Source organism: Sander vitreus, chromosome 11, assembly GCF_031162955.1.
Source record: "Sander vitreus isolate 19-12246 chromosome 11, sanVit1, whole genome shotgun sequence".
NCBI lineage: Eukaryota > Metazoa > Chordata > Actinopteri > Perciformes > Percidae > Sander > Sander vitreus.
Window position 1 is genome coordinate 18,268,162 of NC_135865.1, and position 70,863 is coordinate 18,339,024.

Here is a 70,863-nt window from a genome sequence, read left to right on the forward strand (position 1 = left end):
GTTGTCAGATGCTTCCAATCTATAGCTGGTTTATGAGACACCAAGCCCACAACATCAACGCAACTGGAGAAAACAGGTCACTGCTATCACTTTGACACACTTCATTATTTTGTCAGTATTATTGTCCTGACTCATTGAGCATCCAATGTGCAAAGGTCACAGTTATATGGAGTGTGTGTGCATGAGAAAGAAAGAGTGCCCTGCTGACCTTTGATTTTAAAGCCCTGTTTTTTTTTTTTTCAAAAGAAACTTCTGCATCTTCTCTGTTTTATACTGTGGAAAACAATGAGCCACCACAGCATGAACAGTCAAACAGAATGTGTATAAACCACCGGCTTGATGTAGGCCCAGATTAACCTGCCAGGGGGCCCACGGGACTAAAATGAGTCCCTATTAATCCCCCACACATTCCCCCAACCCATTTTGCCCAGAGTCCTACAAACCAATCTGTATTTCTATGATGTAACCCTGCCCCTGGCTTGCTGTATATCAGTTAGTTTGGGAGTTTTCATGATATTCCTGCAGCACAGACAAAAACAAAGCATTACTCTCTCTTTTTTTTTTTTATTTCTATTTTCTGTCTTGGTTTCTCTCTCCCACTCCCTCCCACTATCTCCTCTCTGTCTCACTGTATTTTTATCTTCCGCTAATGGGAAAATGTGTGTTTGCCGGAGGAGTTGTTGCTATATGAAGGGAAAACAGCATCTTGTGTTACTTCTGCTCTGCTGCTCTGTTTTTTTAGAAGAATTCTGCATATGAGCCATTGAAGGGCAGCCTGGGAGAAATTCCCTTTGATATAGAGAATAATAGAGAATAACAGAGTATAAATAAACCACACAAAAGACAGACTACCAGTGCAGGAGGCAAGACTTTCCTGCCAAGTGACCTGCATTCTGTTCAAGATGAGGATTACTGACTGTGGAATAAAAATAGTTGTCAATATTTTTTTCTCAAAATAACACAATAGTACATAACGAAGAATATAGGGAGTAATGGCTTTAATAATGATTAATAAAGTATGTACTAATGCTTTGTTGTTCAGTTAAAAGCTAAGGACATTTTTGGGTTGCCAGAATAAAAATTCTTTGACTTATTGTTCGCTATGAACACTTCCCTTACAAAAAAGGGTTTCAGTGGATCCGAACCAAAGTTGATTTATTAACAACTTTACTATTAACAACATTTTCAGTATTAATGGCTTACCAACATTTACAACAACTTGATTACCAAACATAAAGAAGAAACACCAGCCAAAGGAATTTTTCACAACCTGGCAACCCGAAATGGGTTTTTAGCAGCTGATCTACATGCATGAGTAATGTTTAAGGTTCAGCTTTATTGCCAGTATACAACAAAGGAATGAGAGATTCTGTTTTAGCCCCCTTCATACCACACACAGGTAACATGTATAAATAAGTCAAAGATATTAATAAAAAATAATTGGTAATAAAATATAATAGGCAGTATTAGAGTATAAAATATGTACACAGTAATAGTACAACTGAAAGATGAAACTGCACTTTATTTACTAAGGAAACTATACTAGTTGTTCATACAATGTGTACAACATCACTGGAATATGGTAATAAGATGTGGTGCAAATGATTTAGTTAGTCGTGGGAATGAGGGTAGTGCAAAGAGAGTGATATAGCGATGTGATAAATGATTTATTTACAATTTATAAACCCTTTATAAGGGGCATTCTGGGTACTAATTAAATGATTGTGCTAGAGGGATGCGTGTATAAAAAAAAAAATGTGGAAAAGCGATAGTGGACGGGCTTCTGTGACTTAACATAGCAACAGTGCTGCATGACCTGTGACAGCTGGTTCCAGTTGAACTGACAGTCTAGGTTTAGGAGCTCCATTGGCCGACAAAGTCATTAATCCTGGGAGCAGATCCGCCCATTGTCCCTGTCGCGGCATGGGAAAAATCCTTTGAAGTCGTGAGGGCGGTGCCAAGAAAATTGTGCCATGTGGTGCTCAAGAGCGGCGTTCTAATTGGACTACAGGAACACGGTCGACGTCAATTTCTGAAGGATACCCTCTCTGATTGGCTAAATCGGCCACCCCAGATTCGCCGTTTGCGCGTTCACAGTTTTTCTATTCTCCGTCGCGATTTACGTCAACAGCGTGAACCTCCTTCCATGAAAGCGGAGCAATCCCTGTAACCTTTTACGGAAATGACGTAGCTAACGTGCGCAGCGACAAAGACAGCGAGCCCGAAACCTATGGGGAAGGAATAAAAAAAGAAATTCAGTATCGTCGCACTCTGTACCTAAAGACCATCATTTTCTGAAGAGGTCGCTGCCCCGGAGCTTCGGTGAAGACACCGAAATTTGACGGCAACGAGGGCGGATTTTGAATCCGTTGAATTCGTTGAGGGAGACTGTGGCAATTGGCCGATTTTCCGTTGGACGGTCTGTAGGCTAGGGTATAGCGAGGGAGCCGCCATGGCAGTCGGATCATTGAGCCTCCACATCGGGATATGAAGAGGAACTGCATGTGTCCCGAATCGTCAAGAAAACGCCGCATTTAACTTTGATCCGCATTGGATCAGCTCTCTTAATATCTGATCTCACCCTCCTTCATCTTTGTGAAATTGCTTCTGTATCCAGAAAGAAATCGCAATTGGGTTTAATCGGGGGGCCACAGGGAGAGGCCAGATTCATGACTATTTTAGTCGGAGACGTGTCTTCAAAGGCCCGCTGAAAGAAAACCTGGAATATAAGGAAGAAATGCTGCTCTGATTGACCGTTGGTGGCCAAGAAAGGGTAGTTTATTAGGTGTTAGGAACTAGAGTGAAGGATAAAGGGATCACTTTCTGCCTGTCCTCCCTCTGAATTATAGTGGTATTAATTTACTGGCATCCTTTTTGGATGAGAAGTTTCGGCGAATCGATCAGCCCTGCCGTTTAGCAAGTCACAGTCTCCGAGTCGAGAGAGAATCAAAGGGATTGGATCATGTCGGGTCGGCCCAGGACCACATCCTTCGCGGAGAGCTGCAAACCAGTGCCGCAGCCCTCGGCTTTCGGCAGCATGAAAGTCAGCAGTAAGTACACCCCTGTAATTCTAGAGTAGCCTACCTTTTCTGCATGCAGCAGGCCCAGTGTGGGTTACATATCCTCGCTAAATGTCTCCTCACTAGCCAGGCAGAAAATGTGTCAAGCGAGCATGACGTTAGCTCCCGATAGCTTAGCCCTGTCATATATCTGTGTCACTGACTGAGATTGGCCGGTGCTGAGTGGCACGCACACATCGTTCCCCCCGGAGTGAGCACACACAGCTGCGCTCTGACGCGCCTCCCCGGGGCTGGCCAGCCTGACCAGGTTAGCAGGCCACGCCGGGCAGGGCCGGGCCAGAGGAGGGTAGGGTTGGCACCGACCAAGGGCAAGAATCAAGCCTTCTCTTTGTACCGCAGATCCTGTCTGATTATTGTCCATTTGAACGTAGATTAGATATAATAGCGGCTTTGCTACATAGCACCAACCATATGCGTAATTGAGTTAAAGCGATAGGGCCGGTCTATTACGCAACTGTCAAAGCGGATGGTGTGCCCATAGTTGACTCGGGTGAAACTGACGTGATCACGGGGTAGGCTGGTTCACTGATCCGATAGTCTATGGGCCGTGTCGAAATCAGACGTTGCGACGACTGGAGCTGTGTGACACCCAGGCAGTATCCTTTTCCTGAAGCCACAGTAGTGGCACCGTCGTGCCGGAGGCTTGTTATAGACTGGCTGCAGAGATGGAATTGGTCCATACACATCTCTTTTAAATTTCTGCTTTATATGATCTCTGCTACTAGTTCAAGGCATTTCACACTATCACCTTTCCACTGCCTGTATAATTTCCTCTTTGCAAACTGGCATTTTAAAGCATTTCATCACCCTGCAAGTGTGTCTGAAATTGCAGATAGTTCAGGTATTCAAGTGTCCCTAATAGAGCTGGACTATATGACAATCAATTACGGATATAGTGATATGACACTAGAAACATAATTGTTGTTACAGTTGTGTGACGAAATGTGTTTTAGACTGTTCTGGCTAAGTGGAATTAATTATTGATGAGATTATCCTCATTAATGATGACTGTACTGGGTGTGGAGACATCTACTGTACCTACCTTTTCTTATCTTGCGTGTGAGGGAAAAAAAAATAGGCTGTTAAGGAATGTTGGTGGTGCTTCAGGGCTGTGATGTGATGATGATGTGTGTTAGTGGGGTGAGGCTGAGGCTCTCCCCTGGGCCTTGGCACTGGAAACCACTCAGTGTACACACACACACACACACACACACACACACACACACATTGCACACCCACTTGCCCCAGATATGGGTGTTGAAGCATTGGTGTGTTCCTGTCAGTGTGTAATGTGCGCACGTCGCTGTTAAAAGGAGAATGCTCTACAATTTAAGAAATGTTGTGCTCGTCAATAAGTCAGGTAAATGTACTGGAGGACTCTGAAGGTCTTTGGCCTTATTGTTGTTCAGACATAAACTACAGAATTAGCACCACATGTGAGCTTGGACTTGTGGACTTAAAATTATATGAGCTTTACACCAGTATTTCGCTGTAGTTTTCTCAACCTGAAAATGTTTTTCTCCAAGAGACTCATCTGGTACAGTCATGTGAAAAAATTAGGACACCCATGCTAAAGTTGACTAAAAAGAGGAATAAAAAAAATCATCTTTTGCAAATTGATCTTAATGCCTTAATTAAAAAAAATGAGGAAACATCCAATCTTTACGGACACCAATTTTCTTTGTGAATGAATAATGTACCTTAAATAAATCAATGTTCTTCCTTAAAATACAGGGGGCATAAGTAAGTACACCCCTATGTTAAATTCCCATAGAGGCAGGCAGGTTTTTATTTTTAAAGGCCAGTTATTTCATGGATCCAGGATACTATGCATCCTGATAAAGTTCCCTTGGCCTTTGGAATTAAAATAGCCCCACATCATCACATCATCACATACCCTTCACCATACCTAGAGATTGGTATGGGGTACTTTCCATAAAATAATCTCTCAATGCAAATCAAACCAGCTATTAGGCTAACTGAAATAAAACCATGCCAATCTCTAGGTATGGTGAAGGGGATGTGATGATGTGGCCATTAGGTCCAATAAAAAAAATCTTACTTACTCTGGTTAACTATTTGTGCCATTTGCGTTTGTGGAATTAGCAAGATGTCAACCAGTTCATCCAGAGAAGGTCTCTAATTGGGGACCAAAACAATGAAACCAGCGACCTGGTGAGCAACTTTCATTAGATTGAATTTGGCTCCATCACGTTATTCAGTTCTCTTAACGCATCTATGGAGTGACGTGGTTAAGTAACATGTTATCAAGGTAAGAATTGGGTTAACAGTTGAAATAATCAGACTTTTATCTTGTGTCCAGCTGAGAAAAGTGTTTAAGGAATTGGCTTGATGTCTGCTATGCTGGCTGGCACAGACTCTCTGGGTTTGATGATAGATAAATGTACAGGATAGAAGTGATTGCATTTGCTGGCTTAAACCAAACCTGTTATGTAGAACTAGGTGAGGCAACCTCTTGATTTAACTTGAATAATGAAACATAGGACTACATAACAGCGCTGGTTATCATAACATTATAATGTAATATATATATATATATATATATATATATATATATATATTAAAGCTGCACTTTCATATGGCTTTGTAGTTTTGCTTATTTAAAGCTAATGTACTTGCGCTTACTACTTGTCTGGAGTTTGCACCTTTAAGGTTGAAAGCACTTCATTGGAAGTCGCTTAGGATAAAAGCGGTACATTACATGTCAGCTAAATGACATGTAATGTACTGTACTTTAATATGCAGTTCTTGGACCATATTTGCTAGGGATGCATCGAGTGGACATCAAAACCGGCCGATATCCACCCTCTTACTGCCATTGGCCCATTGGCAAAGAAGGGGACATGCACCGATGGCAGTAGCCGATGTTTATCTATTTTGCGCTGCCTTAATGTTGTGTTAATTGGTCTTCTCATACAACAGTAGCCTACCCAGCTTAAAAAAAATAATGTTCCTGTGACATTTCAAGTGTACAACGATAACCTGAAAGCTAATAAAAAAAACAGAGAGATGACCTGGAGGCCAAGAGAGCACAGACGGACAGAGCGACTCAACCCATGTTAACCACAGCATTCAAGAAGGTATCTTGAAGGTAATCCCAGGTAATCCCAGCGGACAGCATAGTTTACCGGGGCTGGTAGCATGCAGCTAAAGACACAGGGTAACGTTAGCTTACCAGTAGCCTGCAGCTTTGCTATTCCAGACACCATGGCCACTGCTGGAGTCTGAGATAGCGGAGAAAAAAAACAATAATACTCCTACTTCCCTGAAGTTACCGGTGTGACAACATTTTGCCTTCCCTGTGAGTTATGTAAACAAACAACAAAGTATGTGGGCTCCGACGGGACTCTATGGTAGCCTGGTCCTACCAGACTCGTACATTTCATTTGTACAGAGTCTGGCCTCTCTCCATTGACAAGTGTTAACTTCCTTGAAGGCGGGTACTCTGTTGAAGTTTAAAACTATTGGATCTGCCCAGAGCCACTCTGGATCTGCCATAACCAATCGCTAACGTTTGGTCGTGACGTATGTCATGCGCATGTGCAACAAGAGGGGAGACCGACAACAACTATCGGCTATATTTAGCATTAGCATTGCTAGCGTTAGCCTTAGCCAACCCCTTCACCACTAACTGAGCGAGCTGGAAAATCTAACTTTTCCCGAACCCCGTGGGGAGGAGGGCCACAACATCATGGCCACCAACAAAACTCAGCAAAGATTGTTCTTGCTCGGGCTTTAACTTCTGGATATTCGGCAGCATTGCTGCCACAACGGACCGAATGGCTTCGCTCGCATCTTTCTAGTGCACGTCTTCAACGTCATCATTCTCAGCCACTCCCTCTGTTCACTGATTGGACCTACAAATATTTGACCGGAGAAAACCCAAGAATATACCGCAAACCCAGACGGAGTACTGAAGGGAAATGAAAATTGAGCTGAAGTAGTAGGAGGGCGGAGCCAGGCTAACTCTATGGTGCCTTGAGGTACAAACTTATTTGTTTACGCAAAAGAAAACATCAGATTTGTCACTCATTCAAACAGTATTTGCAAATTCAGATGTGTCATGATTGTACTTTAGACAGAATTTATATATAATGCCATGTCACCATGTTATTATCTACCATTACCCTGACCTCCACCCCCCCCCCACACACACACACACACACACACACACACACACACACACTCTCACTCTCTCTCTCTTCCACCCATATGTGTGTGAATAACTTTGCTGATTATCTCAAGCAGCTGTAGTCAGAGTGTATGATCCTGGAGAGAATGCTCTTACCCCTCCCACACACACACACACACACACACACACACACACACACACACACACACACACATACCTATGTTACACCCATATGAGCACTCTTTGGTTTTGTTATTTGGGGCGAGGCAGCTGGCCAGAAACAATAAGCGGCCTGTTTAGCATTTCAAAGCGGAGCTCTCTCTCCCTCTTTTCTCCCCTTTCCTCTCTGTCCCTGTGTGATGATGGGGACAAAATGAACTAATTATATTCTTTGATTCCAAATGAAACGGAAAGGACTTGCAGAGAAGAACCAGCAGAATCACTCACAGGATTTAAAAGAGAGCTGAGTTTTATGGAGACATGAGAAGATAATCAATCTCTGGGCAGTCCGTTGGGTGTAGTCAGTGTAGATCTGCAGGCTGCACACCACTGTTATATCTAAGATCTATGCATCCCCATCGTGTCAGATCAAGACATCAAGGTATCAGTGGGTTTTTAACCAAACATTGCTTAGCCAAATATCTGTGTCAGTGGGGACATTCCTGTGACTGGATGTTCCAGTAATGTGGAGAATTATCTCATCAGCCTTGCAACAGTAGTGGAACACTTTGCACTTTGCATTAGTACCGGCACACATGTTGTCCAGGTATTTAGCAAATTTCTTCATACATTCCTCACAAATGTCACTTTTCCCTGCAGTCCAGTCAGTCACATACTGTGATTTATATAGTCTGATAGCTATTAATATATCCAGTAGAGCTGCAACGATTAATCGATTTGTTGTCAACTATTAAATTAATCGCCAACTATTTTGATAATCGGTTAATCAGTTTGAGTCATTTTAAAAATAAATAAATAAAAAATTCTCTGATTCCAGCTTCTTAAATGTGAATATTTTCTAGTTTCTTCTCTCCTCTGTGACAGTAAACTGAATATCTTTGAGTTTTGGACAAAACAAGACATTTGAGGACGTCATCTTAGGCTTTGGGAAACACTGATCCACATTTTTCACCATGTTTTGACATTTTTATAGATCAAACAACTAATTGATTAATCGAGAAAATAATCGATGGATTAATCAGCTATGAAAATAATTATTAATTGCAGCCCTAATATCCAGCATATTAACACAGTCTCTTAACCTAAGTAAGTGCTTTTGACAGTTGGGAATGATTGATAGTAATCAGCCACTGTGTGTGTGTGAGATATTATAATTTAACTGTGCTTGCCAAACTGTTAATACACGCTGTATATAGGATTGTATGTGTTTGCCAAATTTCAGAGAGGAATGAACACATCGACATTGGCAGGTGCACATGCTGTGACATTGACTCGTAGTGATTCGACATGAATTGTGTGTGAAAGATATCCCTCATTGCAGTAAATCCATTGATAATGTTACCACTACAACCTGATGCCTCATAAATTAACAAAGCAAATGATTACCCCATAGCCACCTGGGTGGCTCATGTCAGGAGGATTCAAGTATTAAATTGTTGCAATTGATTTCTTTGTTTGGACTCCTATGTCAAACAAAATACATTTTATATAAACTCCAAAAGGACAACTTGCACCCATACGATTAATGGTCCTCTGAATATAGCCTAAATAAAAAGTTTTCAGATTGCGGTGTATTTGGCTTTGAGTTCCTACAAATTGTTTGTCTCAGAGATCATATCATAAGATCTCAATCTTAAGGCAGTTAAAAAAAGAAAAGAAATACACAGTAATTTGTTTGAACACCAAATCAAACTTCCTAATAATGTTGGATTATTTGGGCATATATCTTGAAGAGTGAGCACACTTGTATGCATGCCAGAATGTCAGTGTGCTACTTCAAGTCTACTTTTAGTAACCAAAGATTGATGGGCTCAAATGAAGCTCAATAAAATCTTGAGCTTATAAAATTGTGTGCAGTAATTTCAAAGCCTGTGGTTGTAGATCACCCCTGTGAACCTGTGAAAGAATGCTGCACGTAGAATTCAAGTTTGTGCATGTGTAGAAAAGATCTGCTGTGTGTCAAATACATTTTGTGTCAGTCAGGAAAATGCACCCACTTTTGACTACCAATTGTCTACATTGTGTCTACCAATAATTGTGTTGATAAGTTAGCAGTGCATGTTTTGTCTCCTTTACTTAAACTTGGATCATACGGCTTGGATCTTTTGATACATTCTGGTCCCACGTGTCTTGCAACTGCTCAACAGTGGTGTTTTTCTGGCCCCACCGTGTACACATGTTGTGGGTTGAGCTAGAGTCTGGTGACCTGAATTGACTATTGACGCCTCTGGCTAATTATTTTCTCACGGCAGGCTAATTGACAAAGTAATTATGGCAATGCTGCAAGCACATGTTGTAAATTGTTGCGTTTCTCTGTAGAGGCTGTGATTTACATTTTTGTCTCATTATATGTGGGGCTAAGGGACATTTTTAACACTTAATTTGTTCATAATTCATTGGTTCATAATTTGTTTTAATGAAAAGGTGCTTCTAGCTTGAAACAAGTGAAATTACAAAAAAATCATCATTCATTGTCGTTGATTGTTTTCTACTATTATTATTTATCCTAATGGAGGGAAATCTGTGTGAAGATTAATATTTCAAGATTTTAAGGCTATGCCAGATTAGTGTGTGAAAGGTCATGCTTCACACTGGCTTCCAATCAGTCTCTCTTAAAATGCAGATCATTCAATTGCAATCTGATTGCTTGGTTATTCCTTATTTGCACCAGTGTATGGTCTCACTGTGAACTGTATGTGTGTTTCTCACGGTTTGAGGAAGTGCAGAGGCGTCATAGAAATGGCCCTGCTGGAATATGTAGGCAGTCATATTTCTCTCTCTCTCTCTCTCTGTCTCTCTGTCTCTCTCTCAGAAAGTCTATTTCTGTCATTACAGAATCTGTCTTCAGTTTCTCTTTCTAGACTCGGTCCTGTTGGTTTCTCAGACCCTTCTCCTCCCTTCCCCTATTGTTTGATCATAATCACATCTTCAGTAATTGGACCACTCACTGGTCACACAGAGGTAAAAGTATCCCTGCTGGAAAATTATCCCAGTGAGCCAATGAAAAAGACCAGCAAACCTCTGCACTCTGTGTTACTGTCTCGGTCAAAATGTCAACTTTCTGGTGTTCAAATATTTTAAGCCATGGAGGGTTAGTTAATCCAATCACTTTGTTAATGCAAAAACTCACACACAGACTAACTGGTAGTTTGCCAGTCCTCATATGGACAGGACGCTGTGACCTGCAAGTCTCCTCAAGTGGCCTGCTGCCACAGCATGCTGCACAAAGTTTCTGTTAAATAACACCATGATCTAGAACCGTCGGTTATTAAGCAGCACTAATCCACCCATCAATATGATTCTGTACCCACTGCGAGCTGTTGATAAATGCGTTCATTCAAATCAAAATTTAGACACATTTCACAAAGATTTTTAATTACTTTAGGTGTGTGGGTGTTTGAGCTCATACATAACCCTTTTCTGCTACAGCTTGTGTGAAAGAGGAATATGCTAATAAGACTAATAAGTAGATTGAGAGGGTTGAGCAGGTGTTGCGGTCGGATTTAGTCGCATAGGTTGTGCAAAGGTTTTGTGTTTAATTTGAGAGCCTGTCAAGGGATTGGAAGTAAGGAGCAGGCACACGACACACAATCTTGCCAGTTTGTTCTTTTAACTGCCTAATGTGAATTTTGCTCCTTGACACTTCTGTGGGGAGGGAGCCCACTTAAACAGGAAAAGCCTCCACGTCGGGATCTCAGGGGAGCAGAGCCAGCTCCTGACTGACTAGAGAGGAAGGCATAAAGGGGAGGAGGGGCATGTGAAAGCAGATTCCGATAGTATATAGTGCATTAGCATCAGATACAGTCTTGTTAGCTTTTGACTTTTCACTGATAATAATCTTGGAAATTTGTCTGTACACAGTGGTCGGTGAATCTGTCCAAAGCAATGAGTCTTAAGCTGCAGACACACACCAGACGGCCAACCCTCGGCAGAAAATGCAGTTGGACTTATCAGTGTCCCCGAGTTGGTCAAAAAAGTGCCTCTGAACACACCAAAGCGACGGGACGTAATACGTCTCCATAACGGCAGGCGGTGCTAATCTGTATTGTAGCCCAAAAATGAAAACCGGCAGCTGATTGGACGAACGCGTCACGTGGGTCTGGTTTCTCTGGAAATTCAAAGCCAGACTGTCATGGCGGCTTGTTCAGAATACAATCTCATATTTCACTAAAATAGTTCACCGAAACGTGTTTCTGAAAACATTTTAAGCGAGAAATAGGCCATGCAGTTGCTGAATCTGTCTTCATTTCAGATCGACAAAGGTCAGTTTAAAAGATTTTCGTCAGATTTTGAGAGACTCTAGTCACGCTCATTCCGCTCCCTGTTTCTGGGTTAGCACTCTACCAATCAGATTGGTCATTTGAGTCCGACTGCCGGCAGTGCCCGCCCTCCTGATTATACATGTCAAATCGGCCAAAATGAAGTCTGATGGCCCCTCTGACGGACGACGGCACGGAACACACCGAACAGACTCGAGTCACTGACCTCGCCAGACTGTCCAACGGCCGATTATTGGCTCTGTGTGTCCGGGGCCTTTATGGTGATAGTCTCAGAAAGCTTGCAATGCAGATTGCAGAATTCAAGTGTCTTTCTCTCTGTAGCGTGTAAGATGGCAGTCGCACACTTGATTGTTTTCTCTAGATATTTGCTCTTTAATGGCCTAATACTCAAAGTAGACTTAAACACTGCAAACAAATTTCACATTCACTTATAGAGACAAGCTTTGGAGCTTGGAGGCTCTGTTTGAGCTTAGCCATGATTCACACTCAGTCAGTACTACCACAGCTGTTGACCACAAGAAAGAACTGCCGGCACAAATGCGCGGTTAAACTGGCTGTGGCTAAAGAAGGAGGCTGTCTTGTTCTGTTTCTCTCAGCCAAGAAATTTGTCAGCACGCATTTAAACCTGCAACCTGTCATTAACAAATTGGCTTCTCTAACAAGGAGGCTATTGAGCCTTGAGATGCTCCAGTCACACTCTACAAGATATATTATTGTAAATGTAATATCTTTGGGGTTTGGAGTGTTTGTTGGGATACTACAAGCTATTTGAAAATGTCACCTAGGTTTTTGCGATGGGCATTTTTCACTATTATTTGACATTGGTAATGCTTTACAGTACCTTAATCTATCATATCTCTGATGTCAGATTGCTCTCTCTCCCACACCTGAATTTGTGCATATCACTACTTGGTTTTGAGCATTTGCATTTTGCGATCTTTCTCTTTAGGGGATAAAGATGGAGGCAAGGTAACAACAGTCGTGGCCACCCCAGGCCAAGGCCCCGACCGGCCGCAGGAGGTGAGCTACACGGACACTAAGGTCATCGGCAACGGCTCGTTTGGCGTTGTCTACCAGGCTAAACTCTGCGACACCGGAGAGATGGTGGCCATCAAGAAGGTCCTGCAAGACAAGAGGTTTAAGGTAAAACATGCACACACAAACACAATGTATCTTTCAGCTTACTCAACTCTCTCGCTTCTCAACTAAAAGCAAGACACAAGAGGACGGAGAAAAGCAGCATGTATAAATGATTAAGCACTCTTACTCTATTTTCTCCAATTAATGAATGTGACTGAGTGACTGTGAAAGAGGCATGAATGGAGTGATCTTTCACAAGAACAGAGATCAGTGAAGCTGCCAACTGAGAAAAAATAAAGGCAAAACTTCTTTGTTTTTTTCCTCTTGACACATTCTTGCTTTAATGTGTGTATTTTCTTGAAGGAAGTGTGTGTATTGTAGTGGTGGTAGGGGTCGTTTCTCCCACAAACAAACTTGAACTCATTAACACTCATCTGTCAAGTTTAGTTCAGTTGCCACCGTGGAAATGTCATATTTCCTTCCATGCAAAGGTCTACTGGAATCCTCCTCCTGTGTTTTATAATAGATTTGACTGATGGCTTGTTGTTTCTCGGCTGGGGCAACATTGTCTGTTCTCTATTTGCTGCACTCTTGATGCGGGGGAGGGGAGGGGGGAACCTCAGTGTCCCTGCTGCTAGCTCACAGCTCAATGATAAAAGACCTGAGACTGCCAAGCCTGCAGGACAGCTGTTTAGATTCTCATTAAGTTTATAGTGCATGCAACAGTCATATTATTGGGTAATACCGAATACGTGCTGTTGACCAGTGTTAAAATGATGTCTGATATTTTGGACATATACACTACAGATACACCTACATTCACTTAAAAATATGTCATTTTAAAGCTGGTGGTTGTTACCTGTTACTCCCGTTATTTCCTATCAAGCAATGTAGCATTTAAAAGGCTATTTTTCCAATCTGTTTTAACTGAAGTTTCTCTGGTCCGGGTCAGCTTAAACTAGGGCTGGGTATCATTTGTTTTGTTTTTTCGATACCGGAGCTAAAGCGATACTTAAAAAATAAAAAATAAAAAAAGAGGCAATATGGTCAAAATTAAATGATTTATTAATAATGTAATGACAAAAACTCACTTAACAAAACTTATTTCACTGGTAAATTGCTGGTAAACGACAAAAACGGGGCTTAGACTACCAGTTTTAATTGAACTACCGTCTGTGTTGTTTTTCCGACAACGGCAGCTGCAGACTGTTACATCCCCGTGTTGGAATCAACTCTACAGTGAAATACAGTCACACTTTTACACACCGTTTTAAAGTTAGCTGTCAGCATTTTAACTGTGTTTAATCCAGCTACTAGCTAATGGTAGGCTAATGTTACCTGCTGTCAAGTGTAGTGTTAACTAGCGTCACGAGCAGCGATGCTTCTGTTGCCTGTAACGTCCGTTTCGGAGCATCAGAGAGAAGCGCAGGCATTTTAGTGGCACCGAAATGAGGCACCGGAATCCACGTTGCTATTCGGTCCAGTAGATACCTGTCGTTTGAGCACCGGTGCCATCTTAGTACCAGGTTTCGGTACCCAACCCTAGCTAAAACACAGAATCCATCAGCACGTTAGCATGTTGTTTACTACAGAGCCTGCTGTTACAGACTACCCGGTTGCCTCGTTCATGGACTCACTGCAGTGCGTCACTGCAGGATGAATGTAGGAGAAACACAATGGATATTTAGATTTATAGGGGAAACCCTGTTAATTGGGTTGGACAAATTATTAGTAACACCCCTCAGTATAATACAATATAATTCAACAGCAGAGGTTTTCAACTGCCACAGGGGAAAAAAAAGGTTTGTGAATGTTATGTCCAGGGTCACGTTGATCCCCTCTATACACGCAACACTTGAGTTTGTTGTGTCTGTATCGCACATTCCCTGGCTTTCACAGAACAAGGCACAGCATTTACAGCCAAAGTGCACAGTTAAGATGATGCAATACATCAATGTGTGACTATAATGTTTTCCATATGTGCGCTGAAAGACCTACACACCGTGACTCTGTTCTTTGAAGGATTTAGGCTCAAAACATCTTGTAATTATAATAGAGAAGATTAGAAATTGGTAAGAGGCCCCTTAACGGAAAAGTTTGACATTTTGAGAAGTAGGTGTTTTTTGCTTTCTTGCTAAGAGTTAGATGAGAGAACTGATACTGTTCTCATGTCTGTACGGTAATTATGAAGCTGTGTGATAATCATTCCCTTCACCATGTTGTTTTGTACGAGTTGTCCTGTTGAGCTGTAAGTTTTATGAAGGAAGAAACGGTAACACCTTCACACTTACTCCATGTCACAAAAGTTTTAATAATTACAGTGTCTTTCAATTCTACTTCAATGATTATTTAATAACATCCATATTTATACATCATGCACATTAATAGGCTGACAAGCTCTACGATGGCAGGTAATCCAAAACAACTGACAATTAACAATTCAACAAAGGATGTAAAAAAAGTACATGAAGAAAAAAATAGTAATACAAAAGCCATACTTAAAAATAACATGCATAATGTATGTATTTTTATATTATTAAAAATAACATACCTATGTTATTTTTTTTAAAACATATCAGATCCATCATCCCATATATCAGAAACTACATCACCTTCGTTCAAAAAATATATTGTATTAAGTTAGAGGAAAAATAGAAGACATCTTAAATTCATGTAAAAAAAAAAAAAAAAAAAAACTCAAAGAAAGTTAGCTAGATCAAATCCCAAACAGGAAAAATTAAACACCTGTTGTATTTATAAAAACACAATTTCTTATTCTAAAGAAAATGTTCACACTCGATTTGATTCAGATCTGTCTGATTTGGTGTTAATCTGTGAAGTGAGCCTGGGAGAACATGTGTGCATGCTTTATTTTCTCTCACTATCACGCACGCACATGAGTCAAACAGGGTAATCATGTGAATAGGCTCTGTTTTAGGATGTAGCTGATGATTGTGTGAGACAATCTTGGTGGGCTTACAATCCGCTCCTGGTGCATTATGGGATCGGTCCTTCTCTACTCCCATCAGAGAGATCACATATCGTCCTATTGGAGAATGGATGCTCACATTAGAACTCACATGCACACAGAGTGAGAGCATGTCTGCTGGTAGTGGGGCTTGCACAACTCTGTAAATGGCAAGTCTGGTGATTTTCTGTATTTTTTCTTATTCAACAATACAATGTGTCAATAAATACAATGAAAAGACAGAAACCATCAATTTATCGGACTAATAATGTCTGTGCAGTCAAAGCCTGTGTCATATTGTTCTCCAAAATGTATTAAAAACACTTTTGAGGGGCGCCCTGGTGGAGCGTGCGCCCCATGTACCGGGGCTCATTCCTTGCCGCAGCGGCCCAGGGTTCAAATCAGACCTGTGGCCCTTTGCTGCGTGTCTATCCCCTCTCGCTCCCCACTTTCCTGTCTACAACTGTCCTATCCATTAAAGGCCAAAATGCCCAAAAAATAATCTTAGAAAACAACACTTTTGAGCCACATTGTTTCACCGGGTGACGTGTCATTACAATCAAGATTGACACAATTCCACATAGGCCTGCACGATTTGGGGAACAATATGAATCACAATTTTTTAGCCTAGAATTGATATCACGATTCTCTGCCATGATGTTTTTCTCACGAAGTGTAATGACAAAACAAAACAAATTGGCAGTACCAAACATAGATTTTTTCTTTGGCACATGAGCACATTGCGCATCACCACAAGCCTCTAAACATAAAGGCTTCAATGAATAAAGAAAATAAAGTACATACTGGCCATTTAAGTACAGTAGGCTACCAAAAATAGTGACATATAACACATTGAACTAAATATGGCCCTGATACAGGCTCTATCTGAACTCCTTGAACATCTTTACATAATTAAAACATGTTAATGTCAATTTCAAATGCTTTCAATAAATTAATTGAAGGAGAAAAATATCGAAGTCATTTAAAAATTAAATCATGAACGGGTGAATCGAGATCGCGATTTTATAACGATTTATCATGCAGGCCTAATCCCACATACACCATCCTGCTATTGTAAACACTTACTGGAGATCCAAATGTGTTTTAGCTATACATAGTTCCCAATAAATTTACAGTTTGAGTAACTTTGGCTAAAAACTACACATTGATTGTTAAGGCTATCACTTTAAAATTAAATTATGTATTTGTGATTTTTAAAGATGTATGTCATAAGTAGGAGCAAACGGGCTTGAGACTGGTCATAGACACGACAGGTCAGGGATAACAAAGTGTTTAGAGATGGACTAAAGGCCTGGACGAAAATCATTAAAATCCAATGACCAGACTGATTTAAAAGCTATATCATAAGCTGTGTCTACATTCAGAGTATTAACTGCTCAACAAAAGAGACTTTTGAATAAATTGTGTGAACGTATTGTCCTTTTAGCGGCTGAGCTAACAAACGTGCTAACTGACATTTAGAAACTTAGCAAGCTCGGAGAGCTTTGACCTGTCTTCAACAACTCTTTACTGAATGAAATAATGTACAACCCTGAGAACAAAATGCCAGAGGTGAGTAAACGGCCAGTATAGAGAAAATGGAAAGAAACTCATGACTAGTGCTAGCTTGTTACTGGCAGGCTAGCGTGTTAGCTGTTAGCTTGCCAGCTACAGTAGTTCAACTATCTTTGTGAGCAGTCACTTAATTACCAAGCCACTGGAATCACATATTTTGTGTTTTTTCCTGGAATGACCAGGGCTTTGTACATTGTTGGTTTAGTGTTTTTTTTGGTATTTTAGGAAAATAAGAAAAATATAGAATAATACTGGCCTTACCCTTAGTTTGATCCACTGTCTACATTCAATATCATACATAAGCTGTTACCAAAGCAGAACAGTTAAACAGTGTGTGGGTGGTATGCGATTCCTCTATGCTCTTAACCTTGTGGTTTTGTCTGACAGTATACATTGGCACCATGAAGGTGTAGCACTCCTAGCAGCCTGCAATTGAGGTATTCTCTCTTTCTCTTTTTCTCTCCATCTGTCTCTCTCTGCCTCTGCTGGCTGGGCTGCTGACACACTGGAGGATGACAGGTCAGCAGGAATGACTGCAGTATAACTGGAGCTGGGCAGGGCTATACTGAACAGCCTGTCTGCTGCTCCTCCTCCATATGGTACCATCTTTCTCACGCATAACACAGACACACACAGGCACACCCTTAAACACTCCCACTAAGCCACTGCAAGAAGACGAGGGCGTTGCCTACAGCGCACAATGCCTTCGATCGTGTGTGTGTGTGTGTGTGTGTGTGTGTGTGTGTGTGTGTGAGAAGGGTGAAAAAGCATGGGCAGGACTTTGGGAACCATCTGCCTGTAAGTGAATTAGGCTGGGTTGATTGTCTATACCAGGCCATTGAGCTACAAGATGCGGCTGCTGCTGCTGACATGATGAGGTCTTGCTTAGTAGACAGACGACTCACCCTGCTCTGTTAAAAAATGAATGAAAGGGGATTGAATCCTCATAAAGTGGCAGAAAAGTGTGGAAGGACAGCAGCATATCTCCCTCTGCGAGCCAGCATGGCCTTGACCCACATAACAGGGGATCTCATTAGTCACCCAATCAGTCAATCAAATAATTTAGTCATTTTTTAAAAGCTAAATACAACAAATTTACTTCTCAAATGTGAATATTTGCTAGGTTGCTTAATCTTTTATTATAGTAAACTAAATATCTTTAGATTTTAGACTGTTGGTCAAAAGGAACAAGCAATTTAAAAAAGTCACCTTGGACTCTGCTAACTTGTGATCTTCATCTTTTCTTTATTTTACAACATTTAATGATTTTAGGGCTGCAACTTTTCTATTTATCTTCTGATTATTTTGTCAATTTAAAAAGTCCAGGGTGGCCTCTTAAAAATACTTTTTTCTTTTTTTCTAAAGCTAAAGATTTTTAGTTTACTATCACATAAGGCAAAGAAAATGTACACAATGTTTAGGCTGGAACCAGAGAATGTTTGGTACCACATAACACATTCTAAAACTGTTTTCCTCTTAGACCCAGAGCTAAAAACTGTGTCCCAGGTGAGCTGCTCATATCAAATCATGATTTGTATTTTCCACGTCCTGTACAAACAGAAGATATTGCACAAAAGGAATTGTACCTCCATTTTTTTTTTTTTTTTACATTTCACAAATGATCTTTTCACTCTTAAGAGGTTGGTGGGTTCGTTGGTCAATTACCTTAATGGCTTCTTATTCAGTTATGTGTTCAGTCAGTCATGGCAGCTCATGATCTGGTCTCCTTTGAACCTGTGTTGACCCTGGCCTGTGTTGAACCCATGTTAACCAGTACAGGGTCAATCTGTGTGCTATTCTTTTACACAAAACCTGATGCCTGTTGCTCAGGAGGTAAAGCGGGTCGTCCTTTAAACTTTGACGGTTCGATCCCTGGCTCCTCCTGTCCGCATGTCAAAGTGTTCTTGAGCAAGACACTGAACCCAAAGTTGCTCCTGATGGCAGGCCAGCGCCTGGCATGGCGGCTCCGCCACCATCAGGGTATGAATGTGTGTGTGAATGGGTGAATGAGAGGCAACTTGGAAAGCGCCTTGTCCGGTAAGGTAGAAAGGCGCTATATGAATGCAGTCCAACTATGGACCTAGACCTAGACTACTGGTTAGTCACTCACACTTGTCAGTTGGAGTTACTCAATAAATGTAGGCTGTAAGCTGATTACATTCTTGTTATATATATTATTTATGTTTTCCACTCCATTGAGTTTCTACATGTAAACACTTTGATGTTGACAGAAACGGATAATCCGAAATATAAAACACCTGAAATTTTAGCTTGCATGTTATGCAGATTTTGATTTATGCAAATAATGAGGGACAAGCAAGTGATCATATTATGTAACTCCACATCCTGACATCCTTGCTGTAATAAATCTCATATTAGGAATATTAGTATGCATGTCACTGCAGTCAGTGTGGGTGCACCATGCTGCTTTTGTACAACAATCAATAGTACAAAACTCCTCATTCTACTATTCAAGCTGCTCACAACTTCAAAAACAAAAGCCAGACTATTATGTAGTGACTCCACTCCACTCCGCCACAGTCTGATGTTAACTTGTGTCCCTGTATTCTGCTTTTTGTTTTCTGTGACCATTCCCCATGCAGTTTCTGCAGTGGAGTCCACACTCTCCAAATGTTACACAAGTCAACACAAAGCCCTGTAATAAAGAGGGGGGGAAGGGGAGGAGACACGCAGAAGGGGAGAAAATATAAACTGTAATGAATCTGTTAGAGCTTTATGTAATGCTTAAATTGCTGCCCTCCCTTGAGAATGTTGAAGTCCTTATGCACAACCATTTCCTGCATGGACACACTGTATATGAATATAGATGGAGTGCTCTACCAGGGTTCAATGCTTACATCTTGTTCTAGTGGCCCTGTGAGAGCCCGTGGCTTGTCACACTACAGGGCCTCAAGGCAATTTTTCCTTTAACACGTTCATTTTAACACTTACATTTTTGCATCTTTTTCTTACGTAGAAGTGTTTCTGCTCTAGGTCTGTGTTGTGAACTCGTTTTGCTTCCCCCCCCCCCCCTGTAATTATTGCTGATTTTGATGTGAACAGACATCTACAATACGTAATTGTGACGTCATGTTTTAGCCCATGGGATTTATGCTTTCGTATAGCAATAAATGCCCCTTTTTTAACCATTTATCAGCATTCTTTTGCTGCCACCACATAAGATAAGATGATTGTTTCACAGGTGATTAGTGACATATGTGTTTTTTTTTGTCACAAGACAGCAATATTAATATAAAGTTTTTTTTCAAAATCAGTATTCTGTATGGCCATAATGCAGCCGTACTGTTAAACCATGCTAGTGACATGTAACTAACTTCTAGGTAGATAACACTTAACTGTCCCTTGTTTTTGTTTTTTTTAAAGATTATTTTTTGCGCTGCTGCAGGACTCAGCCAACATAGGGCAAACGCTGTTACTGGGTGAGCTAGAGGCCGCCCCTTAACTGTCCCTTGTTGTGCTGTGGGTCCAATAGAAAGCTTTCAAGGGCCATAAGGTCTACAGACTCACTTCTTGAATCATGAGCATGAAACCTAGATGTAATGTGAAAAATGTAACGTGTCATTTGTGTTTTTGTTTTGTGCAGAACCGTGAGCTCCAGATCATGAGGAAGTTGGACCACTGCAACATAGTCCGCCTGCGCTACTTCTTCTACTCCAGTGGAGACAAGGTCAGTTGGCTGAGTGTGTCTGAGGGTCGTCTCTGGGCTGCATATTTAATTGTTTAATACCACACTGCAATTTTAGTTTCACCAAATAGAATATTTTTATTTTAAGTACTCGCTTTTTCATCTTCAAGAGCACCTTAAGGTTCCCTGGGCTTACTGAGTGTTTTACATTATTGAGCCCTTGGCTTCAGTCAGAGTAGTAAAATAATTGAGCTTTCTCCCATGTTCAGGAATGTCATGACTATTAATAATCACAATAGTAAGAAATTGAAACTCACATTTATGCCATCGTTTTTTAGCCATAGTCTGTTTTCTTTTCCTGGGACTTTTCTGCCTCTTTGAGTTTTTTTGTATTGCCTGTGTTGCATTTTGAACTCTCTTTCTGTCAGCTGCACCATCTCCCATATGTCTTTCCCCTGGCCTTAACAAATTCATTAGTGCATACATTGGATTGTGACAGGGAAGTCTCTCTCTCTGATTGTGGCGCGGCCATGCTGCCTGTCTCTGTCAACCATTGGAGGTCCCCTGGAGACTACAAGGCTGGACTAGGTCATTCAACAAGCTGACAAGCAGGCAGAGGTCCACATGAACCTGGCAGACATGCTGATGGGACTATACCCATGACTCTGCAGTTAGGAATGCTTCCATGTTGTACACCTACCGAGGCCAAGGAAAGCTGTGGGGGCTTATAGAGGGGAGGTGATGATGAGGGTGGGTGGGAGGAAAGATGGCTGAGAGATGGGTAGGGTAGGCAGAATCTATTTGTCAGACCAGAGGGTATCAGTTAATTATAGACTCACCCGAGCCCTCCCCACCGTGCTGTAAGCTCCACCCAGGTCCCACCCCTCGCCTTATGCCATGTGGTCACTGACCTCTGGGAATGGCAGCTAATTCTTGGTGTACAGCGGTGACTTGTCACATGACCCTACACCTTCCCAACTTGACTTTCCCCAATCACAGTATTTTCTTATTTTGATAATCCACTATTTTATCTTTTATTACTTTCACCTTTACACCTTTTAAATCCCCCCCACCCCCTCCTGTGTGTCCCCCTTCCATGTATCCATTTCTACCTCCTCCTCTTCCCCCTAACGGTATCCCTCCAGGCTAATTATGGAGACTGGCTACGTGTTGTTGGTATGGGGATTTACCACCCGTAGAGCCTTGACTTAGAAAAGAGAGGGGGGGGAGGCTAGGGAAGTAGGCAAAAGGTAGTGTCACCTGGATAGGGAGGTTAGGGGATAGATGGAAAGTTGCAGACAAGTTGATAGATAAATGACAGATGTGTAGGCAAGGCCGAGATAAGATAAGGTCTGGTGTGTGTAGGTGCTGGTGGTGTCCTAATGGGAGGGTTCATGCTGGGTGCAGCTGTGAACCAGGCTAGGACTGCTGCAACTGTAGCTGCCAGCATGTGCCCAGGTAGTCTTATGTAACTGCTGGCATGTGGCGTGCTTGACACACACAGTGTGCTTTTACCCTTTAACCACTTGTATAATACTGTTCAAACAGAAGGCCACAGGTCCAAACAGCATAGACAGGTAGGCAAATAGCGGTTTAACTTTTACCGCTTCAAAATATGCAGTCACAAAGCATAGCAGTATAAAAAACAATTGTTGTGTTTATTACATTGACATAAATAACTAATATGAATTACAAAATTCAAAAAACATTGGAGGCATGGCAGGATTAACCCACTAGGGGGCCTCGGGGTAAAAACATTGTTGACCCCACCTGTCCTCCAGTTAGAGTGCGAATCGGCCCGCATTTTTCTGTCCGAGCCCGGCCCGCCGACAGAGCAGTAACCGAACCCGGCCCGAGCCCGACAGGCATTAAGATATTTATGTCCCTAAAATCTCGTTTTTTTGTCATATTAATGATACATACGTTTGTTTGTGTGGAAAGCCCGCTTTTATTAAGCAACTGTAGGAAGACATTCGGAAATGTCAACAGACACGGGGCAACAAGCGCACGTTAACACAGGCGCGCACCTACATAATAAGCTTTTTTAAATTTCAAATGTTCAATGCCTTATCGCGCTGATGTGACCGAGCCCGACCCGAACCCGAACATCATTTCTAAATATCTGTCCGAACCCGGCCCGGCCCGTCGGGTACCGCTGGGTCCCGAGAGACTCGGTTCGGGTATCCATCCTCTACCTCCAGTTTCTGTTAAGTCCAGTGCACACAACGGACTACTATTTCTTATACTGCACTGTAACGTTTTTTCTCGTATTTTATCTGTTTTTGATTTTTTTTAATCTGTTTTCATGTAATGCACTTTGAATTGCCCTGTTGCTGAAATGTGCTATACAAATAAAGCTGCCTTGCCTTGCCTTACTAGAAGCAATTACACAATTATTATTTGCACAGAGACCCAGAAACCAACCAGCTTTCCAGTGTTTGATGGTAATGAGCGGCGTGGTAATTTGATTAAATTAGTACAGTGTTGGTTGAAAATGTGCCTGTTTGGAACGGGCCGATTGCTTGGCCTGTGGTATTGCTGGTTGTAGAATTCTCCAAAACCAAATTGTACCCCAAAATTACTTACAGAAGGACCCCAAACCTCTTAATATGCAACTCCACTGTATAGCCTATTACTGACTTACAGTGTAGGCTACTTCTACATCAGAGGAAGACATTGTGCTACTATATTTCCCTGACAGAGAACGTGGCAGATTCAGAATTTAGTCACAAAATACCACAATTAAAATGTGGAGTAATTAGACAGTTGCCTCATGGACTCATGGCAGTGCGCGACCCACCCGGCCCGTGTGTGTGTGTTTTGTTTGTGTGTGTGTGTGTGTGTGTGTTTGTCAACAATATTGCATGATATCACCACAGTTTAATGACGGCGGCGTTGTCTAGTTTCGTCTCTCGTGCGGTGTCCATGTAAGCAATCCGCTGTTGCTCCGGGAAAGCGACGAAACGTTTGGTTGTTAACTAGGGCTGGGCGATATAAAAAAATCAAATATCACGATATTTTGACCAAATACCTCAATATCGATACCGCAATGATATTGTAGTGTTGACTATTGGTGCTTTCACAAAATATTTACACAATGAGATTTATGTGGATAGAATGACTAAGTGGGTAAAGGCAAATAATAGAACAGTTACAACAGTCTGGTAAGTTCAGAAAATGACATAACTTTACTGTAATGCAACCTTTAAAACCAGGAAAAGACACCACTTATCAGGGCATTTTTAGGCCTTTATTGACAGGACAGCTGAAGAAATGAAAGGGGAGATAGACTGGGAATGACATGCAGCAAAGGGCCGCAGGTCGGAGTCGAACCTGGGCCCGCTGCGCCGAGGAGTAAACCTCTGTATATGGGCGCCCGCTCTACCAACTGAGCTATCCAGGCGCCCAAAGACAACACTTATGCCATATTACGATATCCAAAATCTAAGACGATATCTAGTCTCATATCACGATATCGATATAATATCAATCTATTGCCCAGCTTTATTGTTAACGTTATATCCAGTAATTGGGTAACGCAAAACAGTCAAAGCCGTTGAACCTCCCCCCGATGCTGTACAGTGTCATCAAATCTTTTTTTAAATTGCTGCAATCAACCTAGGGAAAAGACTGCAGGTTAATGTGCCCCTCGACATCCCAATGTTGCTCTCTAGTGGCCAATATTCTAACATATACACATACAGATGTTAATAGACAGACTGTGGATGAACAGCATTGCTTGTGGGTAATGAGCCAGGTCTGGTGTGTAGTCAGCAGACCTACAGGATTTGCCAAGTGAGAGTGTATGGCAATGCCAATGTCTGACTGTGGCCATAGCAGATATTTATAGACTTATTCTTAGATCCGTAGGCTAACGTTGCAACTGTCTTCATTAGTGTGTTCCAAAATAAGGATATTTCACTCACCATATGTACCTCTGTCTGTGCTCCTTGATTTCACAGATCCATTAACACTATTTATCTGTAATCATATGGATTTATGCATTATGTCAAGTGCTGACTTTTGTAATGCGTGTGTCACTTATGGCAATCATACTCAGGGCACATGACCAGGAAGCACAAACCCACAAGCTAATATAAGCTACACATGTAGAAACTGACATGCATACTGTATATTTCTGCACAGATTCCATCAATCTCCTTCTCTTACACAGTGTAGCATAGCAATTGATGTTGATATATAGCTGTTAACAGTTATTCAGGTGCAAGCAGTTTTTCGCAGCAAATTAGAGGTTGAATTATTTAGCCAGGCGTGACAAAGGAGCCAATCAGATCTCCGCCTTGCTAACCATCTGGGAACACACAAAGGAAGTGGCTTTGTAGTGAGGCAGGAAGTGAGTAATCGCTGTTGCTAGGCTAAATATAGCTTTGATCGCGCTAGCAGGAGGCGGGGTGGCCCTCTATTCGTCACAGATGTTATCAATGAGTGTTTTGCTTGTGGGTGCGCACACACACACACACACACACACACACACACACACACACACACACACACACACGCAGCTAGAGGAGAGAGACACACAGATAATGAGTGTTAGGGGGGAGGGTGATGCCAGTGACGGATGAGTGTGCAAACGAAGCTACCCGTGTCTGAGAACTGTTTCAGAAATGCTGCTCATCGTCACTGATATCTGTATACGTTTGTGTCTCCCAGTCCTCACGGCCCATTTCATTCAGTCACCATATATGTATCTAATTGTCTGAGTGTGCGAGGGAGCGAGCAGTCGGTACAAAGCAGGGCATTGAGCTGACAGAATTATACCACCTAGTCTGTCTGGGAGCTCTTCACAGGCCTAGCTCGCTCATCGTGCATTGCAGACCTGCAGGGAGCCAGCTCCTTCTACCGCCTGCGCTGCATGTTGGGCAGACTTTTAACACTGCTAACAGATGGGGGAGGAAAATGGATACGGACACTCGGTACCAGACCAAATAAGAGGGAGAGAATAATTAAATTAATTCAGGTTTCAAGCCCTGTCATATTACCCCAAGACAGTATATCTCACAGGTGTGTGTTTAATGGTTGGAAACTGGTACAGTACTGGTTCCACGAGAAACGACATCCAGCTCTATAGTGCTATCCCCTCAAACACTGAGTGACCGCTAAACACATTTCATTACAGATGTGTTTTCTATGTGCCAGTATGACTCAAAACACTCCTGGCTATAGTATGGTGATACAAAATGGTGTTTACAAATGTGTATTAATCTACCACTGAAAATAGTCCCCGCCTAATGCACTATTTACTGCTGCTTATTTTACTGCGGAGTTAAAAAAAAGACTACAGTGCCCAGCTGTTTAAGGTAATTACTGAGCATGTTTTAGAAATTAAAACTATATATAATAATAAAAAAAAAAAAAGTAAATAAATAAAAAGTAGGAACCAATGGGCTTGGAGCAGAGTGTCACAAGCAGAGCAGGGAGGTCAAAAGGTATTTAGGGATTGACTTAACCATTGTTGGTTTTGGTATTTAAATGTGATTTGTGGACAGAAGGTAGTCTATAATATTGCTCGACTTATCCTTTAAATGCTGTTGAGGGAAATGAATGATAAAATGATGATTAAATCACCCTTGCTCATGTATTTGTCCCATTAATCAGGCCAAAGTGTTTTCATCTGAAGTCTAGGCTGTTACTCCTAACAAACCATTAGGGACAGCATGAATGAGTATGTGAGTGAGTTCCTTTGTGAATCTAGGTGTTTTGTGTTTCATTTCAGTACGAGCTGTGAGTGAGATTTGACTTGATCTCAAACAACACCGTAGATTCAGGAGGAACACCCGATGACTCAGTGCTGGCTAACTCTGGTCAGAATCAAAGGAAAAAGGAAGTGCTAGAATAATTGGGTGGAGAAGCCTCACATACAGCATCCTTTCAGGGTCACTGTGCTCCAGAGTAGATCGTGCACAACCCCGCCCTCCAACACAGGCCTCCTCCAACCAGGAAATGATATCATTGTCTGCGGCCACTGTTGGAGTACAGGACGTCATGACACATGGTTGTGTGTTTCCTGCCCTCGGGGGACGAGTCCTATACAGTGGATTCCCAGTAAGACTGCGAAAAAACATCAGCTCACAAACAGCTTGACCTAACTGCAGACACAGAGAGGGAAGAGGAAGGGGTGGGAAGAATAAATTCTCTAAAATAAATTGACATATTAGGCAGCTGGAATGTGCATGGATGTGCACATTTGTAGTTGACTAGGCTGCTTGACATGACAGTTTATCATAGATTTTTATTTTAATTTTATTTTTTATAGATTCTTTTTTGGGCTTTTCCGCCTTTTTAATTTTTTGACAAGACAGCTAAGTGAGAAAGGGGCGAGAGAGGGGGAGACATGCAGGAAATCGTCACAGGTCGCATTCAAACCCTGGACCTCTGCATCGAGGCATAAACCTCTCAGTATATGTGCGCCTGCTTTACCCACTGATCCAACCCGGCCACGTTTATCATAGATTTTAAAAATATTTTTCATACTAATATTCTGTGTGTCCATGTTTTTGCTCCTCTCCAACAGAAAGATGAAGTGTATCTGAATTTGGTTCTGGATTACGTTCCTGAGACTGTCTACAGAGTGGCCAGACACTACAGCCGAGCCAAACAGACTCTGCCCATGGTTTATGTCAAGGTATTTAAGTGTGTGTGTGTGTGTGTGTGTGTGTGTGTGTGTCCACTTCATTACCAAAACCTGGCAACCTGGGAAAGACAATATTTAATCAAACTACCACACAAGATGTAATCTTATTACATCCTCAATACTATCTCAGTAGAATACAGTATATTATATCCAAATATTTTCGCAGCACTGCATATTACCCATCTCCAAATATGATGTCTCCGTTCCACACTGTGCACCGATCAGTTGTCACTTTTGGAATATTTCACTGACTAATAATAATTTTTGCAAAGGCAAACATTGCACGTTTCCTGTCTCTTCAGTTTAAATGATGTTCCTATCTCAGTGAAATGCCGTAATTGAAAAAAAACCACTGCCAGTTAATTAGTCCCACACAGCAGAGGAAGCACTCCGTTACCTTTTTTAACGACACGCACCAATATAAAAATTAATCAGTACAGGAAACGTGGGATGAGAAGACCTTGCACCTTGCATGTTGGCTCACCAAATTAATACAAAGAAGCAATTTTTGTCATCTCACAAGAAAACATGTTAAAAAGATGTTGCCTGCTTTTATTTGAAATGTTGGTTTAAAAGATTTAATGATAGCTAAACATATTTTGCACAAAGGACATGAGAATCAGTTTTTGTATACACACTGTATATCCCTAATCACCAAAATCACTAGTTTCTGATAGAATCAGCGAGGAGAAAAAAGGACTTGCAGTTGCAGACACGTTTGTGTTTGACTGGGCTGCAGTTGATTCTTAAGTGGTTGTTTCCAAAGTTGAACCCTGTTCTGAAAACTAAGCTTGCTGTTTGTGTAGGCTTAACTTGATGTGTTTCTGTGTGCAGTTATACATGTACCAGCTGTTCAGGAGCCTGGCCTACATCCATTCGTTTGGGATCTGTCATCGGGACATCAAGCCCCAGAATCTGCTCCTGGATCCAGAGACTGCCGTGCTCAAGCTCTGCGACTTTGGCAGGTGAGACTCAGTAACCACGTCATGTTCCATCAACAGTAGTCAGGTTTTTCCTAGCATTTAAAGGGACTGTAAAGTGTTCATCTGAAGAGCTTAAATGTGTAATGTTCCTTCACAATTCTAGCAATACTCGGTTTTCACTTACACACTCTTCTGTGTGAATCCCAATGACAAGGCTTTCCTTTAGGTTCATATTTCCCTTCTTTTGGCCAACATGCAGTAGAATATGGTGATGATAACGATTATGTGCTTTGATTTTGTGTGCAGTGCTAAGCAGCTTGTCCGCGGAGAGCCCAATGTGTCCTACATCTGCTCTCGCTACTATCGAGCCCCGGAGCTCATCTTTGGTGCCACTGACTACACTTCCAGCATAGGTAGGCTGACTTCAGCTGTCACACTCAACACTTTAACCCTTAAGACACTAAATAAGCTTAACCTTAGCAAATACATTATATTATATGTTACTTGTGATTGTATTTGATTGTGAAATATAAACACATTGTAAAAGACAATAGTAATCCGATGTTCTGTATTATTTGCCAGATATCCAGAGGAGCGTGGTCATCTCTGGCCCTCTTTTGCCTGTATCTGACTTCTTTTTCCTTTTTTGTGACCTGCTTTTTCCTGTTTAGATGTGTGGTCAGCCGGCTGCGTGCTGGCAGAGCTGTTGCTAGGACAACCAATATTCCCTGGTGACAGTGGAGTGGATCAGTTGGTTGAAATTATAAAGGTAATGACCAGGGTGACCCACAGAGTGTAAAAGTCTTCATATACAGTAAAAATACTGAAGGAGTCCGTTTCTTTTTCACAAGTGATGATTAATTCACGTTAAAGACATATTGTGTCACGTTCTTGTCTGTCCTGTTCTTACCAGGTTCTCGGGACTCCAACCCGAGAGCAGATCCGTGAGATGAACCCCAACTACACTGAGTTCAAATTTCCCCAGATTAAGGCACATCCTTGGACTAAGGTGAGTCAACAGGTACAGGAGCCCTTTTACTTCTCTAAGATCCACCGCATCTCTCATCTCCATGCTTGTGTTGTCAACATACTGTACTTGCATGCTGCTCCCAACCATCCATCACATCTACCCAACAGAGCTGCATGAGGCCTTCATAGCCCATCCATTCATCTTCGTCCGCTTATCTGGTATCGGGTCGCGGGGGTAGCAGCTCCAGCAGGGGACCCCAAACTTCCCTTTCCCGAGCCACATTAACCAGCTCCGACTGGGGGATCTCGAGGCCGGTCAGTAAAACTGACCGGTAGACCGAGAGCTTTGCCTTCTGGCTCAGCTCTCTTTTTGTCACAGCGGTGCGATAAATTGAATATAATACCGAATCCGCTGCGCCGATTCTCCGACCAATCTCCCGCTCCATTGTCAACTCCTTCACTTGGGGTAAGGACTCATTCCCTACCTGGAGAAGGCACTCCATCGGTTTCCTGCTGAGAACCATGGCCTCCGATTTAGAGGTGCTGATCCTCATCCCAGCCGCTTCACACTCGGCTGCGAACCGATCCAGTGAGTGCTGAAGGTCACAGGCCGATGATGCCATCAGGACCACATCATCTGCAAAAAGCAGCGATGAGATCCCCAGCCCACCGAACTGCAACCCCTCTCCACCCCGACTACGCCTCGATATCCTGTCCATAAATACTACAAACAGGATTGGTGACAAAGCGCAGCCCTGGCGGAGGCCAACTCTCACCTGAAACGAGTCTGACTTACTGCCGAGAACCCAGACACAGCTCTTGCTTTGGTCGTACAGAGATTGGATGGCCCTCACCCCATACTCCCGCAGCACCTCCCACAGTATCTCCCGCGGGACCCGGTCATACGCCTTCTCCAGATCCACAAAACACATGTAGACCGGTTGGGCATACTCCCAGGCTCCCTCCAGGATCCTTGCGAGAGTAAAGATCTGGTCCGTTGTTCCACGACCAGGACGGAATCCACATTGTTCCTCTTCAACCTGAGGTTCGACTATCGACCGAACCCTCCTTTCCAGCACCTTGGAGTAGACTTTACCGGGGAGGCTGAAAAGTGTGATACCCCTGTAATTGGCACACACCCTCTGGTACCCCTTTTTGAAAAGGGGAACCACCACCCCGGTCTGCCACTCCTTAGGCACCGTCCCAGACTTCCATGCAATGTTGAAGAGGCGTGTCAACCAAGACAACCCCTCCACACCCAGAGCTTTAAGCATTTCTGGACGGATCTCATCAATTCCTGGGGCTTTGCCACTGTGGAGTTGTTTAACTACCTCAGCAACCTCCACCAGGGAAATTGACGACAATCCCCCATCATCCTCCAGCTCTGCCTCTACCATAGAGGGCGTATTAGTCGGATTTAGGAGTTCCTCAAAGTGCTCCTTCCACCGCCCTATTACCTCCTCAGCTGAGGTCAACCGCGTCCCATCATTACTGTACACAGCTTGGATGGTTCCCCGCTTCCCCCTCCTGAGGTGGCGAACGGTTTTCCAGAAGCACCTTGGTGCCGACCGAAGCCTTCATAGCCCGCTCTGAGCTATTAAGAATGACTGACTGACTGACTGACTGACTGATAAAACACAGCCAAAAGACTCAATCTTACACAGTTGTCATAAAACCTTTTAAATAGTTTTCTTATTCATGTGAAGCATTCTAAGGTTTCTATGAAATAATCTGAGGAGTGCTCTTGTTTTTGCTCCTTTTTGAACAGTCTTGAGAAAGGTAGCAACTGTCACATTTACATTTTTCAGACAAAGTCGTGGATTAAGGAAATGCCACAAAATCCTTTCAAATCCCGCTGTTTAAACTGAAAATGTCTATCAGAGTTTCTTCCTTGGTTCTTGACAAAAAGGTTTTCACCCCTCAACAGTAGCATGCTATGGGTAATTACATTACGTTACTTTACATTTATTTGGCAGATGCTTCTGACTGGCTCTTAAACATGTTTTTAGGTTTAGGTTTTAGGTGTTGAACCTGTGTCATCTCAGTTACCTCACCGTGTCTTGAGCCACAAAAGTCCATCCTGCTCAGCCAGGTCTTACTTTGCTCTGCGTTATCTTTCACATTATTAAAGACAGATTCTCCACTTCATGCTCAAAGTTTAGCTGTTTTAATTCATGGTGAAAATAAAACAGGTGGGAAACAGTAAAGGGACATCTGGCTTCCCTCAGCAGTCCCACCAGGACCGCAGCAGCAGGTCCTCCTGTTGGCCTCTCAGGCGCCGTGCTGTGGTTGCTCTGTGTAACTGCGTTCAGTCAATACGACTGTTCACTGCTGCAGCAATCAACAACATTCATTCGTATTCATTCATTCATTCATTCATTCACTCACAACAAACTATCACATTTGACTGAGTACATTAGGATTTATAAAATATATATAATTTTTTCATTTTCAAGCACAAGTTCATTTTTTGTGTGTGTGTGTGTCTGCGTGTTTTTATTTAACACTTGAGAACAGACTTCAAGTGGTAACTACTGACATCCGTGTTTGTGTCTAACTGTTGTCCAGGTGTTCCGGCCGCGTACACCTCCTGAGGCCATCGCCCTGTGCTCTCGCCTGCTGGAATACACGCCCACGGCTCGCCTCACCCCTCTAGAGGCCTGCGCACACTCCTTCTTTGACGAGCTGCGCGACCCCAACGTCAAACTGCCCAATGGGAGAGAGAAGCCCTCCCTCTTCAATTTCACCACCCAGGGTATGCACACACAGAAGATATTCTGTTAATTAGTATAGAAGACTAAAGTAAACCGACAAATATTTGCTTAACAAAATGACTAACAGTTAATCAATTATCAGAATAGTTGCTGATACATTTTCTGTTGAGCAACTAAGCGTTTAATGTAGTCATTGTTCCAGTTTCAAAACATATTGGCATTGGTAAAATTGACTGGTATCAGTGTCTTTGTACGTTTTTCAGAAGTGATCCTATTTGTATTCATGAACACTAATGACTGAGCTTCTGCTGTATGCCTCAGCCTTTTTCTATGAATAGGTGTTCTCATACTGTGAAATGCTAGCCTATATACCCTTTAACTAAGTATTTAACACACTACTTGGAAATTTGACAGAAATAATCTCCTGTGTCATCTGTTTTTTTGCCATCAGATTTTCAATAGTATTATTCACACAGATCTCAAACTGTTATTAAGCATTAGTTACCTCTTACCACTAGAATATATTCCGTGCTTCATTTACTAGTACAAATCACCTCTTCCATCGATGGCTAACATGTATTGTGATCTCTGTCTGCTATCTATCCAGGAGTTGCATGAACTTTATTAAACTGGTAACTTTTTCTTTCTCTTTCAGAGTTATCCAGTAATCCCTCTTTGGCCTCCATACTCATCCCTGCCCACGCCCGCAGCCAGGCCGCTGCCTCTACCCCAACTAACACCTCTGCCACTACAGGTTAGAGTCACGCTTCCTTTAACAGGCACTTCTTTAATGCCGCTTGAAGGCTCTTTTTATCTGTTGGAAGTACTGGTTGTGACTTCTATTGCTGCTAACTTGAAATATAGTGTTAAGCTCTCGTGGTCAAGATATTTCATTTTAAGTATTTCAAGTTGTGTAGAGGCTGCTATGCAAGTTGTTGCTCTGACCAGAGAGAGTCAGTTGCTTACATTTTCCACACACTGGCTCAGTTTCACACATGTATGCCTGGGAACCCAGTGTGACCTGTAATCACTGAGCAGCTTCAGTTGGGTGTTAAGGGTGTTGCTTATACGCTTTGACTCCCAGCAGTAGCTCTGTAACTCGTTTCCTACTTGTATCTACTAATCTCCTTACTTATTTGTTTGTAACTGTAACTGATCATATCCTCTTCCTGTCCACAGATGGCAGCAGCACAGAGCGAGGTCCCAGCACCACCACCGCCTCTGCCTCGGCCTCCAACTCCACCTCCTGAGCCCACAGACGACCCGCCCCGCCCCCCCGGTCTCAGCCCCGACCCATGGCCTCTCCATTGCCCCGGGCAGGGGGTGAGCTCCGCTCTGCTCAGCTCTGCTCTGCCCTGCTCTCCTCCCTGACAGCAGCGGAGCGATGCTGAAGCAGCCCGGGTTCAACAGCTAGCCAACAGCCCCATGCCATGACCACAAACCACGCATCCCTAGTCTGCCTCTTTTATCCCTGACTGGCCCCCCTCATCCAGCTGTTTGAACTCTACTCCATCCTCCGTCAAAGGCGTCTCTCCATGCCCTTTCAACGGGGGAAGGAAAGCGCAGGGCCAGAGGTGTTGTCGACTGTACTATGGATAAAAGTACACTGTAAATGTATACACAATGCTAGCCTGCTAATGTTTGTAAGAGGACAATCTGTAGAAAAAAGTCCTAAGCTGTCCCCCCTTGGCCCTTTCCCTATCTGGCCTTCCTCCTTTGTCCTCCACCATATTGTCCCATTTTTCTGCATCCTCATCCTTTGACCTCTGACCCCATGTGTCCCCTGGTTGATCCCCCCCCCCCCTTGGTTTCTCCTGTAGTGCATGGCCTGATTATGGTTAGGATCACCCGGGGGTCACCCTGCCCTCTCCCTTCTCACCTCCACTTCCGCAGACAAGGCATGAGGCTCACGCACGGGTATACACACGTACACACTCATAAACTCACACACACATGGGTGCATGATGATCCTGATGTATGTGGAAAGAAGCAGTCCACTTGCAGGGGTAACGTTTGGACAGGTTTTATTTTATTTTTTTTTATTTTTTTTTGCCCAGGTTGTTTTTAAATGGTCAGAAAAGTTGTTTTACTCGACCTTGTTTTTAATTTTTGTTTTGTACTCCTGGGCAGATGTTTTTGGATTGCCATGTGCGATGGATGTGACATGTATCTGGTCCTGTGTGCTTGTATAATATCTACATACAAAACAAACATGCATACATACATACACAGTTTATATATTACTTTTCCTTATGTATAAAAAGTATATATAGATATATGTATATTAACTACAATGGTTCAGAAATCATTTATGGTGAGCTCATATCTGGCAGAGCAGTGGCAATATTTGCTGCTGCCTAAAGACAATAGATATAGATAAGGTGGTGTTTTTGTTTTCTTTGCTGGAGTGTTGTTAGATTCCAGCAGTCACTTCCCTGTTCTCCTGTGTTGTCTGTATAAGGCTGTAGATGGTTTTAGGGCATTGCTCTATTCCCCATCTTTGCACCGACGGTCTGTAACAGTGTTTCTGTGGCAGTGTTTCTGTGGCAGTGCAGTGTCTAGACAAACGTCCCCCCCCCCCAACCATCTTGCTCTTGCTCTCCGTCTCTGTGAAGATTTCAAGATGTTTCTTAACACTTCTTTTCCCCCTCAACTCCTTGAGAAGTCCCGGCGGTGGTCCCTCGGCTCACCTCTGACTCTCTCGTGTTGTGACAACTGACTGAAGTGTTAGCCTAGCGTTCTTTCTTCTCCACCTGCCGCACATAGAGCCACTCGGTACAGTGTCGAACGACTTACTTACAGAGAATACTCACGTAAAAAAAAAAAAAAAAAGTGTATATACAGTATAAATGCTCCTCACCAAAATTCTGACTTGTATGTTTTTTATGTTGATTCTTTTTTCCATGTTGCCAAGGTATGTATATATGCAGACCCATGTACTGTTTATGAGCAAAAACAAAGATGACAAAGGGTAGGGAATGAAATGGGAAAAAAAAAAAAAAAAAGATTTAAAAAACAAAACAATCAAGGCAAAACTGATGTTGTTCATGGATATTGTTGATGATGATGATCAGCTTTATCCAGCCATATGTTCAATCTTACCTGTACAGTAGATGACAGCTGTATTATTGTAACAAGAACTAGTCATGTATAGTGTAACTATAGTTTGGAGTGCCTTTGCTTTCATACACCTTCGCCTTCCCCCCCCCCCCCCCAATTGTGACTCTCCCTTCGGTGCTGTTGAATGTCCTGCAACACATGCACACACACATTCTAATCCCCTCCACTCGCACAGCTTCCCCCTTCATTGCACACTTAATGTAATATACAGACATTTTAAGGATTTTTTTTTTTTTTTCCTTGACTGAAGATACAAGTAGATGAGTGTTTATTTTAATAGATGTTTTATCTTGGACACACATGCACGCACAAACCTGTATACCACAGTCCTGGCATGGGCTCCGGGGCATGAAGTGGGTTGGGGGGGGGGGGGTCGTTGTGGATGGCAGCAGGGGTTAAAAAGGCCTCATATACTGTAAATATACAGTACAGTTTCTGTATTACTCACAGTGTTGGTTCCGTTACCAAAGCCAAACAAGATGTAGTTGTGATGAGCCATCCTCAGGGGCAGTAATGTATTCTGTCTCTTTTTTTTTTTTTTTCTCTCTAGATATTTGGTTGTTCCTCTGTCCTCTTGCTTGTTCTCCTTTCTGTCTGCATACTAGGAGGGGGGATTCAGTAGCACCTAAGGGTTCGAGTCATGTAGCCTCTCTTGTCTCCTGCTTGCTGTAATTTTGCATTCATGAACGTGTTGCTACCCTCCACCAGAAAGTTTGACCACCTCACCCTAGCCCTAACTCCAGTTCAATAAAACGCCACAAAGGTTACCAAAAAAGAAGATGAGCAAGTACTAGCATATATACTAGTTTGATATGCTAACTGGGGTTAAAGAAAAGAAAAATCATAGAAAATACAACAAACATCCTGTATAACAATACTACTACTTGAATGCCTCTGTTTGTGACTGACATTTTTATTTCTTTTTTTTTTTGTTCTGTGAAGGTATGCTAAATGTGCACCTCTGTAAATACTCCCTCTGCGTGGTCTGAGGAATAGTTCCCTGGTACTGTAATTTGCATTAAATAAAGAGTAGGATAGCCTGGAAATGATCAGGGCTCTTTGTCTGTCCCATCTTCTTTTAGTGAGAGTGCAAAATCGGTATGTATAAAACCTGTTCAGAGTATACTATTTTGGTCTATTTATAAATATTTTAAGAAAAGTGAGAGCGTACATGTTCCTCATTAAATGTTTCTAAGTGTTAAGACTTGCTCTCCGATACCAAATTGCAGAAGCAGCAGCTAAGGTTACACACTTAACATACGTATTTTGGAAAATTGTGAGTAAGTTGATTAAAAATACAAAGTTTTTCAACAATACTCTCACTACATGAAAAAGTTCATGAGATGATGGCTCCATCATAAATGTTTTTTTTTTTTTTTAAATTGTATTTGAGTGTGATTCTTCCAAATGTTCATGTTAAAAACATTCATATTTATATGATAACAAGAGTCTACAGTCATAGCAACGCTGTCAGGCTGTATTTAGCATTTAGCTCAAAGCACCGCTGTGACTTTAGCTAAATCCTAACGTCCGCATGCTATCGATGACAACGTGAACATGCTGATGTCTAGCAAGTCTAATGTTTACAATGTTCACCACCTCAGTTTGGCATCTTAGCCTGCTAACATTTGCTAATTAGCACTAAACACAAAGTAAAGATGAGGCTGATGGGAATGTCATTAGTTTTGCATGTATGTAACACACTGAAATTTTGACCAAATCATGGCGCTAGATAAAAAGTCACGGGATAAGCAAAGTTAAAAGGAACATGAATGTCAGCACAAAATTTTATGGCAATCCATCCAATAGTTGTTGAGACATTTCACTCAAAACCACAAATGGAAACCTCATGGTGGCTCTAGAGGAAAAAATGGGAACACCAAAATCAGTCAGCTCCATCCTCTGGGCACCATGAATGTCTGTACATGTCATGGTAATCCAACCAACAGTTGATGAGATATTTTATGGACCAAAGCGGTGGACTGACAGACCAACATTGCCATCCCTATACAGTATGTGCAATAATGATTAGGCTATATTAGTTGAGCTGTGAAATAGAAGAACTCTGTTGAGTTTGAAAGAAAATGAATAAAACACAGTAACAACAAATTAAAATAATTCTAAAAAATATAAACTTGCACAAAAACTTTCTATGGAAATGTTTTTTGTTTGTACCCTGTGTTCTAAGTCCTACTTATTTTTTTTACTATATTGGTCAAATGTTGACTATTCTTAGGACCATTTCTTAAAGGTTTTGTACATACCAGACAAGATTTTTGAGTTGACCACCTTTGTCTTACTGTGACCACAGTGCGGCAGTGTTTTTATTTATTTGTCTTATTATGCTGTTAATGACATCACACACTTCAATCTGTGGAGCAGTTTTATTTACCATAATTATAGAGCATTTTTGCTTCACATGATTGCATTAAAATACCACAAAACAACAACAAAGATTGTCTTTGCAACTAACAGCTCTTTCCATTCTCTGAGAAAATACTATACATACTTCATGCTCTCTGACAATTAAGAAAAGCATCACACCTCACAACTTTACGTCAACATTCATTCATAGACACACAATGTGTACTTACTGTATGTAAGCAAAACAAATAACACATAAATGGCAAATCCACCAGTACTGTAACCAGTTAATAAAACAAACTTGGTAAAACGTAATGCTGTCTTACTTATGGCTTCTTTGACGTGCAGGTAGTGTGCAGAAACCAGATGATAATTTACATCTCAGCAGGACTTGCCTCACTCAGACAGTGAGGTTAAAAATCATCTTTATCTGTTCAGGATTTTGTGCGGACTATGCTTTAGACCAGGGGTCATAATAAGCATAATGTATATTTTCAGACACACATATATATATATATATATTTTTTTTTTAATCAAAATAATTTGGTGCAGCAACTCTGAGGACCACGTAGTGGACTCTGCTTTAGACTATCACATGACGGAAATGCAATTTTATTATTTCGACACATTTGTACAACAGCAAAAACTGAATACTTTGCTTTAAATCAAAGAGCTCATTCAGCGGGTCCCGTCCATGTACAGTGGATGTTAGTTTTAGAAGTCATCATTACAGGTGCTTTTACTGACCATCTCCATTATAAGAGGCGAGATAACATCTGGCTGGATGTCCTGGATCTGCAGAACCTGTTTGCTGTACTCCTCAGCCATCGTTCTCATCTCGGTGAGACAGGCCATCACCTTGGGGTACAACAAGCTGGAGGCGCAGAGGAAACAAAGGAGGTTCAGTCTGTGAAAGATTTCAGAGTGAGTGGAGTGAGAGTGGCTCCTCGTATTTCTCTTACCGTTTTTCTGGTCCTGTCCTCTTACAGTCAATCCAGGTTTTTAGGGTCAGTGCCAAGTTTTCATGAAGCTCATCAATCACACTGTGTTGCTGCACACCTGGACGGTCTGATAGATACAAACAAATCTACTAATCCAAAGCTGGGCTGGGTACAAATGCACACTGTTTCTAGGGTTTAAATATTTACAGGGTTCATAAATGATTGATTATCATTGGACAGGGATGAAGACCTGCTGCTACCTGGAGAAAACAGGGACATGGCTTGCATGATAACATACTCTTCCTCCTGCAGGCCCAGCTTGCGCAATGTGTGGTGAAATTTGAGCAGCGGTTCCAGCAGGAGCGGCTGGAAACCCGCTACAAAAGAGGGGAACAGACAGGTGAACATGACAGAGATGGTAAGACAATAATAGACAGTGATACAAGTCATGAACAAAGTGCTGTACTTGGGTACAATGTTAATGTACTTGTACTTTGCTTGACTTCAAATGCATTCCACACTCTCTTTATCTATTTCACACTTGATGCAGCGGGGAGGAGTGGGCTACAGATGTCAAGTAAACTCACTTCTTTCTAGCTCCACACAACCAGATTGAAGTGGAATCAATTTGAATTAATATGCGAGTGAGAACAGCATGTATGGTATGCCTGTGTTGTTGTTCTGAAGAAAATAATACTGGGGAAAGGTACATTATGCTAAATTTACCATTTTCAGAGCTATTACAATTGTTTCCCGTCTGTCTAGCAACAACCTGTAAAAGTTCAAACCGTCTGTAGCCTCAGTTATGATGGGAATGCAGTCTTTGCTTTGAATATTTCAGGATGTTAAATGCTTTTAAAAGGGTTTTTTTTGTAAGTATTTGCTGTAAATAAAGGGTGGGTAATAATAATAAATATATATAAACATTATTATCAGGATTACTATCACAACATATTGTTGTCCTTGAGATCAATATTTACCTAAGTATTAAAGATCACATGCTAAAAAGTTAAAGTTTTAAATGCAAACCTGGTAGACAGGTAACGTGAAAGAAAAGGTTGAATTTCTGCCACACTGTCATCAAAGAGTTTTTGGAGACACAACATCTTGGTCATGGGCATTTCATGTTTATTTAAAAAAGAAGAGAAACATGCCTTTATTTTTTAAGATCCCAAGCTATGACACGCTAAAACCACAATATCTCAATGTGAAAACTTTGTCACTATAGGATGTCTTGATAGAGTAATCCTCTGTGCTAATGTAGCATGAAGAATACGTACATTTTAATATACCTTGCACTCTTTTTGAAGTGTCGTAATATGAATCTTTAACAGACACCAGCTGGCCAATCAGAATACTCTTCTGTGTGGCCTGAATTATTTCCTAATCTTACTGTAAATATACCATAAACATTTTGACAGACAATGCAATCAGTATCAGCATTAAAGACGGTTAAATTTGGCCTGTCAAAGGTAGTGAGTATAAAGCTGGAAGACAGTGAATGCATGCCAGCTGCATTCAGTTTGATCTTTAGAAAAGAAACAGACCACACCAGTTCGACAACATTGTGGCAAACGTTCTTCCAGAAGTCACGTTACACCCTCTGTGAACATGAGATAAGAGGTGTGAGAGGAGTGCACACACGTTTGTCGAACTCTCAAAAATAAAAAGTACTACTATAAACTACTACTTTGCAACTTCATATATTAATGGTGCAAGGCTAACAGAAACTGAAACAAGTCAAATGAGAAACTACCACCTCCACATTGACCCCTTCATCAGGTCAAAAAAACATTTTTGGCAAAGCTCATGCTGAAATCAAAATGTCAGTGTGCAGGCGCTGCTTTAAAAAAATAAATCAAATGCACTGCGACTGTAGATCTGAGTAGACATGTCTGAGGCTGCTTTTCTTTCAAACAAAGTCACTATAACCCAGATTCCTCACATACAATACATACCTCTGTAGTCCTACTGCTGACTATTTAATCAGCATCCGATCATATTTGTGCCTTTAAAACACTTTTCTATCCTATCTCACGTTATCCAATCACATCCATTCAATGCTGGTGTATTTCCAATCAATGCTAGCTTAAACTGCAACCATCACTGAATGTATTTTGTATTAAGTACAGTGCTGCAGACTTGATTAGACTTCAGCCTCCATACGATTCCACCTCTTTCCTTAAAACTGCAATAATCAATATTTTTCTACATTTACAATGAATCAAATGACTACTTGAATCCAAAATTAGCTGCTCATAGTGATTAACCCGCGGAGAATTATCACTCAATTATATAGTTCCTCACAACTCTACAAAGTGTTTTAGTTTTATTAGGCTTATTATTTTTAGTTTTTTGGCCTGTAACTTTACTTTTTTGGTTCAGTCTTGTGGCTCTCATCATTGTCATTTCCAGCAGCAGCAGCCAGCTGTTCTTAGCAAGAAAACTCTGATAAACCCACTGTGCACTACCTGCTCAGCACCAAACAGCTAGAAACTAGCGTGTGAACATAACAGAGCATTTAGCAGCTAAAGAGACAGATATTTCCCTTGAGAGTTGGTAGAGAACAAAACAGAGCTAAAAGGAGAGTGAATGTTGGACCCACGATGATGGAAAGAAACACTTGCTCAGTGTGGCTAAATGTGTTTATACGCAACTAGCATGTTAACCATATCAACTTCATGAGGTGATAAGATGTCAATGTTGTGTGTTATTTGTGATGTGTACTCATCTGTACATCTTCACACTGCACAGTGGAAACCAACTCCTCTGAAAATATAAACAAAAGCTTTGGCTTTTGCTTGTGTAAGTGGGCTCACCTCGTACGGCGTCATCTATGCAGTATGTAATATGGCCGCATTCCCAGATGCCTGTTTTTGCATTGAACACCATGTTAAAGCGGGTCTGCATCATTTCAAATGTGGCTCCCTTCAACAGAGCAATTTGGTCCTCCATGCTTAGAGATCTGTAAGTGAGACACACACTTACAGTTTTTTACGATCGCTATGACACTTTTTTCAATACTTTTAACAACTTTCCTAAACTCTTAATACAGTTAGCACAACATCCATCTGTGTAAGCTATACAATTAACACATTTCTTGTTGCTTTGACACAAAATGCATAGTTAACACAAATTTAAAATGCTTGAACTTCTTTTACACACAAGCTCCACCAAGACCAAAACAATGGATCTTTACTGCCAAATTTACAAATGCTTTCACTCTGTATGTCAGAACAGATAACAACATGTTCTAAACCTAACGTGTAGGCTAAAGTCAAAGTGAACAGCTGTTCATATCGTAAATTGAAACACAAATATATCCCCTGCATTTTATATATGCATTTATTGAGAAACAGCTGATTTAAGTTATGCAAATAGATCAATCACAGCTGATTCTCTTCTAGGAAACACACTCAGGTATTGAGGTTCTTTCAATCGCATGATCATATGGTAGTACAGTAAAAGAAGACCTAATTGAACAATATACTGTAGATGAACACAGAAAATAAGAAAAATGCCTTCACGACGGAGAGGAAGAGGAGTACCAGGATAATTCTGTCTCCTTTTTTTCATAAACTGTACATTCTATAAAGCTACTCTGAGATGGGTCATTCATTTTTTGTATTGAATCTCTGCAGCAAAAGAAACAGGAGGAGGAGGAGAAGGAGAGAAAAAAGCGACTATAGCAAACATGACAAGCGGGACGCAAACCCTGCGGGCGTACGGTTCTGTGACACGCGGGAGGAAAGAAAAAAGCGACTATAACAAACATGACAAGCGGGACGCAAACCCCGCTCTCCTGGGTGAAAGTCCTGTGTTTGTTTGACCCATCCACCACACCTCCGTATGTGGAAATTCACCCTTACATACTACTCGCTAAATCTAACTGCTGCTCTCCCCAGTGCGTTACACAAACACGCTGAAAGACGCCTTTTTTGTCGCATCAGACGCTGACAGCCACTGACAGCCACTGTCCAAACGTCCTTATTTTACGAGTTCGGAATGAGACCGGGTTGGCCTCGACGCAGAGGGTTCGAATCCGACCTGTGACGATTTCCTGCATGTCTTCCCCCGCTCTCTCTCCCCTTTCTCAACTAGCTGTCCTGTCAAATAAAGCCCAAAAAATAATCTTTACAGTATAAAAAAAAAGAAAAAGAAAAAAAAAATATATATATATATATATATGCATGCATTTACTAAACCCAACAAAACAAAAATGTAGAGAGGCTTCAAGAGAAACTGCAGTGCAAAACACAATCTATGGTAAATACACAATATACTATTGTCTATTATTATTGTATAAGGGCAGACCTGACCCATATCAAATAATGTAGTTTCTGTAATTCCATGTGATGTTAGTGTTTTGTATGACGTTGTGCTATGATTGACTAAATGTTCATGTTGGAAGAGAACATGTTTGCATTGTTTTGGTAAACACAGTGTATTGTGTTAGTGAATTACTGTATTTTGAAAATCAGTGTTGGAGTTTAGTTTACAATGTGTGATTTCGAGCATCAAATTAACTGTTTTGCCAATTCTGTGTTGTAGGCGTGTTGGTGCGTTAAGAGTTTAGGAAAGTTGTTAAAAGTATTGAAAAAATTGTCATAGCGATCATGAAAAACTGTAATAGTGAATAAGTTCTTCCAAATAGTTATAAAAACAATATTTGAATATGCATTGAGGCACACATTTACCGGAAGTCCCGAAGACTTTTGGAGAAACTAATAATGTCCTGAATCATGTAAGTGGTGAGGTCAGCCATGTGTGGAAGAGCAGTGAAAACACTGCCTTTTCTGACCTCTCCGTCCTGTTGGTTCTCCTGTTGTTTAAAGGAGCCAGAGAGACTGGAGGAGGGTGAGAGGGAGGAGAGGTCCCTTTCAGATTGGTTGTACTCACTCGCAGGAAGGACGTTTCTGTCTATAGGCTGAAAAAAGAAGACGTCAGTCAGACAAGTTAAAACAATGATGAAGACAACACCTCAAACATGCTGGCAGTCATTCATGCACCCTAAAGTCACTGAAGCGGTAAAATGCTGAGTCAAATGAGTTGCGGTGGCCACAGAGTAGCTCCTGAATGGTTTCCTCTTGTTGGGATGAAAGCTGTATTGGTGCGTCAAGCCTTTTCCTCGTCTGGATTCGGATCCTCCTCTCCAATACCTCCTTCTCAGACATGACCACTACGAGGACACAAATAATACCTGCATGTATAGAAATCTGATTTTCTTTAAAAAAATATATATATTTTGCATATATGTTTTTTAAAATCACTCCTGCAGTGTTCAGATTAACTTCTAATGCTAAATTGCGTTGAAGTAGAATAGTCTAAAAGCAAATATAGATATAGTATAAAAAATCTAATGTCATATTAATATGCAAATTTAATACTATACTGTATGACCAGCACTCCAGCATTTGAATGATAAGCTCTTCACATCACATACTTCTTACTGTCATTACTGTTTTATGTAAATATATACAGTAAAGGTTTGTGTTATGTTAAAATAATGCATTTGCTGTATCTGGATGCTACTTACTTTCTTGGCGCATGCCTATGGCCTGGCATTTACGGAAGCGGCAGGCTTGACACGACCGTCGGTTGTTTTTGGTTATTTTGCATTTATTCAGGAACATACAGCGGAGCTGCGTTGACCTCTTTATGGCACGTCTGAATTTATTCAAAAATCCACTTAGTAACAGCTTACAAACAACAATCTGAAGTTAGAAATCACATTTATGGGAAAACATTATATAATAGTATTACTGTGTGCTGTGCCATGTATGTATCTATTTGACGACAATGCACCAGCCAGGAAATCATTCAGGAGACTACTGTGAGGAAAATGGAGAATTATGGAATGGAATGGAAATGTATTTATTTCAAACAGGGACAATGCACAAATAAACATTAAACTTGTAATACAATAGAATATGTCTTGGGCCAGGTTATAGCAACAATTGCTAAATGCTTGCATGAATAAAACACATTTACCCTAATCAGGTGATGACATCACACAGACATCTTTCCTTGCGGATAAGTTAGCCGACCGTACAGGTCACAGGTGGCTATTAGTGAGACATCTGGTGGCAACACTAATGATTAAAGGTCCTATGACATGCTGCTTTTTGGATGCTTTTATATAGGCCTTAGTGGTCCCCTAATACTGTATCTGAAGTCTCTTTTATATAGGCCTTAGTGGTCCCCTAATACTGTATCTGAAGTCTCTTTTATATAGGCCTTAGTGGTCCCCTAATACTGTATCTGAAGTCTCTTTTATATAGGCCTTAGTGGACCCATAATACTGTATCTGAAGTCTCTTTTATATAGGCCTTAGTGGTCCCCTAATACTTTATCTGAAGTCTCTTTTATATAGGCCTTAGTGGTCCCCTAATACTGTATCTGAAGTCTCTTTTATATAGGCCTTAGTGGTCCCCTAATACTTTATCTGAAGTCTCTTTTATATAGGCCTTAGTGGTCCCCTAATACTGTATCTGAAGTCTCTTTTACATAGGCCTTAGTGGCCCCATAATACTGTATCTGAAGTCTCTTTTATATAGGCCTTAGTGGTCCCCTAATACTTTATCTGAAGTCTCTTTTATATAGGCCTTAGTGGTCCCCTAATACTGTATCTGAAGTCTCTTTTATATAGGCCTTAGTGGTCCCCTAATACTTTATCTGAAGTCTCTTTTATATAGACCTTAGTGGTCCCCTAATACTTTATCTGAAGTCTCTTTTATATAGGCCTTAGTGGTCCCCTAATACTGTATCTGAAGTCTCTTTTATATAGGCCTTAGTGGACCCATAATACTGTATCTGAAGTCTCTTTTATATAGGCCTTAGTGGACCCCTAATACTGTATCTGAAGTATCTTTTATATAGGCCTTAGTGGACCCCTAATACTGTATCTGAAGTCTCTTTTATATAGGCCTTAGTGGTCCTCTAATACTGTATCTGAAGTCTCTTTTATATAGGCCTTAGTGGTCCCCTAATACTGTATCTGAAGTCTCTTTTATATAGGCCTTAGTGGTCCCCTAATACTGTATCTGAAGTCTCTTTTATATAGACCTTAGTGGTCCCCTAATACTGTATCTGAAGTCTCTTTCCTGAAATCCAGCCTTGGTGCAGAATTACAGCCACTAGAGCCAGTCCCACAATGAGCTTTACTTAGGATGTGCCATTTCTGTGTCTGTAGCTTTAATTAAATGCTATTGAGGAGGAGAGAAGGGGGGCAAGGTGGAGGGTGGGGTGTGGCCTTGACCAACTGCCATGCTTCGCTTGTTTTCAACATGGATGTATTAAGAGAACTGGATACAGTGTTCGGCGGGAAGCCCCGTTCATTCCAATGAGAGTGCTCAAAAGCGCATAAAGCAATCATGGAGCTCGGATCTTCCACGTTGACTGGCCCATGACGTCACGATGGACATGCGCACTAGCAACAGTTTGTTTGTGTTGTCGTAGCAACTGGTAGCAACATGCTCGTTCATGAGCTTCTCTCTCGTGTCTCTTACAAGTGGCGAACTCATGAACTCGCCGTTTTATTGTATAAAATATTCACTAACGTGAACGAAACATTGTGTTTTCGTTGTTCCTGATCGTTTACATGCTTATCTAAATAAACGATGGATGTATTTAGACAACCAAGGAGATGTAATTATTATGTCATGCTACTAGGCCATGCAAAGTCTATGTGAAAAGTCTTTCTGGGCCATGGGATGCAGTTCCACCCTTATCCGCTAAGCCCATGGTGGCTTTAAGACATGGCGCTCTTCCTGGGGGCTTGGTTTTCAAACCATGATGTCTCTCTCTTTCTCATGGGCAGGCCAAATTCTCTGGGCGGGCAAAGCAGAGAAAGGGGAGGTAACCTTGCTCCTTATGACCTCATAAGGAGGGGATTCCAGATCGGCCCATCTGAGCTTTCATTTTCTCAAAGGCAGAGCAGGATACCCAGGGCTTGGTTTACATCTATCGCCATTTCCAGCCACTGGGGGACCATAGGCAGGCTAGGGGAACTCATAGTAATGTTAAAAAACCTCATAAAGTGAAATTTTCATGCCATGGGACCTTTAAATAGTTTGGCCGTATCTCTATCTGTCGATCTGGGTGACAAGCCTCTGCATAAATTGTAATAACTGAATTCACAAATGTATTTATTTTTCAAACACAAATGAGTGTTTGGAGTGAGAGAAAGCTTTACATGAAAGATTAATTAAAATGTTGTGTGGCACAGTACGAATTTAAATTCATCTGATGATGTTCTTGTTTTTTGGTAACTGTTTCAGAAATGGTGCCTATAGCAACTGTGAAAACTGTAAATTGGCCTTTCAGTGATTTTCTTGGTTTCAAGTCACCTCTCTATTATATCATAGATGTCCCTGTTGGTTGTCATAAATAATGTCACAACCAGGAATACAGACTGAGATGAGGGAGAAGCTGCTTCAGCTGTATGTAATTGGGACAGAAAAAGAGTGAGTGAAACAACCTCACCTGAAGAAGCCCTTGCAGCCTTCGCATGTCAAAGCATTGAAGTGGTAACCCTTGGCCAGATCTCCGCACACACCACAGGCTCTGGGCTCCTCATCGTCTGTCACCCTTCCATCCTCGTCCTCATCCTCTTCATTGTGCCCCGTGAGCGCTTCTCGGATGCTCTGCACTCCAGCGGCTTTATTCATTCTCACCTCTTTAGAGAAGGAATATGATTGGTAATTATGTGCTGTGATGACACTATTGTGGCTACATCATTTTCTTGTATTAATCTTTGAATAAAGGTACAACGACGCACAACTACGTAAAGGCTCAGCTGAGATATTTGAGCCTGTCGGCCTACTATTGTTTCAAATCCTAAAGCCAATGATTGCAACTGAACTGAGACAGACCAGTTTTTTGTTTTTTTTTGCCCGGCATGTATTTTCAGTGTTAATAAACAGATTATATAAATTCATAGAATTAATTAACCCTCTATAGCCTAGGCCTACTGCACGTCATTTATGACATTATTCTGAAACCAAAGTCATAATGTGTAGGCTATTTATGTATAGGCCTCGATTCCCCAAAAAAGTATTTTTGTTTGGACGACGCACCTCTACCGACTACCGACATGCATTCGACAAACGTGTAAAATAATCTGAAAATACCTACTGTTTCCTACCTCTCCTTTCCCTGGCCAAAGGGCGAGTTTAATCAAACAGTGATCGAGATCATTCCACTCACTGACTTGGTGATTCCAGATGTCCAAACAGCTGTCTGTAGTCCACGGGGTTTCGCCTAGCAGAGCTTAATTCCTGGTTTTACTGTACACTCAGCAGGTGAGAACGAGTATCGCATTGCAGTAAGCTACTCCTGTTGGCCCGGTTGTTTGTTGTTTGATACCGGGCTAGTCGCTCCAAGTACAGCGCCTTCCTGGCTGCAGCCCGCGGGTCGGGCCCTTTGCCAAGGCTGGCATGGGGAATCGTGGTGCAATGTTCGCTCAGGGTGCATTGCGTGCCCCTATATTACGTACCCCCCCCCTCCTTTGGAATAGCCTTACATTATTTATTAGCTAAAAATGTGTAACCTGTCATCGTTGTTGGAGAAAAGGGATTTTCAGCAGCAAAAAAAAAAGACAGGAAAAAGGCAGAAACTGCCAAATAAAAAGAATATTTACCAAAATTACATAGACTAAAAATGTTTGCAAATTATATGTCGATATGTGTATCGGCTTTGCGTCGTGCCTAACAGGCTACTATTTTGACCCTGTGCAGCCCCGTTACTTATCATCAAGCTGCCACTTCCTCCTAACACATCCTGCTGTTGCTTACCAAAAATAATCATACAATAGTCATTATAAACAAATATGGATATAACTCCTCTGTGGAGAATAACATGCTTCTTGATACCATAGAGGATAAAATATAACACTGGTTGAACAAATACCCTTACGCCTCTTTAGTTGTGGGAGAAGATTTTAATATAGCGATGAATAATATGTTAGACAGATGGCCAGGGTCTCCTAACTCTGTGTTAAATTGTTTCATGGATAAATTTGTCCTGGTTGATGTTTGGAGGGAACAGTTTCCAAATGACAGACAGTATACCTGGTCCAATAAGGACTGTTCAAGACAATCCAGAATTGACTGCTGGTTAGTTTCCAGATGTTTAACGAAGAACAACATTTCATTTTTCAATCAAATCAATATCAGTTACACTCCACTGACCGATCACAAAGCGATTTACCTCTCAATAATTCTGTCCTCGGATCAGTCCTCTGGCCCAAAAGCCTCATTTTGGAAACTTAATAGTTCCCTCCTTGAACATGATCAGGTCAAACGAAGAGTCAAAGAATTGATTGAAAACCTTTGGAATAAAGCAAACTCTCAGAAAGCTTATGGGACAAATTGGGAGCTTCTAAAATATGAGTTGGGGAAGTTTCTCAGGAGGTTTGCTGGTGATCTGGCCAAGAACAGACGAGCAGTTGAAGACGAGGTTATTAAGAAGCTAGCTTTTCTTTCTCAAAAAGAGTCTCTATCTAATGAGGAAAAATGTGAATATACGAAATTACAAAATAAATTGGATGACATTTATAAATCAAAAGCTAAGGGAGCCTATACAGTCAAGAAAACGATGGATGGAAGAGGGTGAGCAAAACTCAGCCTACTTCTTCAGACTTGAAAAGAGTAAAAATGTCCTGGCTACTGTAGATCAAATTAAAGTGGAGGGAAAAATTATAAAAGATCCAAGAGAGTTAGCCATCCACTGCTATAATTTCTATAACAATTTATACACATCTAATTACTGTGGGGTAACAACTAAATCATTTATGGACTCTATCAGCCATTGTAGAATTATATCCCCAGAAGAGAGACTATTGTGATGATAGCATAGCCCAAGAGGAGGTTTTGAAGGCTAGGCTTTAGATTAAAAATCTAAAAAACAACAAGAGCCCAGGGTGTGATGGCATAACTGCTGAATTATACAAAATGTTTGATGAATTACTAACTCCCTTTCTGGTAAAAGTTTCCTCAGAGAGCTTAGAGAAAGAAGCTCTTCCAACAACTATGACGCAGGGTGTCATCACATTGATCCCGAAACCAGACAAGGACAGAAACTGTCTAGAGAATTGGCGTCCTATCACTCTCTTAAATAACGATTACAAAATGTAACTTCTCCGGGAACCATCACCTTATCGTGGTGGAGAGGTTTGTGTGTCCCTATGAACCTGAGGGCTGTGTTGTCTGGAGCTTTGTGCTCCTGGTAGGGTCTCCCAAGGCAAAGTGGTCTCAGGTGAGGGGCCAGACAAAGAATGGTTCAAAAATCCTTTGAAAAATCGAGGAAGGGATGAAGTGACCCTGCCCGGAGGAAGCCCGGGGCCCCCGTCTGGAGCCAGGCCCAGATGGAGGGCTCGTCAGCGAGCGTCTGGTGGCCGGGTTTGCCACGGAGCCCGGTCGGGCACAGCCCGAAAAAGCTACGTGGCGGACATCCCTCCATCCCATGGGCCCACCACCTGTGGGAGGAACCGCTGGGGTCGGGTGCGCTGCCACATGGGTGGCAGTGAAGGTCAGGGGCCTCGACGGACCAGACCCGGGCAGCAGAGGCTGGCTCTGGGGGACGTGGAATGTCACCTCTCTGTGGGGGAAGGAGCCGGAACTTGTGCGGGAGGTGGAGCGCTACCGGTTAGATCTGGTGGGGCTTACCTCTACGCACAGTCTTGGTTCTGGAACCATACTCCTGGATAGGGGTTGGACTCTTTTCTTCTCCGGAGTTGCCCAGGGTGTGAGGCGCCGGGGCGGGTGTGGGGATACTCACAGCCCCCGGCTGAGCGCCGCTACGTTGGAGTTTAACCCGGTGGACGAGAGGGTCGCCTCCCCTACGCCTGCGGGTTGTGGGGGGGGAAAAACTCTGACTGTTGTTTGTGCATATGCACCAAACAAGAGTTCAGAGTATTCGGCCTTCTTGGAGACCTTGAGTGGAGTCCTGCATGGGGCTCCAGTCGGGGACTCCATAGTTCTGCTGGGGGACTTCAACGCGCACGTGGGTAATGATGGAGACACATGGAGAGGCGTGATTGGGAGGAACGGCCTCCCTGATCTAAACCAGAGTGGTTGTTTGTTGTTGGACTTCTGTGCTAGTCATGGATTGTCTATAACGAACACCATGTTCGAACATAGGAATGCTCATAAGTGTACTTGGTACCAGAGCACCCTAGGCCAAAGGTCAATGATCGATTTTATAATCGTTTCATCTGATCTGAGGCCATATGTTTTGGACACTCGGGTGAAGAGAGGGGCGGAGCTGTCAACCGATCACCATCTGGTGGTGAGTTGGGTCAGGGGGTGGGGGAAGACTCTGGACAGACCTGGTAAGCCCAAACGGGTAGTGCGGGTAAATTGGGAACGTCTGGAGGAGGCCCCTGTCCGACAGACTTTCAACTCACACCTCCGGCGGAGCTTTTCGTGCATCCCTGTGGAGGCTGGGGGCATTGAACCCGAGTGGACAATGTTCAAAGTTTCCATTGCTGAAGCTGCGGTGAGGAGCTGTGGTCTTAGGGTCTTAGGTGCCTCAAGGGGCGGTAACCCACGAACACCGTGGTGGACACCGGTGGTCAGGGAAGCCGTCCGACTGAAGAAGGAGTCTTTCCGGGATATGTTATCCCAGACGACTCCGGAGGCAGTTGCAAGGTACCGAAGGGCCCGAAGGGCTGCAGCCTCTGCCGTGAAAGAGGCAAAGCAGCGTGTGTGGGAGAAGTTCGGAGAAGACATGGAGAAGGACTTTCGGTCGGCACCAAGGTACTTCTGGAAAACCGTTCGCCACCTCAGGAGGGGGGAAGCGGGGAACCATCCAAGCTGTGTACAGTAAGGATGGGGACGCTGTTGACCTCAACTGAGGAGGTAATAGGGCGGTGGAAGGAGCACTTTGAGGAACTCCTAAATCCGACTAATACGCCCTCTATGGTAGAGGCAGAGCTGGAGGATGAGGGGGGGATTGGCATCAATTTCCCTGGTGGAGGTTGCTGAGGTAGTTAAACAACTCCACAGTGGCAAAGCCCCAGGAATTGATGAGATCCGTCCAGAAATGCTTAAAGCTCTGGGTGTGGAGGGGTTGTCTTGGTTGACACGCCTCTTCAACATTGCGTGGAAGTCTGGGACGGTGCCTAAGGAGTGGCAGACCGGGGTGGTGGTTCCCCTTTTTAAAAAGGGGGGACCAGAGGGTGTGTGCCAATTACAGGGGTATCACACTTCTCAGCCTCCCGGTAAAGTCTACTCCAAGGTGCTGGAAAGGAGGGTTCGGTCGATAGTCGAATCTCAGGTTGAAGAGGAACAATGCGGATTCCGTCCCTGGTCGTGGGAACAACGGACCAGATCTTTACTCTCGCAAGGATCCTGGAGGGAACCTGGGAGTATGCCCAACCAGTCTACATGTGTTTTGTGGATCTGGAGAAGGCGTATGACCGGGTGCCCCGGGAGATACTGTGGGAGGTGCTGCGGGAGTACGGGGTGAGGGGGTCCCTTCTCAGGGCCATCCAATCTCTGTACGACCAAAGCGAGAGCTGTGTCCGAGTTCTCGGCAGTAAGTCGGACTCGTTTCAGGTGAGAGTTGGCCGCCGCCAGGGCTGCGCTTTGTCACCAATCCTGTTTGTAGTATTTATGGACAGGATATCGAGGCGTAGTCGGGGTGGAGAGGGTTTGCAGTTCGGTGGGCTGGGGATCTCATCGCTGCTTTTTGCAGATGATGTGGTCCTGATGGCATCATCGGCCTGTGACCTTCAGCACTCACTGGATCGGTTCGCAGCCGAGTGTGAAGCGGCTGGGATGAGGATCAGCACCTCTAAATCGGAGGCCATGGTTCTCAGCAGGAAACCGATGGAGTGCCTTCTCCAGGTAGGGAATGAGTCCTTACCCCCAAGTGAAGGAGTTCAAGTACCTTGGGGTCTTGTTCGCGAGTGAGGGGACAATGGAGCGGGAGATTGGTCGGAGAATCGGCACAGCAGGTGCGGTATTACATTCAATTTATCGCACCGTTATGACGAAAAGAGAGCTGAGCCAGAAGGCAAAGCTCTCAATCTACCGGTCAGTTTTTGTTCCTACCCTCACCTATGGTCATGAAGGCTGGGTCATGACCGAAAGAACAAGATCCAGGGTACAAGCGGCCGAAATGGGTTTCCTCAGGAGGGTAGCTGGCGTCTCCCTTAGAGATAGGGTGAGAAGCTCAGTTATCCGTGAGGAGCTCGGAGTAGAGCCGCTGCTCCTTTGTGTCGAAAGGAGCCAGTTGAGGTGGTTCGGGCATCTGGTAAGGATGCCCCCTGGGCGCCTCCCTAGGGAGGTGTTCCAGGCACGTCCAGCTGGGAGGAGGCCTTGGGGGAGACCCAGGACTAGGTGGAGGGATTATATCTCTAACCTGGCCTGGGAACGCCTCGGGATCCCCCAGTCGGAGCTGGTTAATGTGGCCCGGGAAAGGGAAGTTTGGGGTCCCCTGCTGGAGCTGCTACCCCCGCGACCCGACCCCGGATAAGCGGATGAAGATGGATGGATGGATGGATGGAAAATGTTTGCACTAGTTTTCGCTAACAGACTTAAAGACATGTTAGACTCTATTATAGATGAATCACAATCTGGGTTCATGAGGAAACGACATATTGCAAATAACATTAGATTAGTGCTGGATTTGTTAGATTATAATGATTTTATCACTGACAACAGCTTCATTCTGTTCCTTGATTTTTATAAGGCGTTTGATTCGCTTGAACATGGTTTTATCCTGCAAGTGCTTACAAAATTTGGATTTGGAGATGGCTTTTGCAGAACTGTCAGGACCCTGTATGAAAATGGTAGTAGTGCAGCAAAATTGAAATTTGGTACTTCCCCTAGATTCAGAGTTTCACGTGGAATCAAACAAGGGTGCCCAATCTCCCCATACTTGTTATTGATCGCCTCTCAACTCTCAGCTCTACATGTCTCTAACAGTGCCTTGGAAGGGATAACATTGGCTGAAAGAAGAATCATCCTTAGTCAACTGGCTGATGACACAACCATCTTCCTGAGAAATGCCTCCCAGATTCCCCCTGCGATAGAGCTGATCAGAGGATTTTCACAAGCTTCAGGTCTCAAATTAAACTTAAGAAAATGTGAACTAATGGCAGTTAAAGAATGTGATGTTTCAACTATATGTGATATCCCTGTGAAGGATCAGGTTACATACCTGGGAACAATAATAACTAAAGACCACAATATGAGAAGTCTATTACATTTTAGCCCTATCATTGAAAAAAACAAAAAAGAAGTTAAACTCTTGGCTACAAGGAGACTTATCCTTGAGAGGAAGAGTGTTACTGACAAAAGCGGAGGGAATTTCCAGACTTGCTTATTTGGCGGCCTCTTTGGATGTTGATTGTGGGGTATCGAAAATAATTGACAATATGTTGTTTAATTTTGTGTGGAAAAACAACAACAACTCACTTTGTCAAAAAGTCTGTAATAATGAACACAAATCAGTGTGGGGGCTTACATTTTTTGGACTTCACAACTTTAAAAAACACCTTCAAAATCATCCGGCTCAGACAATTCTTTAATAATCCAACATCACTATGGAATTTTATTCCTAACTATATTTTCTCTAAAATTGGTGGCCTGAATTTTCTGTTATTATGCAATTATAATATTAGCAAACTCCCAATCAAACTGTCCAATTTTCATAAACACATGCTTTTGGCTTGGTCTCTCTTATTTAAACATAACTTCTCACCTCATCGGTATTACATTTGGCATAATAAGGACATTCTCTTCAAAAACAAATCTTTATTTTTTGAAAACTGGTACAGGAATAATATTTTACTTGTTGGCCAACTCTTTGACATGAATGGCAGACTGTACAGTTATTCCGATTTTTTGCGGACATTTCAAATTCTTGTTTCGGTTAAGGAGTATGCAATTGTCTTTGATGCAGTTCCCTCTGGAGTCAGAATGCTGCTGGGAGGCATTCATTTCCCATGGCCACTGACTCACAATATGGATTTATCTGATACTGCTGTGGGGAGTTTATGCTTTTCTGCGGTGCGTCGGACTAAAAATAAAACAATTAGGACTTTACACCAAAAAGATATTGTTACTATTCCTTATATAATCCCATATTGGAACAGTTTAATATAGAATGTCCTTTGGAAAAACGTTTGGTCTTTGCCTTTCAAATATATGCTTACTAATAAAGTGAGAGAAGTTACGTTTAAATTAATTCACAGATTCTACCCAGAAAAGTGTGTGCTTAAGCGATATAAACCAGATATAGAATCTGAATGCTCTTTCTGTAAAACGTCAGATGAAGATGTTTCCCATTTATTTTGGAAATGTTCCTACACACAGAAATATTCTGGTCAAACGTCCTTGAATTTATCCAAACCAATTTCATTACGGATTTCTCTTTTTGTTTTAAGGATGTTTTCTTTGGTGTGGTTGAGCTTAAGACGGATAAGGAAGGAAAATATTTCATAATTAATCTTTTATTTCTACTCGCTAAATATCACATCCATAAATGTAAGTTCAGGGGCTCTAAACCTTTCTTTCCTGTGTTTGAAAATGAAGTCAATGAATACTTGGACTCTATAAGATATTCAAAGAACTGGAAAGCTCTGAAGACTGTGCAGATATACTCAACACTTGTGACATCTTGTGACTGAATGATATTGGAACTCTAACTGTTAAGTGATGCTATGAATTGGACTGCTTGTTGATTAGCCTTGATGGACTTTGCAGACTCCCTGGGATATTAATTGCTTATGTATTTATTTTGTAGTTGTGTGTATGTGTTGTTTGTAACTGCAAATGTTCTCAATAAATTAATATAAAAAAATAAAAAAAATAAAAAAATCCTGCTGTTGCAGGCTGCAGGCATGATGGAGAAACACAGCAGCAATAACTCTGAATGGAGCTTTTTATTTTCCAAAACTCCCGGACGGCTCGTAGACAAGTCAAAAGCCATATGCACATTGTGTAAAGCCGAATTAAAATATCACCGAAGCACGTCAAGCTTGAGCTACCACCTACGGAGCTAAACATAGTTCAGTTAACGTGATGCTACCCGCTAGCGGGCTAAACGGGTGGCAACTAACTGCAGACCTGTCAGCATCGTAGAGGACTCGGGTCTTAAAGACGTACTACGGTTGACCTGTCTCGTTGCCGTCGAGGGGGACAGTAGTTTCACCATACACATACCACACGGAGAAAGCAGCCACACTGAACAGCTGCAAGATGCTGCAAACGCTGTCTCATTAATCGGTGATCACTGGACGTCAGTGAGTAATCAACATTATTTAGTTACTAAACACTATATTGACTCTGGTAAGGATAGGGATTTTTAGTTTTTTAGTTAGGTACTTGGAGGAATTGTGCAATAATGACACATTCACACATTTTTCATTTGTTTACAGTAAATAAATAATTACAAATCTTAAAATCAAGTTCATAAAGTAACTTTCTTTGCATTAATTTGATTCCCAATCAAGATATACTGGTAAAAATTGCTTTCGATTGTTAATATGTACGTAAAAACTGTTCTGAAATGCAAAATAATAGAATTTTAATCATGTGATAAAATATGCGATTAATCGCGATTAACTATAGAACTTCACCGATTCATCGCAATTAAAAAATTGTAATCGTTTGACAGCCTTAATGTATATATATATATATATATATATATATATACACTGTATATATAACATATTTTAAATGTGTTTACATTTTCAGCAAACCTTTTAAGGAAAAGATTTAATATGAGAAAACAGATAATGTGTTACAATGCATTTTGACTTTAGAGCTGAATTTCTCCTAAGCTCTGTTGTAAAATGACTTCACATTCTATATTTAATGTCACTCTGAGCATTATTCTATTGAGGCTTTCAGCGAACCAAGTATGGGCTTCTATGAGAGTATAGAAAAGTAGTAGTAAAGTATGAAGGAATATAGGCAACTGTCCCTTTGCTACCCACATCTGATTTAAATGTAACACACATAGTAGCACATGCCTTCGTTCTTTATACACATATGCTTAATAGTTAATTTTCTCCTCATTGAGTTTAACCTTGTGCACATTGCACATACATCAGCAAACAGGTATACTATAGCTTTTGTTTCATATATCATACTAAGTTCATTTTGTATTGTTGGCAGTACACTGGTTTCCATTTAGTGCACACATTTAGTTAACTTCTGTACAGTCACACTTTAGTTTGTCTTTAGATAAGTTTGAGTTTGTCATTTTCATTTCTATTTCTTTGAGTAACTAGTGCTGAGCTGGTGCTGAAGGTGCCTGCCTGGTGGGACATCTTGACAGGCCTGAGTAAAAGATGCGCCCCCTAGGCAGTTTACGCCACAATTTGATAGGAATTCAAAACCATTTACAACACCAGTGGCTGTTTGGTTTGGAGTCTTTCTGCCCTCTACTGGTCAACAATCACTCTATAAGGCACATGTGTCAAATTCAAGGCCCACGAGCCGAACCTGGCCCCTCGCAGATTTTGATCCGGCCCGCATATTAATTTAGTTTCAGAATACATTTTGGCCTTAATGTTTCCCAAACGAAAAAGACAGGAAACAGTTTTTTCAGACTGCAATTACTCGACACAGAAATTCCCCCAGAAGCAGATAGTTTTCATATTCAGGCTGTTAAACAGGTTGCTGGGAGTCAGCTGTGTGGTCGCTGCTATAAAAATGTAATCTTTGTTTTGCTTGATTTACTTAATTCTATGATGGCTAAGGAACTTTTTGGAGCATTGTAGACTGTATGTGAGAAGACCACATGAGTCATGCAATGACAATAATACAAGCAACGATATTTGACTTTTTTTGGAATAAAAACATGTCAGTAAACTCAACATGTCCGGCCCTGGATGTGATTCTCATTTTCCATTGTGGCCTTTAGAGAAGCTGAGTTTGACACTTGTGCTATATAAGGCTTTCATGTTGATGGACATACTGTAGTTGTCATGGTTAAATCAAAGTATAGGATAATAAAAGAAAGTAACTGACCTCAGATTGTTGTAATAATTGGAGAACTTCCTATGCCACTTTAAAGCACATTTTCGTCTCAGTAAATAAGTCACCAAATTAATGAATCCCTCTGTAAAATGCATCCCTGAAACATCCTCAGATATCTATTAAGTCACTCTCTGTCAACTTAAAATGAGAAGTGCTTAATCAGGGATCCCTGAATCCTTCATACCCCCACAGCATCCCAACTCCCCAGATGGAAATGGAGCTTGTACTTGATCCTGTCAGAAAAGGTGGGAATATACTGTAAATTCTAGATACGATATGTAATAATGAGTAATAATCAAAAGGCTATAATTGAGCCCTGAACTCACAATGATGATTATGGAAATTACTTAATACTTAATTACTACTTTAATAATATGAACAACAAATTCAGACATTAGACTGCATCTCAGTACACTTTTTGGGATTTTTAGTCCTCTTTTTACTCAGTTTGAATGTGGTGCTGCTCTGTTTCCTTCCCCTTCTCCTGCTCCGCTTGGCTAATCATCTCGAGGACTCGGTTGGAGGCTCTTTCAGAGGGACAGGTCAACTGTGGGGCTTCCAGAGTACTAGGAAGTATCCCAGAATGTTCTCCAGTTCCGTGAATGATGCTGCGAGCTGCCTGCAAGTGTCTATGCTGCCTCTGGAGCACTGGAAGAGAGAAATCACAAGGTTAGACCAGTGAGCAAAGCAACTGACCTTTAACTTTATCATTCCATTTTCATGTTTTGTTTGTTTTCATTAGGAGAAAGGGTCTTAAAAGTAAGAGATAAATGATCTCTTGCTTTTAAGAAACGTGGTGCCTTTTCTACCCATTTCTAATTGTTGATACACATACTGTCTACTTATAATCATAATATAATTCTATGATTAAAATGTGTGTGAATACAGTGAAAAAATAAAAATCTCCCAAACCTCTTTGTCTGACTGTGATCTTCTGGACCTCTGGGATAAGGAAACTGTACACCAACTCTGACACAATCTCCTCCGACTGAAGATTGCTCCGGCTACTCGCACACAAAAAAATGATTCTTGATTATTATTATCGTTTACATTTCTGAATACAAAACATTAGCAGACATGTTGAGGTATCCATTACCTTTCCTCCATGGCATAAGCAATGTCATTGACCTCCTTCGCCCTCCTGTGGATCTCCTCTCTGGCCTGCTGGTCAGCTGTCTGCTCCAAGGTCTCTAGGATGATGTCCTCCAAATACAAATCCACAGTTTCCTGGTGTACCTGTACCACCTGTGATGCATTAAGGACACACAACATGCATTAAAACACACACCAACACACACACGCGCATATTATTCTTATTACTATAGCCTAAAAATGACACATCTACGCACTTGTCTGAAGATCTCATCTTCTTCTCTGCGTCTGCGCTCCTCCACCTGTCTCCTCCCACTCTCCTCCGCCTCTCGTAGGCGACGGTCTCTCTCAGCCAATAGTGTAAAGGCATGGATCCTGCGCTCTTCCTGGAGATGAATCAGCTCCTTGGACAAGGCGTCAAACAGGTGTTCAAGCTCTGCACCGACCACTCTGGCCTGAGAAGCCTTGTCTTGAGCGGTCTGGGAGGGGAGAGAAAAGGCGTAATGAGATTAATGAGTTTGTAAACTTCTGTATGCGAATGTGTCTGTGTGTTTCACCTTGTGTCTATGTTTGTCCCTCTGATTTTTAAGGGTCATTACGAGCCCTTTGTCAGCTTTCTGTAGCTCTTGCTCCTCCCTCTGCAGGGCGTGGACGGTCCTTAGTTCCTGAATAAGATCCAGATGGTTCTCCTTGCCCTTAAACATCTGGCAGAAGACAGCACAGACAGACGTGAATAGAGATGCCCTTACAGTTTGAAACATATGCCAAACATTTCTGTAGGCACGTCAGGCATATAAAAGTCATACATGCAGGTAAACACGCACACACACGTGCATGCAGACATGTTCAGACCTCGTATTGAATACTTCTTCCTCTCAGTAGTTTCTGCAAGTGGATGACTGCAAGCTCTATCTCCTCATCCCCCTAATGAGGGACATATAAATGAATTAGCATTAACAAAATTGAACAGGATGAACAAGGTCCGCGTCAATTAAAAACAGAGACATTAGCTGACCTCTGGAGGCTCCACCACTCTGGGAGTGACAGGACGAGGAACAGGCTTCTCCTTCTTGACAAGAAAACGTGAAGACTTCTTGGACACTTGCTCCTTCTCCTCCTCTCTCAGGGCCTGTGGAGCCACCCTTGTTAATTCATGTGTATGTAGAGCTTAAATGATATGCTTGATTAACACATTTCTTTCTGCTTTACCTTGTATTTCTTCATCAGTTCTACCTCTCTGCTCGCAGGGTGCTTGATCACATTCTTGATGATGTTGACTTTAGGTTTAGGTCTTTTCTCCCATCGCTTGACTGAGGCAGAGAGTCCTGCCTCTAGCTGTAGCAAACCTATGATGATGACAAACAGTTAAAAGCTACCTTCTAAATAAAATTATACTGTAATCTCTGATGCTAGTATGGAAATGATCCACTTAATTCTACGTGTCCATAAACATTTAGATTCAGACCTTCATATGTGTCTAAGTAGTGGCTTTTTAACTCATTGTTGCGGGTCTTCCTGTTGGTGAATGTATCCCTGCGGCTCCGAGCGGGATATGTCTGAGAATCTGTATATTTCCTGACAATGCCAAGTTGCTCTAGCTTCCCCTCGACATTTCTCCTCTTGGCTTCCAGTTTTCTCAGTGCTGCCCACAATACAACAATGAAAAAAGGAGAGAGATGACAAGGAATGAAACAAAGCCTTGCATAATACATTTATGATCTGGATATTATCTTAGAGCAGAGGCAGCGGTTGTCTTACACCTGCTGTAGTCATTGTGAATCTTGTGCAGCTTGGTCTCTTTGTCCTTTTGGTGCTTAGAATATATCTGGTTCAGTCTCTCGTTTGTGACTTCTTTTTGGGCCTCATCTCTCTGCCTCAAGAGGTCCTTCAGCAAAGCAAGACGGGCCTTTTGCAACCTGGCCAGGACCCACAGAAAGGGAGAGCATTGCAGAAGGGCAGATTTTGCATTGTACAGAGAGCAGGAACAACAAGGGGGAGGAGGGTTCACCGAGACTGCTTAATAAGTTCTTCGATTGACAGTATCAGCCACAGTACTTAGTACACAGTAGAAACTGCCTTTACAATAGAAGAATTTTGTTTGTGTCAGCAAATTTCCAACTCCCAGTGGTAGTATCAAAGAGACAGCAATGCATTGTGCTACATAAATTTGGGGATTTTATGGTTTGCTGTAGTGGTAATTGTAGTGATGTAGTTACCTCTCTATTTGTCTTATCTTGTCTTTATCAGTTAGGAATAAAAAAAAAAAAAGAAGCTATTGTGGCGCAGCGTCACTCACTTCTCGATTTCTCCCTCTCTGAAAGCCCACTCTTTGACCTCCATCTCCTCCATTATACGTCTCCTTTTGTCCAGCTGACTAAGGTCATTCAATGGAGGAAGGGTGGCCTCCCAAGCTCGTTTGGCACGTGCCCGCTCTATCATTTCTACTTCTGCCAGGCCTGCAGGTAGACCACGACCTAAGGGGAACAGTAAAGGTAAATTATTCAGCTGAGAGCACCAGTAAGGCTGCAGATGTATGTTTTTAACAAAGGTAATTGCCCATTATAGTCTATGTAATGAAGATCTCAACAGTTGATCATGTACCCCAAGTCAAAGCTGCCAGTTGCAGGAGCTCTGCGGGAGTTGTCCCAGGTTGTACCACATACTCAGGGCTGTACGGGTCTGTCTGTGTTTCACTTTCCCTGTAGTCTGTCTGGACCCCCACAGTGAAGTGGCTGGGCTGATGCTCAGCATTCGTTCCACAAGTTGATACAAAGTCTTCTCTGATGAGACAAAAAGTATGGAAAGGAGGATGTACCCTCTACCAGCAAAAGGGCACAACAGAAATGGCAAAAAAAGAAGCGTGAGAAACCGTCAAACTTACTTAGGCAACGCAAAAATCACATCTGGGGGAACCTGCTGTGAAAAAGGAATCAGAGGGCTAAAGGAAACAAAATGGAACTATGTCAATATTTAATGTGGGAACTGCAGCAGTTATCTTTAATTAACTGTCATAATATCAGGTTGAGGTAAGTGATGCACAACTGAGATTAGAATGATTGAATTCCACTATATTCACAGATTCAGTATGTAGGCAGGCTAATCAAACCGTTTAAAGTATTTCCAGCGATCAGCTCCGGTCACATAGCACGCCTCCCTTTTCAGCCATGACTGAGCATTTGGAATAACTCTGTCAAGAAGATAATGCCAAGGGACACATTTTATATTTGTAATGATAATGAGTAACTCAGTAGCTGCTGCTGCTCAACTAAATGGTGTCTGTTGGTGTTACCCAGCCAGCTGCTGCAGTGCCTCTCTGCGCTGTTCTGTGTGGCCTCGCCAGCGACGATCAATAGAGGCCGGTACTGGGTCTGTAGGGTCCAGTTGAACAGTATACCGTGGGTGGTGGAACAGGTTACTGAACATAGACCCAAACTCAGGCACTCTCCTCTAATAAAGGCAGGGAGAAATACAGTCTGTGAGTGCATTTCACGTTTAATTATTTTTTTCTCCTCGTGTGTAAACAGTAACAACTGAGAAACGATATTGGCCATGGGTCAGTCATAGGAGGAGAGGTAAACAGAAAGTAGGTGAATTATGAGTTACGCTCAGTGTTCAATGTGTAAAAGAAAATAAATAACGTTACATTTAATGATACACAGTACAATATTTCAATACAAACGTCTTACGATTCGGTCGTTAGACGCATAGGCCTTGAGGGTGGACCTGGCATGGTCTGCCTCCGATGACACTGTGTAAACTGGATCTGTGGCAAAACAGTTCAGGTGATGTCAACCAAATGAGTTAGCCTAGCGTTAGCTAGCAAGTTTTCAAAAGGTAGCTTGCGTCAGCTGGCGTTTAACGTTAGCTAGTTAGCTAGCTAGCTAAGTTGACTTACCGTACAAGTGGTCATAAACCCGTTGCCGCCTAACAACTTTACTAGTATCGTTTTTCTTAGGAATTGTGCGAGTCACAGATACACTCATTTTCTTATTTCAATTAAAACCAGTGTTTTTTTCTCTTTTTAATTTCTCTCCGATGCACAACGTCAATGAACGCTGCGGTATTTAGCAATGTAACCATGGAGACGGTAAACTGAGCGTTTGAAAGTGGGAGGGGTTATTTCATTTTCTGCACAAAGCGGCAGGCGGCTGACAGTTGGAGCATTGACCGATATGAAACTAAAATGATGGGCAACTGCGTTAGAGGTGGTTCTTTGTCAAATGAAAGTAAAATGTGCAAGCCAATGTACCGAACAAACATGAATACACCCATGGAACACATGCAAGGAGATAAGTAAATTACGACTCTAAAGGATTATTTCGGCAAGAACCATCCACTCACTAAACTTAAAATTCAGTCCCACGCCAACGGTAGCAGACGCTAAAACAATCGTTCTGTAGAATTGTGATAACACCTTCATCAGTTGGTTCAAATCAGTAGCTTCTTGGTAAATGCTCTGTTTCCAACTGCAACGACGAAGACTTCTTTGCTCCAGCTCTGACTCGTGCCTTTGACTACTTCTCCTCTCGCAACAGTGGCTGAGCATTGTGGCTGAGGCTCATGGGCATCGTAGTATTAAAAGCCATTCTCAGTACCAAACTGACGGGTAAAAAACACGATTTCATAGACGCAAAGAACGGAAACATCCTCCCGGAACCAGCGGTTCGTTTCCTCCCATGGATGGTTTCCCCCTTCATCATTTGCATTACTTTTAATAGGTATTATTAGCTTTTACTTTATTGAAGTGGAATTATAACCCTATTGCAGTAAAAGAAAATATAATTCGTTTTTCTATTGTATTTGTACACCTAGTTGACATTTATCATTAATTGCAGAGTCACAATATTTTAGTGCAGTGCTGCAAAATGTATTTTCTGAAATAACAGTATTTTATGGAAGCCCATTTTCGCCAGTAAAAAAATAAAAAAATAGATGAAAACTTTATAATGAAAGTATCCCCAGGCTCTTGGTAGGCGGTGTCTGACGGTGCCAGTTGGGGGTGCCAGTTGGGGGTATGATGAACAATGGCAATAATAGTCACAATAAAGATATTGTAATAGTTATAATCATGGTGTCGTAGAGCACAGCAGGGCGTAACAGGGTGTGGCAGGGCGTTGGCCGGACATAGCAAGTCGAAGCCGGGCATTGCAGTGCGTAGCAGGGTGTAATAGGGCACAGCAGGGCGTAGGGCAGGACCACGGCGACAGCTGCCACCATGATGTAGGTGCCATCATGATCCAAGATGATGATGCTGGGCGGAAAAAGAACATAAGGACTCCGGGGAATAAGCTCCCCGGAGCTTTGTTTGTATGTGAGATAAAAAAGTTATAATTATGGGATTAAAAGTAAAACATGAGATAAAAAGTCTGAATTATGAGATAAAAATTGAAATTCTGAGATAAAAAGTCAAAAGTATGAGATAAAAGTTATAAATTTGATAAAAAGTCAAAATTATGAGATTAAAATGTATAATTATGAGATATAAAGTCAAAATTATAAAGTCATAATTATGAGATTGTTTCAGTAACAAGGGCCTCGAATGCCAAGGTGGCACAGCTAGCATGGATAGCATTGTTTTTTTTCTTCTTTTACTGGCAAAAATTGGGATCCATTAGTTCTGGCACTTAGACCAGGTTGTAGAATAGTGTGTTTATTTGGTTATGTAAAAAGAAATCAGGTGTTTGAATGGCTACAGTCTATGGTTTTAATGGTAACATTACAGTTATCTCATTTATGTTCCCAAATGTTCAACAGTCACTTCTTACTTTAGGTAAGCCTAATCTATTTCTACAGTAGGTACAAATGTACATCAGTATTTTTTTTGCCTCTATTAATTTTCAGAGGACATGTTTATTGTTTTTCCTTCAAACATCTCAGTTTTGTCTTTACCCTTCAGAGCAAATTTTTGGGTAGCAATAAAGGTGGATTTTGACATCAACAGGAAGTCTGTGTTATCAAAGGGAAACAGTGTACACAGACACACACACACACACACACACACACACACAAACACACACACACGCACGCATGCACGCACACAAGATGACACAGAGTATTTTTTCCTCAAAGTTCCTAATCTATCAACTTTTTAAGATTTTTGTTTTGTTTTGTTTGTGTGTTTTAAGCTCTGTTGGATTTGAGGAACACAGCCGACCAAAGCAACATTACTTCATAGCTGGAAGGTTTTGCAATTCTGTGGAAAAGCTTTTAGTTTAGTTTTAGTGCCAAGTATGCCAGCTCACAGTCAGCTGAACGTCTGCTATATATGTTAAATAAACACTGTCTAATTATAGAGCTTAGGAAAAGGAGAACGGCCTTGTGCCTAAAAGCAAGAATTACTGCAAATATTACTTCCTCACATTTGCGTCTTTTTAAAATCCTATTTAACAGCTGTAGATTTTATGAGGACATACAAATAAGTCAGGGTGTTCTAGCTATGGGGGTCGATTTATATCAGTGTTTAACCAGAAGATTTTATGTACCTTTCACAGATTGCAACCGGCACTCAGCACTGAATGTTCATTTTTACAGTTTTTCTGTATCATACATGGGCAGAGCGGACTCAAAAGAAGGATAATCAGAGTTATTATTGTTCATCCGCCCTTTCTGCTCTGATATGATGCAGTTAATATCAGGATGTCTCATTGCAAGATGTACTCATGAACCACAAATTCCGCATAGAGCTTGCAGATCATAACCACATACATGCAATAATGCCTGTTGTCAGTTAATCTCTGATCTGCAAACTGGATGGAGTCCATAGTACCGCCTACACCCACGTTAATGCGCCATAAACAGCACATGTAAGCAACTCTGCATTGTCTAACCCTTGTAGAGCAAGATGTTCTTATACCAGCAGATATGAGACCACAACCAATTACACTTACTCAGCAAGAAAGATTCTTTCTCCATAATAACTCTACACTTAGTGACCAGTTTATTATCTAAAACGTATAATCCTACATTCAGGAAGGTTAGAATGTGTTTTGATTAAACATTTTTTTAGATAAGTGTGTATTCAACTGTAACTTAGGACGCTGTATAGTTTGTGCTGCGGTTACATTTTATGTGTCGTATGCTAGAGGTGTTATTTTGTCCAGATTGGCTAGATATTAGAAAAACCTCTCAGTATAATGCAATACAGTTTAACAGCACCACAAACTACAGCCTCCAAAATGTAAAGGATTAACACTTTTGTCTTAGTTCAAACAAAACCTAAACGTTACACATGTTACATGCTACGTGAGAAAGTAGGATTTATTGCAGGGCTCTTGAATTACATTTTATTAGTTTTACATAGGTATTCATATAAAGTAAGGCAGTCAAAGCCATGTTGGGCTAAGGTTTTATGAATGATATAATACAAATACATACTGTGACTGTGCCTAACGCATCTGCTTTATAATGTTGTCTAGCTTGGAGTGTTCACACACACACACACACACACACACACACACACACACACACACACACACACACACACACACACACACACACACACACACACACACACACACGCACGCACACACATATACTGCTTTGAAAGAGGGTAATCATGTGAAAGGAAACTGGTGTCTTCTTGTCTTGTCAGATGTCATCCTGTGTGGGAGAAAAATGCAGATGCTTTGGGTGGAAAGCAGTTTGGAGAGAGGGGAAGAGAAAGAAGGAGGGAGGGATTAGTTAGTCACATGTCCTTTATATTTCTTTATTATGAGGGGTGTCAAGGATGTTCAGTTTGTCTGGATGGGGTGGAGAACCTGCTTTAATCAAACCCTGAGCTTATTGGGCTTAAATAGAGAAAGTGAAATTCACAAATTAGGGTAAATGCGTGATAGCCCAGGCAAAACCACGCAATTCAGTTTGATGTTACTGGATTTAGTTGAAGACCTGATGCGTTTCTTACTGGTGTGAGAGGCTCTGTGGTTGACTGTTAACAGAGGATCCCGAAGACAACTAGAGATGAGGTATATGATGATCTGTGCCGCGATTATCTTCTCGTTGTCTGAAGCATGGAGTCTGGATCCAGGTTTGAACATTAAGACATTTTACTTGCATTTGGTTTAAGCACTTAACGTTTACAGCTTTAAGATACAGACATGCTTTTTTAGAGGTGCACAAAACCTCCACGAAGATGAATTTGTAAGGTGTTACAAGGTGGTCTTAATATATACTGAGCAACATTGTATTATGTTACTACAACCACAGATGATAGAGATTTTGAAATTTTTTTTTACTGTAGGAATGTGTCATTTGTGGTACTTTATAATTATGTAAATATGTTGTATGTATTGCCATACAATGAGATTGCACAGAGATTTTGGTTACAGTAAATTGTCTGTGGTGTGACTCAGTGTAGACCTACAGTCAGTGGAAAGAACAATCCCCGGAGGTGGGGTAATGCAGAAGCTGATAATGGAGGAAAATCTTCCGTAACACATGTATGAAAGGTTTGCCCCATATTTTCTGAACGAACGAGCAGCACGCTGCTACTTGTTCCGTGGAAAGCATGATTTCAGATCAGGGAAACGCTCTGATGTAGTTTTTCTCCGCTGTGTGGTCTCTGAAAGCTGGAGGAGACACATCTGTTTGATATCTGTGGTTTTGCCATCCCACCTCATGCATGCTGTTTTGCTTACACCTGTCAGACGTAAACAAGTCTCAGACCCCCATAACACTCCGCAGTAAAAGTCAGTCAATGAACCCGGAAGTTTCCAATTCATTTCTCTGAAGAGCAATGCTAACTGTACTAGTTTATTCTACAGTGTAGACAGGCAAATGGGGGAGCTCATGACAATAACATTTGCTTGTTTTATATGTTCAGGTTTTCCTTCCCCCAGCTACGTTTTCTGTTTTTACAATAAATACTTGTAGTACATGTTTGTGTCTGTGATTTAGCCCTGCTGCAGTTGGTTAACTAACTAACTAAATAACCAATAACAGATAAACACTTTGATTGTTGCTCTGCTGATTGAACACTTCCGAATGAATCACTAACTGCTGCTTTCTGACTGAAAAAAGTCTTTATTAAGGTTTACTAACTTGTTCCTCACCTCCACCTCCCACTCTCCCAGGAACTAATCAAAGTACCTCTGTGAACTCCAGCACTTCCTCTCCTAAAGGTTTTGGTAAACTCTTTTCACCCTTTTTCTCTCCAGCTATTTTGCAGTATGAGTAACATAATAAATAAGACTAAGACTACTAAGACTTCCTTTCTTTATTAATCCAGATTTCAAAAGCATTTTTTTTTCAGCTGAAATTACTTGAAAGAGTTAAAAAACTTTTGAAACAAGTTATTTCTAGAGAAGAAAGGTTTAGTTATAATTTTTGGGGTTTTTTTTGGAACGTAATTATGAAATATCAAGAGGCTTTACCAAATGTTTGCCCACTTTGAAAAAGTAATTACAAAACGTTTGTCATTCAGTAGCTCTTAAAATACAAAATAAATAAAAACATGTTTTGATTTTGTTTGTCTTGCATTGTGGTTCTCAGCAACAATTTGATAGTGCTAGTGATTTATTATATAACTGTTTTAAGTGATGCTTCATGACTAAAGTTATATTGTGTTAGTAATAGTGTTTTATTTTTGTTGTTTCATTTATGTTTTATTTTTTGTGTTCATCCATGTCCCATGTAGAATTTCTTTCCTTTGCATTTTTATGTAGACTATATTAGGAAATGCATACTGTGTATATTGTTTTATATTTATAAGAATAAGCCCAAACTATGTAATCACCACAATCATTACAACATTATGTGCATTAAAAAATGCAACTTTTCTTCCTTCCATTCTTTTTTTTTCCAGTTGTCCGAAATTCAGCTTTCAACCTGGGTAGTGAAGTTAACCTGACATGCAGCAATAAGACATGGAACGAGATGATGTTTGTTACCTGGACTATAACATTAAAAAACAAACACTGTAGTATAGGGTATAGTAACGAAGGCCGAAGCGATGACCTCTGCAAAGATGGAAAGTCACTCCGAAACACATCCAGCGCTCAGTCATACCTGCACATCCCAAACTTTTCCAATAACGACGTGGGGGTCTACAATTGTGAGTCGGTTTACACAGGAGGAAACGACAATTATCTCATCCACGTGGATATCAAAGGTAGGACTTTTCTCCTCACAAGGATAGATGATTTCAAGGTAATCAATAAGGTTAATTTCTTAAAGGCTCGGTTCGCCCATGTCACTCACAAAACATTTTATAAGACAGCAATTTCTGTTTTACTTGCCTAGATTTTGAAATATTTATTAGGCTACTTAACCTTTTTCCACTGCAAAAATGGACAGCCTAATGGAATTTCCTTTTTTGCTGTTGCTCTGAAAAAGTAACGTTTGAAAACCCCCAAAAGCAATATGCCTTTCTACACAATGTCTCTGTACTCTGATTAATGCACAGGCCTTACTGATAACAGTTTTATTTTGTAGTCAATATAAAATTTAGGTAAGCAAATTTACTGCTACTTGCATGGTTAGGTACTACAATGTGTAAGTGATTTGGTTGAACTACAGCAAGCTGAAGTACTCGGCAAGTCTAATTTCTTCTGTTTGGTCTTCCCTGGCTCAGTTGATCCCCGTATATCAGCCTGGTTAGAGTTTAAGGACAACAAGATGGTGGCAGTGTGCAAAGCTGAAAGAGGAAAACCTGCTGCCAACATCAGCTGGAGTCATACGGGATACTCATCGTCTGTGGAACCTGGCTTAGATGGATTTTTTACAGTAGAAAGTCGCCTGGAGCTGCTCGAGGGAATGGATAAAGAAAACCTGAGCTGTTCCATCAGGCACCCGTACTGGAAAGGGGAAGAGATTTTGAGGCCAAAAAACCTGTTAAAAAAAGGTCAGGCTTTTGCAGAGTTGATAGCATAAGAGAAAAATATTTAAGCTGTGGGTTTAGTGCAGAAGCAATACGTCATTCATGTTTTTTTGATTCATGTTGACTAGGTGTTTTACATTATAGTGGTAGTTACAAATGTGTTAATAGATGTAATGTGCTGTGTTCCACATCCAGCAGATCATTAACAAACCTTTAATCTCCACTCTCTCACTGCAGGTAATAATCCTTGGCTGTGCATCCTTATTGTTGCTGTAATCATTGTGCTTTTGGCAGGATTTTTATTATTTGCACATAAGAAACTCATAACATTGAGGTAAGACTTTTCATGTGATAATAATTGAATTACAGTGACTACTTGCAAGCTATTTTGTTGAATCACTGAGCTGGTTTGGGCATCCATCTTTCTCCAGGCGATGCCAGCGGACGGAAACTTCACCATCTAAATCTCCACCGGTAGGAAATCTTTCTGTATGTCTGCAGTTTATAGGTTTGTGTGTTTTACTCACTGTACATTGTTAAACTTTGTTCACGACATCTCTCTGGTTTTTACAGACAGAAGATGTGGAGGAAGTGGAGCCTTACGCCAGCTATGTTCAACGTGTGAACTCTATCTATTGCTCATCTGCAGATTTGTTCACATAAAACCATGCATCATACTCTGAAGGCTGTGAAACCAAAGGCTGTGAAACTGAAAAATGGTGATATAGTAAAGATAGAGAATGAGATGAAAGCCTTCCGATAAGAGAGGGAGCCTCTAAGTTTAATTCTGCCTAAACAAAATTCTTGACTGATGGAACAGGGGATGTACGTGTCACACAGTGGCGCTTTAATGCACAGCATGCAGCCCACTGGGTATAGGTGTCATGGATAATATTAATAATAAACTACAAATGCAAAGAACCGCTGAATTGTAAAGAATCCCGCCTTCAGCCGGACTTAGCACGCCAAGACTACAGAACTTTTGATGCTCACCTTTTAATGGATTCTTGCTAAGTAAAACCAGTAAAAGTCCAAAGTAACAGGTGTAAAATTGCCTTAAGATGATGTGGACAATATAATGTTAAGTATCCATGTAATGTCTTAATGTATAATTATGTATCTGTTTAAATTAAACGCACATCTGAACACATTGGTTTCATTGTGGCTAAGCTCTACAAAATTATAAAGAACATTAAAAATAGTAGCCTACACAAGAACAAGTAAACAAATACACAATGTTGTTTTAAATGGATTTTGGACAAAGTGTAAAAAGCAGTCTGTGATCTACACATCACATTGATTTCCTGCT

At 41.6% G+C, this 70,863-nt stretch overlaps 4 protein-coding genes across 12 annotated transcripts; 2 read left to right on the top strand and 2 right to left on the bottom strand.

Annotated features, from left to right (window-relative positions):
- Positions 1 to 2,189: 2,189 nt before the first annotated feature.
- gsk3ba (glycogen synthase kinase 3 beta, genome duplicate a) lies at positions 2,190 to 36,397 on the top strand. 4 transcript variants are annotated; one of them, XM_078262064.1, is made up of 11 exons: positions 2,190 to 3,050; positions 12,643 to 12,836; positions 20,921 to 21,004; positions 27,498 to 27,608; positions 28,452 to 28,582; positions 28,847 to 28,953; positions 29,212 to 29,309; positions 29,454 to 29,561; positions 32,078 to 32,264; positions 32,879 to 32,977; positions 33,403 to 36,397. In XM_078262064.1, the coding sequence occupies exons 1-11, from the start codon at positions 2,963 to 2,965 to the stop codon at positions 33,471 to 33,473; spliced, it is 1,278 nt and encodes a 425-aa protein (XP_078118190.1). In that variant the 5' UTR covers positions 2,190 to 2,962; the 3' UTR covers positions 33,474 to 36,397. The 4 variants fall into 4 exon arrangements, with proteins under 4 accessions (XP_078118190.1, XP_078118192.1, XP_078118193.1 ...); XM_078262066.1 differs by having other exon boundaries at positions 29,454 to 29,549; XM_078262067.1 differs by lacking the exon at positions 2,190 to 3,050 and adding an exon at positions 5,869 to 7,084.
- A 1,818-nt stretch (positions 36,398 to 38,215) lies between these two features.
- nr1i2 (nuclear receptor subfamily 1, group I, member 2) lies at positions 38,216 to 48,093 on the bottom strand. The gene is made up of 9 exons (XM_078262069.1): positions 47,784 to 48,093; positions 47,133 to 47,325; positions 44,185 to 44,315; positions 43,658 to 43,827; positions 43,346 to 43,575; positions 41,468 to 41,613; positions 38,909 to 39,025; positions 38,670 to 38,775; positions 38,216 to 38,581 (listed from the first exon to the last, which is right to left on the bottom strand). Exons 2-9 carry the CDS (start codon positions 47,315 to 47,317, stop codon positions 38,422 to 38,424), a joined length of 1,245 nt encoding a protein of 414 aa, XP_078118195.1. The 5' UTR covers positions 47,318 to 47,325; positions 47,784 to 48,093; the 3' UTR covers positions 38,216 to 38,421.
- Positions 48,094 to 57,993: 9,900 nt separating this feature from the next.
- Positions 57,994 to 63,400, bottom strand: cfap91 (cilia and flagella associated protein 91). The gene is made up of 17 exons (XM_078262070.1): positions 63,153 to 63,400; positions 62,425 to 62,501; positions 62,028 to 62,185; positions 61,845 to 61,925; positions 61,620 to 61,676; positions 61,340 to 61,518; positions 61,035 to 61,212; positions 60,497 to 60,654; positions 60,204 to 60,380; positions 59,948 to 60,084; positions 59,754 to 59,867; positions 59,591 to 59,662; positions 59,296 to 59,442; positions 58,996 to 59,217; positions 58,743 to 58,891; positions 58,559 to 58,650; positions 57,994 to 58,294 (listed from the first exon to the last, which is right to left on the bottom strand). Exons 3-17 carry the CDS (start codon positions 62,159 to 62,161, stop codon positions 58,086 to 58,088), a joined length of 2,106 nt encoding a protein of 701 aa, XP_078118196.1. The 5' UTR covers positions 62,162 to 62,185; positions 62,425 to 62,501; positions 63,153 to 63,400; the 3' UTR covers positions 57,994 to 58,085.
- A 2,929-nt stretch (positions 63,401 to 66,329) lies between these two features.
- Positions 66,330 to 70,702, top strand: LOC144525346 (cell surface glycoprotein CD200 receptor 1-A). Of its 6 annotated transcripts, none has more exons than XM_078262071.1 (7): positions 66,330 to 66,764; positions 67,810 to 67,863; positions 68,541 to 68,846; positions 69,309 to 69,578; positions 69,792 to 69,888; positions 69,986 to 70,043; positions 70,128 to 70,702. In XM_078262071.1, exons 1-7 carry the CDS (start codon positions 66,698 to 66,700, stop codon positions 70,215 to 70,217), a joined length of 942 nt encoding a protein of 313 aa, XP_078118197.1. In that variant the 5' UTR covers positions 66,330 to 66,697; the 3' UTR covers positions 70,218 to 70,702. The 6 variants fall into 6 exon arrangements, with proteins under 6 accessions (XP_078118197.1, XP_078118198.1, XP_078118200.1 ...); XM_078262072.1 differs by having other exon boundaries at positions 67,810 to 67,857; XM_078262073.1 differs by having other exon boundaries at positions 66,331 to 66,764; positions 69,986 to 70,028.
- Positions 70,703 to 70,863: the final 161 nt, after the last annotated feature.

What these genes read in the sequence shown, in the direction of transcription:
- gsk3ba (XM_078262064.1), top strand. Translation starts at nt 2,963, where the DNA reads ATGTCGGGTCGGCCCAGGACCACATCCTTCGCGGAGAGCTGCAAACCA. An exon ending in TGCCCATGGTTTATGTCAAG is followed by an intron (nt 27,609 to 28,451) that starts GTATTTAAGTGT and finishes TTCTGTGTGCAG; the next exon opens with TTATACATGTACCAGCTGTT. An exon ending in AGTTGGTTGAAATTATAAAG is followed by an intron (nt 29,310 to 29,453) that starts GTAATGACCAGG and finishes TGTTCTTACCAG; the next exon opens with GTTCTCGGGACTCCAACCCG.
- nr1i2 (XM_078262069.1), bottom strand. Translation starts at nt 47,317, where the DNA reads ATGAATAAAGCCGCTGGAGTGCAGAGCATCCGAGAAGCGCTCACGGGG. An exon ending in ACCGCTTCAGTGACTTTAGG is followed by an intron (nt 43,576 to 43,657) that starts GTGCATGAATGA and finishes TTCTTTTTTCAG; the next exon opens with CCTATAGACAGAAACGTCCT. An exon ending in AGGACAGGACCAGAAAAACG is followed by an intron (nt 38,582 to 38,669) that starts GTAAGAGAAATA and finishes CTGCGCCTCCAG; the next exon opens with CTTGTTGTACCCCAAGGTGA.
- cfap91 (XM_078262070.1), bottom strand. Translation starts at nt 62,161, where the DNA reads ATGTTCAGTAACCTGTTCCACCACCCACGGTATACTGTTCAACTGGAC. An exon ending in CGCTGGAAATACTTTAAACG is followed by an intron (nt 61,677 to 61,844) that starts GTTTGATTAGCC and finishes TGTTTCCTTTAG; the next exon opens with CCCTCTGATTCCTTTTTCAC. An exon ending in CTACTTAGACACATATGAAG is followed by an intron (nt 60,085 to 60,203) that starts GTCTGAATCTAA and finishes TCATCATCATAG; the next exon opens with GTTTGCTACAGCTAGAGGCA.
- LOC144525346 (XM_078262071.1), top strand. Translation starts at nt 66,698, where the DNA reads ATGAGGTATATGATGATCTGTGCCGCGATTATCTTCTCGTTGTCTGAA. An exon ending in CATCCACGTGGATATCAAAG is followed by an intron (nt 68,847 to 69,308) that starts GTAGGACTTTTC and finishes TCCCTGGCTCAG; the next exon opens with TTGATCCCCGTATATCAGCC. An exon ending in AAAAAACCTGTTAAAAAAAG is followed by an intron (nt 69,579 to 69,791) that starts GTCAGGCTTTTG and finishes CTCTCACTGCAG; the next exon opens with GTAATAATCCTTGGCTGTGC.